Source organism: Lactuca serriola, chromosome 9 (assembly GCF_051521515.1).
Source record: "Lactuca serriola cultivar US96UC23 chromosome 9, Lser_US96UC23_V15, whole genome shotgun sequence".
Taxonomy (NCBI): Eukaryota; Viridiplantae; Streptophyta; class Magnoliopsida; order Asterales; family Asteraceae; genus Lactuca; species Lactuca serriola.
Genome location: NC_136416.1, coordinates 35,289,088 through 35,350,035, shown reverse-complemented (window position 1 = coordinate 35,350,035; position 60,948 = coordinate 35,289,088). Strand labels below are relative to the sequence as shown.

General features: G+C 38.4%; 4 protein-coding genes and 1 long non-coding RNA gene across 13 annotated transcripts; 3 read left to right on the top strand and 2 right to left on the bottom strand.

The window, feature by feature from the left end:
• Positions 1-629: 629 nt before the first annotated feature.
• On the top strand, positions 630-1,385 carry LOC145075535 (uncharacterized). Its single transcript, XM_079021748.1, has 2 exons — positions 630-877; positions 941-1,385. Exons 1-2 carry the CDS (start codon positions 630-632, stop codon positions 1,383-1,385), a joined length of 693 nt encoding a protein of 230 aa, XP_078877874.1.
• Positions 1,386-16,370: 14,985 nt separating this feature from the next.
• LOC145072554 (histone-lysine N-methyltransferase, H3 lysine-9 specific SUVH1-like) lies at positions 16,371-19,679 on the top strand. The gene is made up of 3 exons (XM_079019004.1): positions 16,371-16,483; positions 16,999-19,215; positions 19,370-19,679. Exon 2 carries the CDS (start codon positions 17,062-17,064, stop codon positions 19,156-19,158), a length of 2,097 nt encoding a protein of 698 aa, XP_078875130.1. The 5' UTR covers positions 16,371-16,483; positions 16,999-17,061; the 3' UTR covers positions 19,159-19,215; positions 19,370-19,679.
• A 1,962-nt stretch (positions 19,680-21,641) lies between these two features.
• On the bottom strand, positions 21,642-23,738 carry LOC145074749 (uncharacterized). Of its 4 annotated transcripts, none has more exons than XR_013692076.1 (5): positions 23,368-23,737; positions 22,972-23,097; positions 22,693-22,835; positions 22,163-22,583; positions 21,642-21,801 (listed from the first exon to the last, which is right to left on the bottom strand). It is a non-coding gene; the product is annotated as an uncharacterized LOC145074749 (long non-coding RNA). The 4 variants fall into 4 exon arrangements; XR_013692075.1 differs by having other exon boundaries at positions 22,163-22,283; positions 22,398-22,583; positions 22,972-23,734; XR_013692074.1 differs by having other exon boundaries at positions 22,675-22,835; positions 22,972-23,738.
• Positions 23,739-31,335: 7,597 nt separating this feature from the next.
• On the top strand, positions 31,336-34,669 carry LOC145072101 (histone-lysine N-methyltransferase, H3 lysine-9 specific SUVH1-like). Of its 6 annotated transcripts, none has more exons than XR_013690919.1 (4): positions 31,336-31,449; positions 31,558-33,428; positions 33,996-34,101; positions 34,342-34,669. XR_013690919.1 is itself a non-coding variant. In XM_079018479.1 (2 exons), the coding sequence occupies exon 1, from the start codon at positions 31,707-31,709 to the stop codon at positions 33,381-33,383; it is 1,677 nt and encodes a 558-aa protein (XP_078874605.1). In that variant the 5' UTR covers positions 31,356-31,706; the 3' UTR covers positions 33,384-33,428; positions 34,342-34,669. The 6 variants fall into 6 exon arrangements, 1 of the variants encoding a protein (XP_078874605.1); XR_013690920.1 differs by having other exon boundaries at positions 31,357-33,428; positions 34,342-34,453; positions 34,523-34,669; XR_013690918.1 differs by having other exon boundaries at positions 31,357-33,428.
• Positions 34,670-34,920: 251 nt separating this feature from the next.
• Positions 34,921-37,371, bottom strand: LOC145072102 (uncharacterized). The gene is made up of 7 exons (XM_079018480.1): positions 37,214-37,371; positions 36,060-36,149; positions 35,910-35,972; positions 35,770-35,817; positions 35,569-35,622; positions 35,381-35,438; positions 34,921-35,174 (listed from the first exon to the last, which is right to left on the bottom strand). Exons 2-7 carry the CDS (start codon positions 36,117-36,119, stop codon positions 35,131-35,133), a joined length of 327 nt encoding a protein of 108 aa, XP_078874606.1. The 5' UTR covers positions 36,120-36,149; positions 37,214-37,371; the 3' UTR covers positions 34,921-35,130.
• Positions 37,372-60,948: the final 23,577 nt, after the last annotated feature.

The following is a 60,948-nucleotide window of genomic DNA, read 5'->3' as shown; positions in this document are numbered from 1 at the left end:
CTACCATGTGTCCTGTTGGATTTCAGAAAAACTATATGTTGAAATGATCATGCCTTCCAACTTTCTTGCATGACTGATCCTTATTTGATAGAACTATCGATATTCATTGGGATTAGTGAAAGATCTAGCTTTCATTACCAGATTGTCATAGAGAATAACAAGTTATATTATTATAGGTTAATACTTGTTAGGCGTGTTACCCGCCTGTTGAATTGCAGTAGGATTACCTATTATTGGAACGGATATTACTTAGCCGATAGTCATTATCCTATTTATCAGTTTTTCATATTTATCTTTTGTGATTTCCTTTGATTAAGGATTGTTTACTTATACCTTCCTGGATTGTATTTAAAGACCTAATTTATTGGCTTTGAGATAATGAAAAAGATACGTTCCATTCCTTCTCTCTGATTACCAAATTTTTCATGGTATCAGAGCAGGTTTCGAAAACATCAAAACCATAAACAACCATCTTCATCATGGCATTCGATGACCCATGAAAATCCAAAGCCAACTCAGAACCGATCGATGCAAACTCAGAATACTACATGCATCCTTCTGACTATCCGAAACTGCTCCAAGTAAACGAGAGTCTCACCGACAACAGCTCCAATGATTGGAGCCAAGAGATGACCAATTTTTTGTTTGCGAAGAATAAGACTGGTTTCGTCGATGGCACCCTCACTAAACCCGACAAAAGTAACGAGAAGTATATGGTGTGGATGCGGTGTGATGCCATGATCAAAGGATGGCTCACTACCGCCATGGACAAGGAGATACGAAGCAGTGTGAAGTATGCCAATACTGCTCTCAAAATATGGAATGACTTATACGAAAGATTTGGGAAGGAAAGTGCTCCAAGAGGATATGAACTCAAGTAATCCATTACACAGACACGTCAAGAAGGGACTTCTGTTTTAGCCTACTATACCAAAATCAGAGGTATATGGGATGAAATAGATTCCGTTTTGCCGACTCCTCGATGTGAATGCAATGGTTGCACGTGTAATATCGGAAAGAAAATTACCGATCTCAAGGAAAAGGAAAGACTTTATGAGTTTTTAATGGGTCTTGATACCGAATTCTCAGTCATGAGGACCCAAATACTAGCCACCAAGCCGACGCCAAGCCTCAGGACAGCCTACCATCTGGTAGCGAAAGATGAACAACAGCGAAATATTGTTGCTGGAAGAAAGACTACGACCACTCCGGATGCCGCTGCCTTCCAAGTCTCACAAGTCAGCCGTGAGAATCAGAGTCACAAAAAGGGTTGGCAAAAGACCGACAAGACAAGCTCTAACAACAAATCCGGACACTGCACTTTTTGTGGCAAAGATGGACACATTAGAGACGGGTGCTTCAAGCTTGTTGGATACCCAGACTAGTGGCAAGGGAAAGGAAGGAAGGGGATGGTGAAGCCAAAGGCAGCTTTGGTAGAAACGTACGTTGACAAGATGCTAGGATTGAGCGACCAACAATATCAAATGCTTCTAAAGATTCTCAGCAAGAGCAGCAACGACAAACCCATCAACACCCCGAAGGCAAACATGGCAGGTAAATTTAATGATGATAGTGACTGGATAATTGACTCAGGGGCAACCGAATGTATGACTTACAATCGGGAGTCTCTTGAAAACCTCACTACGGGAGGTAGAGAATTGCTAGTCACCATTCCTAATGGCGAAACCATTCTTGTCAAAGGAAGTGGTGAACTTACTTTTAAAAGAGGGATTAAAATTAAAGGAGTCCTTTATGTACCAAATTTCAAATGCAACCTTATATCTGTCAGCCAACTAACGAAAAATTTGAATTGTGCCATTACTTTTTTCCCCTATTTCTTTGTCATACAGGGCTTGAGGACGAGGGGCTTGATTGGAATGGGTAAGTGCATTGGTGGACTCTACAGAATGGGGATCATGCAAGAAGGCCGACGAGCTATGGCAGTCACTACCACATATCAATGGCATAAAAGACTTGGTCACCCATCAAATAAAAAATTATCTCATATTTCTTTATGTAAGGATTTTTGTGACAACCCGAAATTTCCATTGTACGAACCTCATCTATTCAATAGAAGCTAGTTCAGTTTCAGTAACTTTCAAGCTTTTCCGAACAAGTTTGTGTACATTAGGGTTCATGTTTTAGATGATATCAGGAGAGTGGATACTCCTGGTTTTGTGAAACTTGGGCATTTCAAGTTTCATAATGTTACAGTCCAACATCAGGAATAAAAATATTTTCTGCCAAAATATTCCAGGACTATAAATAGTTTCTGAATGAAATTAATTCATTATTCACAATTCCAAATAGAGAAAAGCCATATTCTCTCTGACGGATCTTCGGGTTTTCATCCCAGATTATGAGTCTACTTTTCTATATGTGTTTCAATACTTGTTTAATGCTTATTAACAACAATAACATGTTTAGATTACAAGATCCGGGAGTTTACCGCCCAAGAACGTTCTTGGGGAGTAAACTCCAAAATGGAACTTTAATGCTTTCTAGACCCATCCGCATGTTAGAGGACTTATCAAGGACATTGTGTATGAACTTTATAGCCTAGAAATCATCCAAGAAACACAAGTTCTAGGAGTTTACGGCCAAGGAACTCCCTTGGGCCGTAAACCCCTTTTCAAGGGCTTAAATGCCCTAAAAATTTCCCCATATGCTTAAGGACTTTAACTACTAGTACTTGTGCTTGTTTAGAACATCAAAAACCCATAAACACCATAAGTTTTTAGGAGTTTACGGCCAAGAACCCTTCTTGGGCCGTAAACCCCTTTTTGTGGGACAAAAATCATTCCAAGCAACCCTTAAGCCTTTAGACAATTTACCTTGCACCTTTGGGACTAGAATGGAGAGTAGAACACATCTAAACCACTCCTTGAAAGGAGTTTACGGCCAAGGAACATGACTTGGGCCGTAAACTCCAAGTGAAGGCACCAAAGTGTGCCTCTTGTTCCCATTAGCCTTAGATAAAATCATGGATGCCATTCTTGATGTTTAAGTGCCTCAAATCAATTTATTTCCTAGAGTTTACGGCCGTAAACTCTAAGGTGAAGGACCTTAGGCCGTAAACTCCCTTATGGAGTGTTCTAGAGCCTTAAAACTACTTCATGCATTATTCCAATAAGGCTAGGAGTGTTCTAGATGCAAGATAACACCACAAGACACCCAAAAACACCATTTGAGGAGTTCACGGCCATAAACCTATGAGTTTACGGCCGTAAACTCCAAGGTGTGGGGTTTGTTGGATGGTGAACTCCTATACAAGGCCCTTTGATATTTCAAACCCTTTTGCCTTGTCCCATAGCAACTTAGATGCAACCATTTGAACCTTAAACACTCATAAAAGTGTTTAAATGTTTTCTAAGTGTCTTAACTTATTTATTTAAGTTATTATATGTCTAATTAGTTATATATATGTTTATTATATGATAACTAGGCTCGTGCGTGTAAACCAGTCTCCGATTGTCACCTAGCACGGTAGCCGACACTGCAATTCAAACGACTCACCACAAGTGAGTTCATACCCCTTGAATCAACCTTTGAAATGATTTTAAGTGTTTTAAATACTTTATGGGGGGGATACAAGTCAAATACTTATAGTTATTGCTTCAATCACATGTGATTGCATTTAATCACATGTGATTAATAACTAGGAAAACAACGATTTTCACCACTGTTCAAACTGTTTTTCAAACTGCTTTACTATTGAAATGTTTTACAAACTGTTTTACTATCCAAACTTATTTATAGACTGTGATTCAACAAATGCTTCTTATACTTAAACTGTTTTATCAATTTATGCCTTCAAAATGTTTTATAGATCGACATCAAGTCGATCTTCTCTTGAAATTATATTACTGCTTCAAATGTCTTATGAAAACTTATTTACGCTTTTATATATTCAATTGCATGCCCATATATGTATAGATGTATAAATAATGTTTAAAGGACTTAGGAAGGCCATCCGCCCTATTTCCTTTTCGCGCCTTGAGATGTGGTCTGGTGGGATTTCGGGTGACCATCCGAAGGTCGTTTCCATATTACTTATATATCATATATACATGTATAGACATAAAAGTACTTCCATATTCATACTCATCAGTACATCATTAGCTGGTTACCATCGGGGTAACGCAGGATCATACATATACAGAAATACTAGAAACAATACATATACAGATATACTAGAAACAATACATATACAGATATACTAGAAACAATACATATACAGATATACTAGAAACAATACATATACAGATATACGAGAAACAATACATATACAGATATACTATAAACAATACATATACAGATATACTAGAAACAATACATATACAGATATACGAGAAACAATACATATACATATATACGAGAAACAATACATATACATATATACGAGAAACAATACATATACATGAATACTTAACAATTGTGATCCACTGTATCGGGCATGCCTTAAATGTCATGGCCCGAGTTGTAGCCAGAATTCTCTTGGAGGGAGAGCGTGAGTTTGCGTATAGATCTATACTGGATTGACTATCCTACACCTTGCTGCTAGCTACAGCCGGACCTGCAGGTCTGCGGGTGCCAAACGTCATTTCTTTTTACGACCGTTCATTATGTCGTTGATTATCAGTCGATAGCATGGTGCAATTTATCACAATATACCTTAATATAAATCCGGTTTAAGGTAGTAGTAGTATTTAGTACAGCAGTAGTCTTATTATACAAAGCTACAGTACTACAATGATTTACCCATTACATATTTTAGTGATAATCTCACTTAAGCATTAGTGTACAAACTATATTTTTAACAAATGATAGTCATACTTGGGTAATTACACACTTTTACAACAGAAAAGTTTACAAAACAGTCTAGCCTTGGTAGAAGGTTACTTTTATAGAAAATATAGGATTTTCTGAGTGATTCAAACTTTTACAAATACCTTCAAACATTTTTACAAGAAACATTGACACTAAAATACTTATGAACTCACCAGCTTAATGCTGATAAACTCTTTCAAAATAACTTGTATTCTCAGGTCATCAGTAGACAGGTACCGAGGCCAGCTTTTGAGAAGATGGAGTGCATTCAAGACTCATCTCATATTATTTTGGGTTTCATTATTTTTGGTGTCTATAACTGTACAGAACACACTTGTATTAAAATTATATATTTAATGCAATGGATGATGTTGTTTGCTTATTTACATTTACTGTGTTGTGATACTATACATGACGTCCTCCGCCCCAGAACGTTTCCGCCGTTCAAGGTTTTGGGGTGTGACAATTTTAGTAGCAACTCTAAGGAACCTTTTTGTGATTCATGTCTGAGAGCTAAACTAACCATACTCCCATTTCTTACAAGTACAATAAAAACGAATGATTGTTTTTGTAACACCCAAAGTCAGGAAGGCCAAGAAAGGAAAGGAAACCCTAAGTTTAAGGAACGACTCGTCGAGTCCAAGGAGGAACTCGGTGAGTCCGAGCGGGATCCAGGTCAAGGAGTAAGTAACCGACTCGGCGAGTCGGCCAAGGAGACTCGGCGAGTCGGCCAAGGAGACTCGGCGAGTCTGGTCTGAACGAGGAAAACCCTAAATCCGGGGCTTGGAGACTATTTAAACGTCTCATTCTCTCCCCTAGGGTTCCTTTACTGCCTCTCTCACCCATAACACCGAACCCTAAGCCCCATTGTTGCTCATTCAAGCTTCTAAGCCATTTTTGGGTGATTTAAAGGAAGAAGAAAGAGGGGAATCATTGAAGCTTCAAGGATTGGTCTTGGATCTATAGTTTGTGGAACCTTTCTGGGTTATTGAAGGTACTAAGTCGTTTCCTTCATTTAGGTCTATTCTAGTTGTGAGTTTTGGGGCTTTTTAGCCATGATTAGCTATCCATTTGAGTTTGAAGCCAGATCTGAAGTTGCTACTTCGGATCTAAGCATATTTTGGCCTTGTGACGCATAAAGTAACTGCCCTTGAGTTGATTATAGAGCCTCCTTGCCTTAAACCCTAGTTTATGGTGTGTTTAGCCTAGATCTCCTTCTCTACACGTAAAGTTTGCAACTTTACGTGAGGAATAGGCTTGGGAAGGGCAGATCTACAGTTTGGAGTCCATGCATGACTCAAAAGTCCTCTGCATGTATGAAGATCTGAATGGACTCGGCGAGTCCTTTGAGTGGACTCGGCGAGTAGCATGAAGATTAGGAGGAACTCGACGAGTGGGATGAATAGCTCGTCGAGTCGGATGAAGATTGCCTTGTACTCGGCGAGTCAAGTCGCGAAACCCCAAACCCTTCGAGTTGAGACTCGAATCAGTGAGTTGAGTGGAGACTCGGTGAGTCGGACAGGTCAGGACTCGAAAATCGGTAGACTCAGCGAGTCATGGACTGACTCGGCGAGTCGAGTCGTGAATAGAAGGACTCTGAGCATATGAACTCAGCGAGTCAGTAGATAGACTCGGCGAGTAGGGTTGACCTGGAAGGTTGACTTTGACCAGCGTTGACTTGGTTGACTTTCGGGGGTCAGTTAGACTAAGTGTTGCATTGATATTGGTAGCTCGGGGAGCTAGTGGAGCAGGAGTTCAGAGAGTTGACGGGCAGCATCCAGAAGGTTATCAGCAAGTTCAGCAGTTCGAGGTGAGTTTCCCTTTGTGTGAATGGGTCTACGGCTACAATGTCGGCCCATGTAGTTATGAGTAGAAGACCCGGGGGTTAGCTCTAGGCACAGTATGCTAGTATGATATTCAGGACGAGGTCCAAAGATAGCGGGCGGGTGCCCAAGGAATGGTTTATGTGATAGTTTATACTTGTTGTCTGTGTGATACTTGTATGTGCCTGGTAGGGAGGTGAGTGTGGGCGAGGTCCTGTATCTCACCAAGAGCAGAGTGTGGATGGTGTTCCACATCTCATTAGCAACAGATCAGGGGCGAGGCCCAAGTTAGGGAAAAAGTGAGTGTGGGCTGGGCCCGTATCTCACTATCAGTAGGAGCATGGACGGGGTTCCATGACTCATCAGTAGCATGACAAGGGCGAGGCCCAGGATAGGTGAGGCCTTTGGACAGGATCTGTTGGTATGTGTTTAGCTTATGTGTTGTGATATGTTTATGTGCTATTATATGTTAGCGGGCGAGGCCCTGTGACAGGCGAGGCCTAAGTGAAACAGATCTGTATCCGAGCGGGGCTCGAAGCCAGGTGGGGCCTGGAGCGGCGGGGTCGTTGTAGCGGGCGAGGCCCATGATAGCGGGCGTGGCCCAATATATGCAGTATGTGGTAGGGTGGGGAACTCACTAAGCTTCGTGCTTACGGTTTTCAGTTTTGGTTTTAGGTACTTCCGGTAGCGGAGGGAAGAGCTTGGGGTGATCGCATGGCACACACCATAGACTAGACAGCCTGGGAATTTTTTACTCTGATAACGAACATGTGTTTTGGAAATTAATACTCTGATTATGTTCCGGATTGATGATTTTACTTTAATTAATGTTTTATTAAAAGAAATTTTTAGTCTTGAATTTTGGGACGTTACAGTTTTGACATGATTCATTGTGATATTTGGGGTGGTTATAGAACATTTTCACTTACACATGGAAGTTATTTCCTCACTATAGTCGATGATTATAGTAGGGCTGTTTGGATTTACATAATCAAGCACAAACACGAGGCAAGTGATCATTTGATCAGTTTTTACAATCTCATCCAAACGCAATTTCAAAAGAATATTAAACGAATCAGATATGACAATGGAGGAGAGTTTACATCCAATCATATGAAAAGCTTCTATGCTAATCAAGACATTGAGCTCGAAACAAGCTATCCACACACCCCTCAACAAAACGGGGTTGTGGAGAGAAAGCACAGACACCTCTTGGAAATAGCGCATGCCTTGATATATGAAGGAAAGTTACCTATAAGGTTTTAGGGGGAATGTGTTTAACGGCTGTCTATATCATCAACAGATTACCTTCCAAGGTAATCAAATACAAAACACCATATGAGATAGTATATGGAAAAGAACCTCCTTATGAGCATATGCGTGTATTGGGCTGCCTGACTTATTTCTGGAACACCGAAACAAAGGGAGATAAATTTGCTCCACTAGGAAAGGCATGGGTGTTTTTGGGATACCCTTTCGGCATAAACGGTTACAAAGTCTATGATTTAGAAAAACGAAAAATAGTCGTGAGCCGTGACGTCAAGTTTATTGAAAACGTCTTTCCTTTCTCCAGCCACAAAGAGAATGTGAACCAGGTAGAGAATGAAATCGTTGGTGAGCCTCAACCATCTCACAGGCCTGGACTTGACATGGAGAATGATTTACGCCATAAAGAAAAGCTTACACAACTCCATCCCAGTGCATCCATTGTAAGAGAAGAGCCTGATGACATGGACTCTCCTATGCAAAATAATGAGCCCAATAACCCACCAGAATATGAGACACAAGTTGACGAAGCCAATAACAATATGTCCCCTAATAACGATAATTCGCAACATCCAAACCGTACTTCTCAACGGAGCAAGACTCAACCCTCATGGTTCAAGGATTATGAAGTTAACATCCCACCGTCCGTCGATCATGCACACCCAAGTTCCAATCAAGTTTCCTCCACGGTACATCCCCTTGCTTATTATGTGACTTATGACAAGTTTTCTATTAAACATAAAAGTTTTTTAGCGGCCATCACGTCACATGATGAGCCTAAAACTTTCTTTTAGGCATCATAAAATGAAAATTGGCGAAATACCATGAAACGTGAAATCAAGGCACTTGAAGAAAATCAAACGTGGTCCTTGGAACCTCTACCCAATGGAAAGAAAGCAATAGATTCTAAATGGGTGTACAAGATCAAGTATAAACCAAATGGGGAAATTGAACGTTATAAAGCCAGGCTTGTAGCAAAGGGCTTCACACAGATGGAAGGAGTGGACTACCACGACACTTTCGCGCCTGTTGCAAAATTAGTAACGATGCCTACCCTTCTTAATTTAGCTGTGAAGAAGGACTAGCTTATACACCACTTAGACGTCAACAATGCATTCTTACATGGTGATCTCAATGAAGAAATGTACATGAAGCTTCCACAAGGGTTCTCGAAAGACAATGATACACATGTTTGTCGCCTCAAGAAGTCCCTATACGGCCTCAAACAAGCGTCACGTAATTGGTGTCATAAGTTCACCCAATCTCTGTTAGAGCTTGGTTTCACCTAGTCCAAGGCAGATTATTCGTTGTTCATATACAACAAACTGCAGTTTTTGTAGCAGCTTTGATCTATGTAGACGATGTGATCGTTGTTGGCAATAATATGGATATGATTCAATACACTAAGTCTCAACTCCACCATAAATTTAGCATTAAAGACCTCGGAACCTCTAAGTATTTTTTGGAAATTGAAGTGGCTCGCACGAAGGAAGGTTTAGTCCTTAGTCAACGAAAATATACTTTGGACATTTTGGAGGACAGTGGCTTGCAGGGATGTCGTCCAAGTGGATTTCCCATGGAAAAGAAGAATAAAAGGTTGATGTTGGTAAATACAGGCGCCTGGTTGGGGATTGTTATATTTGCAAGCCACACGCCCGAATATCACTTACTTTGTTAACGTGTTAAGTTAATTTGTCTCCGACCCCAGACAAAATCATATGAATGCGGTTACTCGTGTTTTAAGATATCTAAAAGCCACTCCGGGTCAAGGTATTTTGATACCCTGCCAAGGAGGCCTAAAACTAGTCTCTTACTGTGATGCTGATTGGCTCGGATGTCCCTTTTCAAGACGTTCTCGCACCGAGTATTTACTCCTCCTTGGTGGTGCTCCCATATCTTGGAAGTCGAAGAAACAATCGGTTGTTTCCCGTTCATCGGCTGAAGCAGAGTATAGGGCAATGGCTAGCACAGTCAGCGAAGTGTTGTGGGTTCGATCATTGCTAAAGGAACTTGGCGAAGCACCTCTGGAAGGCACTGCTCTATTTTGTGACAACTTAGCTGCCAAACACATTGCTAACAATCCAGTCTTTCATGAAAGAACGAAGCATTTAGAAATGGATTGTTATTTCGTCCGAGAGCGAGTTGAGTCGGGTGAAATACGTCCTATGCACATTAATACCATGGGTCAAATAGCTGATCTTCTTACCAAGCCACTGTGTGACATCCCTATTTTCACGGCCAGAAAAGACCGATTTTGTTTATGCTTTGTAAAAATCAGAGTACTTCTTTTCATAAAAATGTTGCGGAATTTGTTCCCAGAAAAACATGTTAAATACGTTATCAAAACATTTTCGAAGAAACGTATTTTATTCATTTTAAAACGTTTGGGATGTCATCGTCAATACAAAAACATAAGCATAGACAGAACTTACATTTATTTACACTAGTGATCTACATCTCTTTAATCTCTCAGTGTAATGTGACTTCATAACAACACCTGTGATATAAATAAACTGAGTGGGTCAGGTTGGGAAACCTGGTGAGTACATATGGTTTTCAACACAATAATATAATTATTATGTTCAATCATCAAACAATTAACCCAATTACCCTTCCCCATTATCTTCTTTATTCCTAAGTACCCTCCCTAAGGATTTATCCTAAGGGTCGTCTCCTACATCATATTTTACCTCTCATCTCCTTACATCACATCTCCTTTTATGTTTGTTCCTAAGGACTTTCCCTAAGGATCATCGCCTACATCGCCTAGACAGTATTGATTCAGGGATTACTCCCTCAATACGTGCCCACCAAAGGTTAGGGTATCATCGCATGAATACGTAGTTACAACATTGCTTGAACTCGTAATTCATAGTAAGGGGGTTAGAGTATCATCGCATGAATACGTAGTTACAACATCGCCTGAACTCGTAATTCATCACCTACAGGTTATGAGTCTGCTGGTGTTTCCATGGGGTTGTCTATAATAGTCCGTGGTCGCCATCTATACTCTGGTAGATGACTACATCTCCAAATTGTCGGACAAGATTGTAGTATCCTACATCACCGATTCATCATCACCTATCTATCCTCACCTAATTATCATCACCTTCCTATCATCACCTATCTCTCATTATTTTATTTCATCACACACCAACTATTTCATCTACCCATGTTTTATCCCAACATATTTGTAGATATAAAATAAATATACAATTTAAATCATTTAAAACATGTATAAAATCATTCATCCAGCATAGACAACAAGTATTCAGATAATATGCACACATAACACGTAATTTATGTAAAATACTTCATATCTATGTGTAAGATGAAAGTAACTATGCACTCACTTGAAAGGCGGTGACTCAGCACTCGGACAGCGCTTCAATACTCTCAAAACAATTTCCTTTGATAAAACCTAGTATCAATACCACTAGGGTTTAGTCTAACGATAACCGCGACAAATTAATAGTCTGACTATTATTATTATTATATAAGCGTTAAATAACACTCAATATAACTCATAATAATAGCCTAAATAATTATTTTAAGGACCTAATAACATTACTATAATTATTTGGAAGCTATATTAAAATTTGCGTAAGCGTAGCTCACTTACAACGGATTTTAAAGAAAACCGGGTTTTGCTGGAGCAGCGTTCCCGAGCCAAAAGGCTCTTTTCTCGGGGCTTCAGGAGCCTCGGGGCTTCCTTCGGGTGCTAGGGGGTTTACCTAGGCTTTTAGGGGGCTTAAGGGAGGTTAGAGAGAGAAACTAGAGAGAGAAAGTTGAAGGGTGAGGTGTGAGGAAGTTGGAATGCCCGACACTTCTATTTATAGGATGAATTCCTGATGGACTTGCCGAGTAGGAGGACCTACTCGCCGAGTTGGGGCATGTGGCAGTCTTCTGGTGGCGCCACGTGTCCAATTTTGATGGTGCCACGTCACCCCTATCGCGTATCAGCCTTCAAACTTAGAAAAATCATAACTCTCGCATACGAGCTCCGTTTTCGACGTTCTTTTTTTCAACGCGTAGGTAAAATCAAGATCTACAACTTTCATTTAACAGTAGGAGGCGTTTAAATTGTTAAATGACCGCAAAGAATTCGTAACTCCTTCATACGGACTCCGTTTTTGTCTATCTTTTTACCTTTGAGTTCCTATTAATGAGATCTTCAACTCTCATTTAGGTCGCGTAAGCCAAAAACCGCTCGAACTAAAATTCGAGTTTCGGGCCGTGCACTGCTAAGTTGAATCTTAGAAAAATCATAACTTCCTCATACGAAGTCAGATTTGGGCGTTCTTTTTATGGATGTTCTCGGTTTAACGTATACTACAACTTTGGTTTAGATCACTAAGGATAAAAAGTCCTCTATCTTAAATTCACTATTTATGTCTCCCGGTGTCGTGTCGGTTTTGACGTAAAACTTCGACGGGCCATAACTTCTTCGTTATAACTCGAATTTCGGCGTTCTTTATATGTACGGAAACCTTGTGACATATTCTAAAACTTGGTTAAGATTATTTATTCTAAATAATATTTTGTAGAAAAGTCGTTTTCGACCCCTATTGCCTCTAAATTAACTAGCCCGGATCTGCGGACGTTACACACTGGGAGCTCAACACCTTCGAAACTTACTTGTCAAGTTGGGCATGCAAGATTTACACGCTCCAACTTGAGGGGGAATATTGGAACGGATATTACTTAGCCGATAGTCATTATCCTATTTATCAGTTTTTCATATTTATCTTCTGTGATTTCCTTTGATTAAGGATTGTTTAGTTATACCTTCCTGGATTGTATTTAAATACCTAATTTATTGGCTTTGTGATAATGAAAAAGATACATTGCATTCCTTCTCTCTGATTACCAAAATTTTCACCTATATAATTGTTAATCGTCTGAGTAATTGTCAAAGTGAGTTATCTCATTATACTATGTATTATATTATGTATCCATGTATGTTAGAATATAAGATCTAGTAGAATAGTCTCTGTATGCATAATGTTGGTAGGGTAAAGGGTATAGTCTCTAAGGTGCTTGTATGAATAAAGTTGAATGTGTAGTCTCTATGTGCGCAATCGTTATTGTATTCGTTACAGTTAGAGTAGGGATTGACGACGAAACAACGATAGTGTAACATCCCAAGTTCAGGAGCGCAAGTTCAGGGTTCAAAGTGAAAATGTGAATGGTCAACTCGGCGAGTCCATGGGTAGACTCGACGAGTAGGGTCGCGATTCTGGTCGCGTGTTAAGTGGCCAACTCGGCGAGTCGGTGGCTGGACTCAGCGAGTTGGTACTGTATGGAGAAAACCCTAATCCCAGGGGTTGAGCCCTATATAAAGAACATACTACCCTCTCCCCAACCTCTTTACTCTCCCTTGAAGTTCAGAAACCCTAATATTCGTTTGTGAAAGAATTAGAGAGCATTTGGACCTTGAAAGAGTGTTTGTTGAAGAGATCTTTGAAGATTGAGAGGCTTGGAGCAAGGGGCTTTACAAGGTTTTGGCTTATTCTTCTGTTGGAGTCTCCTCTTGAGGTAATGATTCGTTGCTTGGGCTATTATCCATCTAGATCTATCAATTGTGGGATTTTTTGGAGTATATCTAGTGTTATCTTGAGTTTGGAGGTTGGATCTGAGGTTGCTACCTCAGATTTAGAGTAATGATGATCCAAAAGAGCATAAAGTCCCTGTTCAAGAGTTGTTGAAGTAGCCTTTTAGTCCCAAACCTTAGCCCTAGAGTGTATTATGCTTGGATCTCCTTGGATTCACGTAAAGTTTGCCACTTTACATGATGGATGGCTTGTATAAGAGTAGATCTATGGATTTGAGACCCTGCATGGCTTGGAAAGCCTCTGTATGGGTTAAGAGCTAGTGGTACTCGACGAGTCATATGGGTGCACTCGGCGAGTTGCATAAAGATAGGCAGCAACTCGACGAGTTGGAAGAACAACTCGGCGAGTTGATTGAAGATAGCCTTGGACTCGGCGATTCTGTTCTTAGACTCGGCGAGTCTGGTCGTGAGGTCCTAACCTTTCCTGGTTAAGCCGTGAATCGGTGAGTCAAGGGATGACTCAGTGGGTTGAGTGCGGTTAGACTCAGAGTTGTAGGACTCAGCGAGTCTTGGGGAGACTCGACGAGTTGAGTCGTGTTATGGCAGTTTCAGAGCATGGGGACTCGACGATTCAGCGGGTTGACTCGGCGAGTAAAGTCAGTCAGGAGGGTTGACTTTGACCGAGGACTTTGACTTTGACCAAGAGTTGACCAGTTGACTTCTAGGGGTATTTTGGTAATTATTGGTATTTATTGAGTTTAGTCTTTTGATATTGATCAGTGGAGGAGTTCGTGTCGGAGGTTGGAGCAGCGTGATCTTATCTTTTCAGTCAATAGTTGCGAGGTGAGTTATCCTCACTATATCGACAGGGTCTACGACACCAAGGCTGACCCTTTATCGGATTGTAATCTGGGTATCGTTGTTATGTTATTGTTTGCATCCTGGTAGTTAGGATGGTATATGTTAGAAACCTGGTTAAGGTCGGTATCCTGGTATATAAGATGATGATATGTTATTGACCGGTTAGGTCGGTATCCTGGTTAAAATGATATTATGTTATGCGATCTGCTAGATCGGTTTGATTGGATGTGAATTGTTATATGATTGAATGTTTATGTGCACATGATTGTTGGACTTGGGTTGGGTTGAGGCAGGTCCTGCTTTGTGCTGTAGGCCAACATACCCAGGGCGGATCGGTTATCCCAAAGGCCCAGCAAGCGGTCCGGATAGGCTGTAGGCCCCAAGAGGGCAGACCAGACGTGCCGAGGCTCGGAGAGTGGACCAGGCCAACTGAAGGCCCGGTGCGGGTGGACCAATCACACTGTAGACTCGACGGATATGGCTAGACTCGGAGGGTGGACCAGGTGGACTGAAGGCCCGGTACGACGGACCAGTCACACAGTAGACCCGAAGTGCATGGCTGTTCTGTGTTCTATTATGATATGGCATGTTATGTGTATGGTTTGTATGGTTGGTATTTTGGGGGTATCTCACTAAGCTTTCGGGATTACAGTTGTGGTTTAAATGTTTCAGGTACTTCAGGAGACCGTAGCAAGGCAAAGGCGTGATCGTACCGCTCCTCATGATTATGTTTTATGATATGGTTCTGGGAAGACTCTGATAAATAATGGTATTGAAAATCTTTTTGTAATAACTTAATGAAACTGGGTTGTTTTGAAAAGTTTAAATTGGTTGAAATTTTTAGAGTGTTACAGATAGGCCAGGAGCCTATAGACCCAAGTATTGACGACAAAATGAAAAGTATTTCGTAAGTCTAGATACACATATTATTAGTGGATCGACAAGGTTGTGAGTCGTTGTTTGTATGCATGTATATGTATTGTGGTATATGATATTTTAGGGAACTCATCAAACTCCGTGTTTTACCTAGTTGAATATAAATGTTTTTCAAGTACTTCATTGATTCGTGGGAAGGACAAGAACCCACTGTACACACACACATTCGCAATATGTTTCCACATAATTATACGATGATATATTTAAATAAATAAAAATAAAAAATTTGGGTTGGAAATTGGGACATCACACATTTCCACCTTGACGTTTGTGGGGAAGGGTTTCGAATGTGGGGAAAGGGTGTCGTATGCGGCTAAAGGTTTCGTATGGTGAAGGTGATAATGTGAGACGATGACCTGGATGGACTTATAGGTAATCGGACCATCCGGTTAATTAGTCAAAATTACAATAAACTAAAAACATAGTGACTTAATTATAAAAAATGTCAAAAAAAAAGTTAAGAACCTTTATGTCATTTACCTTATATCACTAATTAAAAGTTTAAAACATGTAAATACTAACATCTTTAACTCATTGATATCATGGTTCCATAATTCATTTTAAAAATCGTTTATCGTATAAGTGGATAAAATTATGAAACTTTTCTGTATGAGCTCATTAAACCCATTTAGATTTCATTTGAACTTTAAAGTTACACTTATTTGGCTATTTATGATAATATAATTAATATCATTAAACCCCGTTCCATTTGAGGACTAGAATATAATATAATATAAACATTTTGAAACATGATTCTATAATTCATACCAAAACTATTTGATTGCATAGATTAATGAAGACGTTAAACTTGTATAAAATTTAAAACCTTTGTATAAGATAAAAACTTATATTAAGTATCATATAATAAAAATTAAATATTTATTTATGAAACATGATTATTAAATATTTATTGACGAGACATGACTCTTATCGATTATTTTATCATAGAAATAAATTTTGAACTAATCTCGTATTTAGAAATTTTAATATATTTAGAATAAAACATGGTCTATTACAACAAAATAAAAATTACCTTACTAAAAAAAAGACAAAGATGCTTTATATATAGGGAAATGTTTTGTGTAAAGCGGATACAGAAGAAAGCAGGTGTGTTAAAATGAGAAAAAAACGTGAAAAACTATAAACCTGATTCATTTTGAACTTCTGCTGCACCACTCCCTCGTCCTCTCTCCCCCAAATTCCAAACCAGAAGGTAATTTCATGATTCCAATTCTTAATTCTGATCATCTTACACCTACGTTTTTGATAATTTATGCTTTGACGATGGAAAAAATGGATCTAATATTTTTCTAAATTATGCCCATGTTTTCGTTTCATTTCTGTCCTTGATAGCACTATTAAACCCTATTTTCTTCGTCTTTCCCCCTCAGATCTTCGTTCCTTCTTCTTAATTTTGTATCTCTAATTCTGTATTATCAGTTCTCGATTATGTGTTTCTGCATGCGCTCTCTGATCTCTGTGTGTCTAGGGTTTTAAAATGATTTGAGGTTTTCTTCTAATGTGTGTTAAATCCGGAGATCGACAGAAACCTAGATGTTATTTATGCTTTGTATCCGAGTTCATTTGAATGTTTCTGTACGATAGTTACTTCTGCAAGTTGTCGTTCAAGTCTGCATTTTACTCGTTTCAGATTTTTGGTTGATTGAAAATTTTGTGAGTTTGGTTGCCCTAATGGAATGAATCTGCAATGCACGTTTTTCTTTTCAGGTAATGATAGCTGTGGCTCTCTCTCTTTGTGAAAAATTGAGTTTTTGAATCTCTGTGATTTCCATGGAACAAGCTTTCGGAGCCGATTCTGATTCTGTTCCTGTTCCTGCGGACAAGACTAAGATTTTGATTGTTAAGCCATTAAGATGTCTTGTCCCAATTTTCCCATCACCACAAGACCCTTCTGCACCACCCTCATCTCAGTACGCATCCGTCCCTCCAACGGGCCCCTTTCCACCTGGCGCTGCACCCTTCTTCCCCTTCTTTGCCTCAAACGTATCTCAAAAGCAAGGCAGTGAACCACAACCACCTCATCCTAGGCCTTACACTATCCCATCACCAGTTCCTTTAAATTCCTTTAGAACACCAGGTTCAGATGTTAAAAATGGTGACATAGGGACATCAAAAAAGAGCATCAGGAGTCGCATGTATGTAGATGAGGATGGATATAGTCAAAGTGATGGTTATGATAACAGCTATGGCAAGGATATGGAAACTGGCAGTGAAGTTGATGACAAAAGAAGAGCAACCCGTAAAAAGGTCAAGAGTACAATTGCTGTGTCTAATTCTGACATTGACATTGACTCCTTTGTTACTCATCTGTTGGAATCTTTCAATCTGTTGGATGTTGATAGCTTCCGTCAATGCGACAGTGACAAGGAGTTGGCTGATCGTGTGCTAATGGCATATAATCTACTCAGGAGAAAAATTACACAACTTGATGACACAAAAGAAGGCATGACAGGGTCAGCAAAACGTCCAGACTTAAGGGCAGGTACTATCTGTATGAGCAAAGGGGCTCGTGCTAATATCAAGAAGAGGGTTGGACCTGTACCTGGTGTTGAAATTGGTGACATTTTCTTTTTTCGTTTTGAAATGTGTTTGGTGGGATTGCATGCTCCAAGTATGGCAGGGATAGATTACATGAGTGTTAAATTCTCTGGATCTGAAGAGCCTGTAGCTGTGAGTATAGTCTCTGCAGGAGGATATGAAGATGAAGGGGATGATGGTGATGTGTTGATATACAGTGGGCAAGGTGGGGTATCCAGTAGAGGTAAACCACAAAGTGATCAACTTCTAATAAGGGGTAACCTTGCTCTTGAAAAAAGCTTACACAGGGGTAATGAGGTACGAGTTATTCGTGGTCTTAAAGATTATCAACATACAACTGGGAAAGTATATGTCTATGATGGACTATACAGAATACACGAATCTTGGATTGAAAAAGGGAAATCCGGTTGCAATGTTTTTAAGTACAAATTGGTTCGAATTGCAGGACAACCTTCAGCATTTACATTATGGAAATCGATTCAACAATGGAAAGATGTTGGAAATGGTGGTGGTCTTACAAGGGCTGGTGTTATTCTCCCTGACCTTACATCTGGTGCTGAAAAAGTACCTGTTTCTCTTGTAAACGATGTGGATAATGAAAAGGGTCCCGCTTATTTCACGTATTCACGCAGCCTCAAGTATAGAAATCCCTTCCCTTCAACCCAATCTTTAAGCTGCAGCTGCGCGAATGGATGCCAACCTGGCTATAACTGCCCTTGTATCGAAAAGAATGGAGGGTATATACCCTACACTCCTCTTGGTGTTCTTTTGAGTCACAACACAGTGATTCATGAGTGTGGGAGTTCTTGTAGATGCCCTCCTAACTGCAGGAATCGAATTTCACAAGCGGGTTTGAAGCTCCGTTTGGAGGTGTTCAAAACAAGGGATAGAGGTTGGGGGCTTAGGTCGTGGGACCCAATTCGTTCAGGGGCTTTTATATGTGAATATGCAGGGGTAGTGATTGAAGAAAATGGAATCGATTATGATGATAATTATATTTTTGATGCAACTCGTTCTTTTGATGCTGTGGAAACTAGCCCTAGGGATGAAGCTGCAAAGTTTCCATATCCTTTGGTTATTAGTGCAAAAAATGAGGGGAATGTGGGAAGGTTTATGAACCATAGCTGCTCACCTAATGTGTATTGGCAACCTGTTATTCGTGAAAATCAATATGAATCGTATTTTCATGTTGGGCTTTATGCGATAAAGCATATTCCTCCTATGCAGGAGTTGACATTTAACTATGGAATTGTACAGGCTGATAAAGGTGGGCCCCATAGGAAAAATTGTTTGTGTGGGTCGGCGAGGTGCAAAGGGACTTTTTGCTAGTGGTCTACATAAAGTTTGTATGGATTTTGCATACCAAATGGCGCCCTTCTGTAAAAGGTAAGCTATCTATCTTTTTATGGTTTTGTTCTTTTATTTAGCCCCACATATCTATCAATATCATGGGAGAAACTTCAATAGGGAGATGTTAATAATGTTATGACTGAGAAAGGTGTTGATGTAACTAACGATTTTGTGATTTGTTTTTTTGCAGAAGAAGTTGTAGTTTGTAGGTTGGGAAATGATATGAAATGGATTTTGCTTAGATGGCGCCCAAAATTCTTATTAAGCATTAGGAACAGATGATGATGGCGCCCAAAATATTTATGTTTGGCAATGGCAATGGCAATGGCGATGGCAATGTAGTAATTTAGTAGTAGTATATGAATATCAAGTTGTGTGTTGGGATTGGGTATGTGTAGCCTTCTTATTATTAAATTATTAGGTGACTTTTAGATTGTCAATCTTCTTGTTCTTATTTTTGATAATGTTCCATTATGCAATGTAGATTGTGCTTCTCCAAATGAGTGGTTCTTTGTTATGGTGTTTTGATTAGGGTTGGGCTGTGGAAGAAGATTAGCTTCATTTTTAAGCAAAATATCAACATGTCGTATTGTTTCTAAGTTGATTTGGACTGAAACTAGGACTAAGACTAAATATAAGGCACACTCTAGATCTTCTGAATATGCCTTTTTTATTTTCATCATCCAAAATAGTCATAAAAGCTTGTTTAGTTATGTATCATCAAGTCATATTCTTTGGTACAAAAGCAACCTTAAGGGATTTCCAACCCAACTTCATCCATAGTGTTGAACATCATAAATCAATTCAAAATGCTCCAATCCAACACCAACGATCGGAGTAATGAATAGATTACTCTAAAAGTATAGTAAGGTTGGGGATTAATCATACAAAAAATGGAAAAAAATGGTGTTATATGGTTGGAGATGGTTTAGGTTGTCATTCTTTAAGCAAGATGAAACCATCTCTTTCAAATTGAATGGAGTTATGTAATGCAAGAATTGATTATTAGAGCACCCACAACGATGTTCTTTCAAGTCACTGCAAAAAAAATGCCTACTACGCATCATATTACAACTATTGTTTGATTAAAATAGATAAAATAATCACATATTATTAAATGTGGGGCACTATTTCTTTACAAGGCTTGCAAATATAACAAGAATTAACTTCACGTGGCATGTGATGCAGCTAGCATTGCAAAATAAGTTGAAATGAGCCGTCGTGGATGGTCTTACAAGACATCTTATTGTCTCTTACCAAAAATCCTAAGGTTCTATTAGTTGTATCATTCATTATTAGTTTTATTTCTCATAATCATGGTTGCAGAAATCATGATTAATCTTTTAGCGTTCTCCAACTAACTAGGATTAGTGTGTTTGACGGAAATTGCGGATTAATCGGGTTTAACGGGATTAATCGGTCAACAAAAGTAAAAAAAAAAAATCAAAAAAATTTACTCCAAAATTTTCAAATACTATACCAAAATGTTCATATTTTCGTATTTTCAAAATTTCAAATTACAAATTCTCTTATTTTCTAATTTTGAAGTACTTATTTTTTCTTAAAATATATTAATCTTTGATTAATTTTAATATTTTATTAATAATTTATGGTCCCGATTAATCTTCGCCAAGACCAATTAATTCATTAACATTAGTCGACCGTCAAACTAACGTCGAACGATTTTTACAACCCTGTCCATAAAATCAATCAACTCAATTGTGATTCCATCAAATCAAGTTTTTCTATTTGTTTGTATTTAATTTTACATACTTGCATCCGTTTATTACTTATTGTACTCCTTGATTTGATTTTCTTTTTCAATTATTATTATTATTATTATTATTATTATTAGATTTTATTATTATCATCACCATTAAAGTGAACTAGAAATATATCCCCATGCTACGCATGGGTTGGAGTTTATTTGGATATTGTTAGCGGGGAGCCGATTGTGTTTTGGAATAGAAATTCATAACTTGTTTGTGATTCTGTCACTTTTAAACATCTACAAAACATTAGCAACACTTTTTAAACAAAAGGGTGAAATGGTCATCTACTTATATTTGTACAATGTATTCATCCGAAAAAAACAGCTATACATTTTTAATTGGTAGTTGTCATACTGTTTTAATGCATAACAATTATTGAACTAACAATCAATTGTTATCTAACATAAGTTTTAAAGAAGTGGGTAAGCAGTCGTTTACTCTCATTAAGACAATCTATTCAGTAAAAAAACGTACATTGTGCATACAGGAACCGGTGCCACATTATGAGGAGAATAGTAAAAATATGGAATGGAAATGACTGTCTTTTTTTTTTTTGTTGAAATGGCTTGATGCTAAAGTCTTTTCCCTACACAATGAAGGTCGTTCAATGTTTGAAGCATGAATCTCATTTTCTGTGAATGTAGTCCGGCTAACGTCATATTTTTGTGATCATATGGCACAAAAAGAGGCTAAAAAAAAGAAAGACAAATGGAATGATAATAGATGACAACATTGTGGATATACCGAAGAATATAAAAAGCTTTTGTATTTGTAATGAAGAATATAAAAAGCTTTTGTATTTGTAATCTGGGGAGTCAGACAGTTTCTTTGAGTCTAGGGGCAATCCAACCTGAAAAATTCAATTACAGAAGCGCATTCAATGTGTCACTAAAAATTACAGGGACAAAATTGTAATTAATACAAAAAAGAGAGGTATCAATAGTGTAATTCATTCATTTTTTAAATTAAAAACTAAAGAGACCAAAAATGTAATTAATTATTGTAAATTAAGAAATATAAGGAAGAAACCTGTAATAACTACATTTCCTAAAAATTAAAAGGAAGCTATAATGAGTTGTAGAAGTGTCATTTAAAAGAAAGCTATAATGAGCTGTAATAACTTCAGAAGTGTCATTTAACAATTTATATATAAAAAGTTCAATCATCATTCTTAGAGAGTAAATGGTATTTACCCACCATAAAAAATATACCTGAAGCAGTTATGGGAGAGTAATGTCGATCATATTGTTCAACTAGGCCAACTCAAGAGCAAAATCTGGACGGATTAGATCATAACAAACAGACGCGAAGAAAAACATTCCTTTTTTTTTCCTGTAATGATGCATAACCTCAATTATATTATTATAACACATTGAGTTCACCAATTGGCCCTCACAAATACCATCATATTCAATATAAAACCCACCGCAACTAATAGGTTTGTACCTGATCGATGAAATAAAGGAGCAATTCTTCTGCTAACTGACGGTTACTGGATTGTGAGGCTGTCTCCATGGCATCCTTGTAAAGCTTGTCTTTCTTAGACAATGCAATTGAATGGTTCTATCTACCAGGCTTCTTGTAAATATATGCAGCTACATGCCTCATCTGAAGAAGGTTGTGTTTCTCAGTCTGCAAAAATCCATATGCATCAATAAATATCATGATATCACAATTCACTTCATTTAATAATAATAAATACAATAATAGCATAGCAAAGTACCGTCTGTGCAAGGCGAACCTGTAATTTCTTATGTTTAGACCAAGGATAATTGCACAAATTGTATCATTTATTGAGCTTTAGATAAACTTTCACTGAATTTGCGACATCTTTAAATTGAATAGTATAACCAACTTCCTCTCCAAGTTTGACTCCCATTCTTTCTGGCAATGATTCAAACTTGTCATTAGACGCAGTTTTAGTGCAAATTTAGTGAAAACGAAAGTAAAGTAAATGCATTAAAAAGGCATTATATGATAACAGTGAGCATTAACCAAAAAGGACATTGATAATAAGTACCTGCACCGCCAACCGTCTTGATTGAGTGCAAGCAACAATATGACAACCATCAGCCCATCCTGCTTCCTTAGGGTATTGGAAGATTATATAAAATGCTTCAAACTACATAAATATTCATAACAAATACTGCAAATACAGAAAATTCATTGAAATTGTTGTTTCTAAGGACCGAGAGGAATCCATTATACAACCAATTTTCTTATAGTATACATATCCAACAGTAGAACCTCTCTACAACAATGATCAAATAAAAACTCTATAACGACTTCCACTGTCGTGCTTCAATTCCAAGTTGATTTAAGAATTCAGATTGTTGCGAAAAGGGACGACGACCGGAAAATCGAAAAACCGCAGCCACAAAATTGAGAAAATAGAGTATAGATAGAAAAGACGTACCGGTGTAGAAGATGGTGGAACAATTCCGTTAGTTCACCGGAGAACATGATTCAGATCTGCAGAAACCCTAGAAATCGATGTATCCCTCTCCAAGGCAACTGGAATACAAACGAAGCCTCCAGAAGTCGTCAAGAGAGGAGAAAACGCACATACGACGCATGGAACTACCCCAAGTGACTTGCTTCGACTTAACAGGACGGTCTCGAAGAGCGGGTGAAGTCAAGATGTCGATAGCAAACGGTGACGACCTCTAATCGCCGTTCATCTTCGTCGACGACCTCATGCCAAAAAAATAAAGATGGAGAATGTTCGGATGAGGCGGTGGATATTGTAATTGGAGGAGAAAGGCGGTGATTCATAGCAATGACCAAATTGCCAACTTCCAAAAATGATGTGGCTAAATTCTAAAGTGACAAAAACGGAAGAAATAAAAAGTAAACAAAGGACAAAGTTGTGTGGCAGAATTCGAAAAGCCAAAACTTCAATATACATAAGCGTCCTCTTGGTTTATTATATATATAATTTGATTTTAATTATAGCTTTTTTATTTTCTCTTTTTTTTCGTGGGGCTATTTTTATCAAAAGATTTTTACTTTTTTATTTTTTTACGTTTATACAAAAAAGTAGTCAAAACTTTTCAAATATGGCTTGCTAAACGTAATTTTTCAAGTAGTATAAAAATGAGAAAATTTGACAAATAAGCTTTTTAAGTAAAGTGGCTAGATATATAATATTTAATTATTTGAGTGAATAAAGTTTATCTACTATCACTACTTGATGACAATGCCTTATATATTTTGTTTAATTTAAATTTTAAACCAATATCGGGCACAACACATTTGTTTCAAGACCTTCAATGTTCGACGCATTCTTCGATTGGAAACAATGCCTTATATATTTTGTAATTTGAAGGTGGAAATGAAATGAAATACATTTTGCTTAGGTGGCGGCAAAAATTCTTATTAGAGTATAAGGTATGGGCCATGTTGAATCTCGTTGTTGCTGAAGTGAAGCATCTTTAACGTCGTTAAGATGCATCAACACCCCCCCCCCCCCTCTTGTTGTATCTAGTTGTGTTGTTTCTTGTTGTGGTCATGACTAGATGAAACGTGATTTTCTATTGGTTGCACAAATTCTCTCTCTCTCTCTCTCTCTCTATCTATCTCTCTCTCTCCTCTTAACATGGTGTTATAACACCATGAACACCACCCCCTCTTCTTGTTGCTTCTTGTTATAACACTACTTTAAGTTGGTCATACCATATGCTCTTAAACATTAAGACGAGATGGTGATGATATATATATATATATATATATATATATATATATATATATATATATATATATATTTGTCTGTGAAATGGCAATGTAATAGTTTAGGTTTGACCGTGAAAATGTATGTTTTATCTATAAAAAAGCAAACTAAAAGAACATTTTTTGAAATTTTTTATTGTAAAACCTCCAAAGGCAAATTGAATATAAAAGGGAAATCTATAGAAAAGTTGCAAAAAAGTGTTAATTTTTTTTTAATAGAAAAATCCCATTATTTTGAAAAAATCACATAATCTGTCATTTGTTGTTCAAATAAAAAAATGACTTTTTTGTTAATTTGGGTAAATTGTTAAATAATTGAGATTTTTCTGCTAAAATAAAACTTTTAGGACTTTATTAAAAAATCTCCCAAAATAATGAGACTTTTCTACATTAATCCCTATATAAAAAGAGCTTTCTATTGTAGTTTTGGTGTGTGAAAAAAAAATCAGAGAAAGCTGTAGATCTTAAGTGCGAAAATTTTAATTTATCTGGTTTGACCTGCATAAATTTATAAAATAAAACATTTTTTTTGCGTTGTAAGAATCTTCAAAGATTATTTCAAAGGCAAAAAAGAGTTTTACATTGTTGTTTTAACCTATGGAAATATAAAGAGTTTTTCACATTTGATCTCTTAAAGTTTTGATTTCTCGGGTATGATTTGTAGAAATTACAAGAAAAATGAACTTTCTTTGTGGTAACAATCTTTTAGACCATTTTCACATTAAAAAAGTTTTATATTGTAGTTTTAACCTTTTAAAATGCATAAATAAATAAAATATATAGAATTTTTCATATTTAACATGTGAAGTTCTCTACAAAATACAAAAATCGTAGGATTTTAGTCCAAAACATTACTTATTAATTTTCATCCAAAGACATTATTTATTAAGTTTTCGTGGTATGAACTAGACCTGACAAACTTGTCGTGTCGTGTCAAGACATTAAACGGGTTGAAAAAACTTGACTCTAAACCGACCCGTTTAATTATCGTGTCGTGCCGTATCAACCCGTTTATTTTCGTGTCAGTTTCGTGTCGGGTTTTCGGTTAAGGTTTAGACCTTGTAAATATGTTGTGTCATGTCGGATTGAAATATTTTAAAGGTTGGAAAGTAGGAGTTGTGGAGACAAAAAAGAAAAAGTGAAACACTGGAGTTATGAGATAGAAAGACAATAAGTTTAGAAGAGAAGATGAAAGAAGTTAAAGTTGAGGAGCAAAGAGATAGGTGGTAAGAGTGACTAAAATTAAGTAACTTTGAAAATTTAAATATTACTTATAATTCTTGAGTTTGGCCCACTATAAGTCTATAACATATAATATATTTATAAAAATATGAAATTTATAATAAATAAAATATAATTAAACGGGTCATTTTCGAGTCATCTTCGAGTTGAAAGTCTTGACTCTAACCCTACCTGTTTAATTATTGTGTCGTGTCGTGTCAACCCGTTCACATAAACGTGTCGAAATCTCTGATCCTAACCCGCTAATTTCATGTTGGATTCGTGTCGGGTTTTCGTATGGTGTCATGTTTTGTCAGGTCTAGTATGAACCTTCAAAAGTCATTGGTTTTTTCTCAAAATTAAAAAAAAAAAAAAGAAAAGTCAAGTAAAAAAAGAAATTGAACTTTGTAGTTTAGCCTTCGAAAATACAAAAATAAATGAATAATATATACAGCATTATATGTGAGTACGTGACAGGTGAACTACAAAATTTAAAAATCATAGGAATTTAATCAAAACAGATTTTTTATTAATTTTTTGTTTTAAGAATCTTCAAAAGTCATTGGTCAAAATAGAATTTTAAATGGTGTAAAAATGCATTTTTTTTGAATTTTTTTAGAGTGTTTTCACTCATGTTTTGAAAATCAAACCGGACCCGCCGGTTTAACCGGGAACCCGTCCCGGATCCAGTTTTTAGAGGCCAAAAAAGCGTTTGACATGTGAACCAGTAAAAAGTAAAAATCGGTAAAAATCGGGAGTTTTAAAAAATATATTTTCTTTTTTAATCTTTTATATAATTAAAACGTATTATGTAATTATGACTTCATTCGATTTTTGAGACTAGTCCAATCGGTTGGACCTAGGGGTGCAAACGAGCCAAGCTACTCGTGAGCTACTCGAGATCGGATCGTTAAAAGCTCGACTCGAAATCGATTTTAACCGAGCCCGAGCCGAGCTCGAGCCCATGTCACTAAGCTCGATTAGGCTCGCGAGCCTAAACGAACCTTAATATAATATAATTTATTATTATTTTTATATATTAAAATAAAAACATATTTTGGGATTAGGGATTTAGGATATTAGTAAACGAGCTTCTTAACGAGCTCAAGCCGAGCTTAAGCTTATTTAGACACGTCAGACAAGAAACGAGCTGAGCCCGAGCCCGAGTCGAGCTTGTATAATTATTTACGAGCTCGAACCGAGCTCAGCACAAGAAGCTCGAATCGAGCCGAGCTCGAGCTCGAGCCTCGTATAATTTAAACGAGCCCGAGCCGAGCCTGACCAGGCTCGGGCTCGGCTCGGCTCGTTTGCACCCCTAGTACTTGGACCAGTTAAACCATCAAACCGGTAACACGACCAATCCGGTCTCCGATTTTTAAAACCTTGGTTTTCACCTAATTTTGTAGTCCGTTTAGTGTTTTTTTTCAGCCTATTAAGCGATTTCTTACTTTCCATCTATAAGATTCATAACTATTTTGAAAAAAATTATTTTATTTTTTCATAAATCTTGGAAAAAACCTTATTGGAATTAACCTGATTTTTGTAGAAAAAGACAAAATATGAGAATCTCATTACCGCTTTCTAAGAAATAGAAATAGTAAAAGATTAGGCAAATGTCCAAAATTCCAAAATAAATCTTGGAAAAACCCATTCAAACCCTATTGGAACTAAAATCAAAATAGCCCAAATAAATCTTGGAAAAACCCATTCAAACCCTATTGGAACTAAAATCAAAATAGCCCAAAACCAAGAACTGAGAATTAGACACACACACTTTTATCGGTCCCAATGTTCCATTATCCGCATACCCAGTTTTCGCATGATAACCATGTGTTCATGTTCTTGAGTGTGGTTTATATGACTTTTTTTTGGAAGGGCAAACTAATCTAATCGTAAACTAATCCTAAATCCACATATGTTTCCGACGAGAGTTGAACTATAAACCTAAACGGTGAAATGGTGAAATTTTGACATATCTTTCATGTATCATGCCTTCTAACATTAAAATAAACAATAGAAGTTCCAACATATCTTTTATATATTGTGCTTTCAACACAAAAAGAAACAATAAATCAAACTAAGCAATAAAATTATGTTTGTCCAACCGCCCCCACCCCCACCCAAAAAAAAAAAAATTAAACATCAATTTGCCTTTTTTCTCATTCTTTCCCATGTTGTTTGTATATTGCTTCTTCTATTTCTATATAAACAACACTTCTTTCTCGTGTTGTTTGTAATAATGCTTCTTCTATTTCAACATCAAAAAGGTAATTATTATTTGATAATTCTAATTTGTGGTTTGTAACAAATAAAACAAAAAATATTATGAAAATCGAAAGTAATTATACAAAACCAATCATGGATGCAAACAACCACCTCTATTATTATGTAACAGTAAGTGCTAAATTCCTACATTTGAGGGTTGTATGACCAAAATATCTAACATCAAAACCATTAAAATTATAAGTCGATTATTTTATATATAAACTTAAAAAACATTAAAAAATATTAGAAATTGCCTTTGTTAATGGAAGCAATGATAGCGAAACACAACGTGTTTTGTTTCCACCACTTTGAAGATATCAAACTCTTTCTTGTAAGGAACTTTAGGCTCATTTAAATACTTTTTTTTTACTTGATATCCATTAAAATCAGGCTGGTTCCTTTAACATTTAGGAAATCTCCTAAAAAGATGTTATTGTCATCACAACCACTACTTCTTCATGTTTTTCTTCTCAAGACGATCCATAATTTTTGAAATTTTCTTTGTATATTATAAATAAATGTTTCGATTTCTTTTCAACCTTTCAAACAATGGATGTCACCTTTAATTGTATGATCGAATTTGACATCAGGTTTTCTTCTTTAGCGTGCACGAGATCATGTTCTTAAAAGGCATGTGCAATAAATGGTGATTTAAATTGTGGATTCAACAACACTATAAAGTAATTAATTCATATTACATGTCGAAGATATAATGACAAAATTATTGAGCAATCATTTTAGTTATTTTAATAAAGTAATTAATGCATATTGCATGTTGAAGATATAATGAATATTAATTACATCTTCAGTATTTAATATGCGTTAATTACTTTCTTAAAATAACTAAAATGATTGGTCCAGAATCAATTATACATGCACACAATAGATAGTGAAAACATTTGAACCTAACTTTCTCTCTCTCTCTCTCTCTCTCTCTCTATATATATATATATATATATATATATATATATATATATATATATATATATATATATGGCAAAATTCTGGTTGTGTTGACCAATTTCTTAGATGTTTGTCGACATCTAAAACTTTTCGAAAAAATGTATGAACTAACGGTTTTATTTAGGGAAGTGATCCGTACACAACAATTTTTTATCTATACACAACAATTTATGTTTTATGAAGTTATACAATACAATACTTATGGACTAACGACTTTATTGATGAACATACAATCTTTGTTCTTTTCTTGAACTTTTCAGGAAACTCTGCCACATCTTTTATGACATCGAAATCCAAATTTCCGATCTCCCGCGTATATTAAATATATAATAGAAAAAATATAAAAGTTATTAATAACAAAAAGACTCAAAAAACTATATAATAAATACTCTGGACCAAAGAGCTTCTAGCTCAACGGTATTAGATGGTGCCCTTCCTTCTTAAGGTCGAGGGTTCCAGTCCCGTCGTGGACATAGGATATTCGACGGACACCTCTCTTATTTCTAAGGAGGCCTTCAACAAATCGTAAGTGGAATTCTATCTCATAGGACAATCATCGTACAAAAACTTCTTCAACTATAAGTCTATAAAACACACTATTTCATATATTTCTTAAGCTTTGTAATTCTTTGGATGGATTGTCTTATGTATCTAAAGACTTTTTAGACACATTCAACATGATAGTTGTGTACTTTTAGCTAACTTTGACAATAAAGTTCAACCTATCTTTGGTTTTTGATGTTTTCATATTGTTTTTGCACCTAGTGACATGTTTAGGTAAATTACAGGTGTCGTTACATGAGTGAAACTTACATTTAGCATTCTTCTTTTTCATTTGTCATCATCTTCAATCCAAATGACATTGAAAGTTTTCTAACAATCCGATCTATTTTTTGCCAACTTTTCTTTTACTTGACACATTCTCCTTTTTTCCCATTCATAATCATCATCAACATTAGAGGGCAAGCTAAACAAATATATAATCCTTATATATATATATATATATATATATATATATATATATATATATATATATATATATATATAAAGAGAGAGAGAGAGAGGTTCAATAGAGAACCATAATTATTGGTTCTCTAAGAAACCAATTTTTTTCCCAAGTTTTAAAGCTTATTGTTTATTGAAAAAAAAAACTAAAAATTTCTAAAATAATAAAATCACATTGTGAATGCTAAAAAATAAATTATATATTTTTCGAGTTCACCATGTGAATTTAGATTCATACTGTAAATCTACACATATTTACACTATGAATTTGACGATTTTTTTATCGAATTTGATATCATTAGAAAAAAAAGATAAAAAGTTATAAATTTCTTTATTTTTTATTTTTTTTAATAAAAAAAAACAAGTTCTAAGTTTTGAAAAAAATATTTGTTTCTTGTTTAATTATGATTGTTTACAATATCAAATTTAAGGACTTAGTTGAATCACAGTAATTGACATAAAGAAACCAAAAAACATTACAACATCAAAATGTCTCAGTTACCTGAGTATCTTCCATACAAAAGATAACTCAAAATTCCATCAGTGACCAATTGGGTGAAAGAACTTGAAAAAAAACCTTAGTCTTTTGTACAATTCTTTGTTGATTTTGAAGATAATAACAAATTCGGGTTTTGGTTTGTGTTTGGGATAGCTGACATCGAACTCAGCCAAGGCAGGGGTTTCTTAGATTTTTTTTTTTTTTCTAATTAGAGGATTAGAAATTGGAGTTTAAAATTTCAAGTGGTTTTTAAAATTTTAAAACTTTCTAAAAAAACTTCATTTATACACCGCTTACAACTCATTTTGCTGTTGAAATGCTCTTTTGAAGATTTTTACAACAAAAAAAAATCAGAATGTTTTTTTTTTTTATTTTTTTATTTTTACAAATCAGATCTTTTTTTTTTTTTTTTTTTTTTTTTTTTTTTTTTTTTTTTTTTTTGAAAAACCGATTTCATTCTTTTTAAAAAAAAAAATAGATTGGTGAAGTTTTTTTTTTGGTTGTATTTTTGAAAGTTAATGCTACAATATAAATTGTATTTTGTTATAGAAATAATCTTTGAAGATTTATTTTCTTTTTTTAAAACGATATTTTTTGGTGATTAGTGAGACATTTACTGAATACGTAATTGTTATCTCTCAAATCAGTAGGTATTTTGAATATTAGACTAATTTTTAAAAATTTTAGTAAAATTTACATTTTTTTTACGTTTTAGGGTTTTATTTGAACGAGAGAAATGGAGGATGTGATTTTAATGGGAAGAAGAAAGATCACGGTTTTCTCATCTTTGTAGTTTAGTATACTCATCCAATTACGGTAAGTTTTCTCTCTAGATTAATTTGTTGATTAGGGCTTAAGAGGTTTATGATGATTGTTTGATAACCTGGTTTCAATTCCTGCGTCTTTGGCTTTGGTTTTCCAAAGTCATCACGAGAACAGAAGAAACTGTAAGAAACCCTTTTGTTGAGAAAAACGGATCTGTTCACAATTTGGATCACGAAACGACCACTGACCATCGGCGTATAGTTTCGGTGAAAGCTCGGCCAACCAATTTTTTAGGTTCGGTACGCATTATGGAAACCGCCGGTGATGATGACAGGAGTGTAATCCGTAAAAAGGCGAAGGGTACAACTGGAATACATGTTTCCCATTCCGACTCTAACATAAACTCCTTTGTTACTAATCTCTTGAATTCCTTCAATCTCCTGGAAGTTGACCCTTTCCGTCAATCCGACAGTGACAAGGAGTTGGTTGACCGCGTGATCATGGTATACAATCTTCTATGGAGAAAACTCACACAAATCGATGAGACAAAATTAGCTCTTCCAGGGACAAAAAAACGTCCAGACTTAGGGGCAGGTGCTATCTGTATGAATAAAGGGGTTCGTGCTAATACCAAGAAAAGGTTTGAATCTGTTCCAGGTGTTGATATTGGTGACATTTTCTTTTTTCGATTTGAATTGTGCTTGGTAGGATTACATTTTCCAAGTATTGCTGGAATAGATTTCATGGGTGTTCCATCCTCTGAATATGAAGAGCCTGTAGCTGTGAGTATAGTCTCTGCAGGAGGATATGAAGATGAAGGGGATGATGGTGAGGTGTTGATATACAGTGGGGCAGGTGGGGCCCAAAGGAAAGATAAACCGCAAACTGATCAACAACTAACAAGAGGTAACCTTGCTCTTGAAAAAAGCTTACACAGGGGTGATAAGGTACGTGTCATCCGTGGTATTAAAGATTGTCAATATACAACTGGGAAAGTTTATCTCTATGATGGGTTATACACAATACACGAATCTTGGATTGAAAAAGAGAAATCTGGTTGTGATGTTTTTAAGTACAAATTGTTTAGAGTTCCAGGACAACCAGAAGCATTTACATTATGGAAATCAATTCAGCAATGGAAAAAAAGTCATGGTCCAATTACAAGAGTTGGTGTTAATGTTATTCTCCCCGACCTTTCTTCACGTGCTGAAACGTTACCTGTGTCTCTTGTAAACGATGTTGATGACGAAAAGGGGCCCGCTTCTTTTACATATACACGAACTCTCAAGTATAAAAATCCATTTCCTTTGACTAAATCTTCCTCAACTTGCACTTGCACAGATGGATGCCAGCCTGGCAGTAACTGCCCTTGTCTCCAAAAAAATGGAGGGTATATGCCGTATACACCTCTTGGTGTTCTTCTGACCCACAACACAGTGATTCATGAATGTGGGAATTCTTGTAGATGCCTTAATACCTGTAGGAATCGGATTTCACAGATGGGTCTGAAGATCCGGTTGGAGGTGTTCAAAACAAAGGATAGAGGTTGGGGACTGAGGTCGTGGGACCCGATTCGTTCAGGGGGGTTTATATGTGAATATGCAGGTGTAGTGATTGAGGGTAGAAAAGGGATTGATCCTGATGATGATTATGTTTTTGATGCAACTCGTGTGTTTGAGCCTGTGGAAAGTGTAACAAGTGATGAGCATGCAAAGTTTCCATTTCCTTTAGTGATTAGTGCCAAAAAAGAGGGGAATGTGGGAAGGTTTATGAACCATAGCTGCTCACCTAATGTGTATTGGCAACCGGTTGTTTGTGAATATCAACATGATGCTTATTTTCATGTTGGGTTTTATGCGATTAAACATATTCCTCCTATGCAAGAGTTGACTTATAGTTATGGAAAGGGACGTGTGGATAAGGGTGGGCCCCGTAGGAAAAAGTGTTTGTGTGGCTCACCAAGGTGCAAAGGGTCTTTTTACTAAAGTTTGCATGGATTATGCATGTCAAATGGTGCGCTTCTGTTAAAGGTAAACTATCTTTCTTTGTCCCTTTTTGTGCTTTTGCTCTTCTATTTGCACAATATTCCATGAACTTGAAAGTTGAGACACTGAGATGCTTGAAAGAAGGTTAATTGCTATAACAATCAAAAACATAAAAATAAAAGTTAATGGGATACTAACACTCTTCAAGTTGGGCATAAATATTTAAGGTCAATTGGTTAAATGCAACATTTAGCAACGTAATTTTTTTTTTTTTTTTGGGTTATAGCATCTTATTCAAAAAAAAATTATCCTTTTTACTGCATTGTGCTATACTGCAATGAAAAATCTACACAGTTATAGCAATGTCATGTAATCAAACAGAAATTTTCATTGCTATAATTGGGTAGAATTTTCAAAGTATGATGTCCTAATGAAAAAAAAAAGCAAAATGCTATAATTGGGTAGATGTTTTCAAAGTACAAGTAAAACACTGAAAATACAGTGCAGTAATAGAAAGAAATGAAAGTAAGATGCTATATATAATTTTTTTTTAAAAAAAGTACATTGCTATTTCTTGCATTTAACGATGGTCTGTTATTTATTTATTTGCAGATTAAAGCAGAAGAAGTAGTTTGTAGGCGGAATTGAAATGAAATGGATTTTGCTTTAGATGGTGATCAAAATTCTTATTAAGCATTAGGACCGGATGATGATGATAGTAGGTCTCTTCTCTCATAATATATATGTTTGGTAATGGCAATGGCAATGTAGTAATTTAGTAGTAAGTACATCAAGTTGTATTTGGGGATTGGGTATGTGTAGCCCTTGGTTTTCTTTTATTAATAAATTATTAGGTGACTGTCTTAGCTTGTGAATATGCATGTTCTTTAGATTACCCATGTTTATGTCGTACTGATCACTTTGACTTACTCTCAACAACTTTTTCCCTCATGTACAGGTTCTCTTTTTTTGCACATGCCGGAGGTCATCTTTGTGACGCACATTCTCAATAGAAGCATGATTGTCCATCATCTACCTACCTCCTACCCGAGTCTAATGGGATTTCTGGGGTTTGTTGTTGTTGTATTACTTTTTCAATCTACTTGTTCTTATTTTTGATAATGTTCTCTACAATGTAGATGGTGCTTCTTGAAATGAGTGCTGGTTCTTGTGTATCGATTGGGGTTAAGTTGTTTGAAACCAAGACTTATGTCAATTAGACGAGAATTGCAATATTTGTTGTCCTTGCATTGAAAATAGCCATAAAGAACATGTGTTATGTACAATCTAGTGATGTCCTTGGCAATAAAAGTAGCCTCAAGTGAGATGGAACCATCTTTTTCAAATTTAATAAAAATTCTACCAACCAACAAACCATGGAAAATAAGAACCTATTTCACTGCCTTACTTGTTTCATATCAATTTCATTCCTTCATACATTTCATCTAATCAAACAGATTCTTGATGTTAGCTTTAACCAATTCATATTATGCACCAAGAAAACAGAATTAGGAAACAATAGATGAAGCCCAAAACAGAGCAAATGCAACTTTGTTTAAATTTCATCTAGAAACATAAAAGATCATAGGATATATCATACATCATATATGTATGACAAAAATGTTAATAGAACTTGTTTTTCAAATGCAGAAATTACGGTTCTTGCTGGTATCACAGCTATAGTTTCATGAAACAAGACAGAACTGAAGTATTTGAATGAGACAATTATCTGTCCAACAACAGTTCCTCATTCATTGGCACTTGCATCACTAGAAGGCGAGTTGCTAGCATCTATTTGAAAATACAAAGAAAGTTATAGATTCAACATAAAAGTAGCCATAATTTTATATTAGTAAACTAATTATGATTTATGACACACACACACACAAACACACATTTTATTCAAATATGGGTTTAAGATGCTGAAAATATATATATATATATATATATATATATATATATATATATATATATATATATATATATATATAACATACCTTCTCCATCTGCTGGAGCATAAGGAGATTTCCGGTACCGTGTTTGCTGCTGAGTTGGCTAAAAAGTAAACCGAAAACAACAAATGAATTTCATTCAGTGTTATAGCTCAAGAATCTTGTTCTTTTACTTAAAAACATAGCAATTTCAAGAAAGCACGTTACAATAAAGTGGCAGAGACTTTAAGTACCTCTAGTTTGGGCCGAAGTGCCTCAAGTGGTCCTTTGGGCTTAGCTACACCTTGCTGTCACCAATAACATTTAGGTTTAGGTAAATAAAATAAACAAACTTTCTACATTATACAAAACTTGGCTTCATTAATTACTAATTATCATAGTCTTCTAAATAAAACTTAGCTACAAATGCTCATTGTAAAGAGCAAAGAATGTACCTTCCCCAATGCCCAATCAGCTGAATCAAAATATGCACGCTCATGATCCTGCCATAAAATACCATTGTGTAGTATAATATGAAACCAAGAAAGACCCGATATTTCTAGAAGATAGAAATAGAATTGGTTTTTATTTTTACCTTGGAAATGAGTGGGGGCTTTTTTGGCACAATACCTCCATACTTCTTTTTGATGACTTCTTCCTAAAAGACAAAGTATCATGAAATCAATGATTATAAGTAACATGCAGTAGTTATGTTATGGACAAAGATCCAGGATTTGAAAGCTACCTCCTTTCCTGCAGAAGGCATGGATGTATCATCCATTTGTTCAGACCCTTTATCTGCCATAAGCTCCTTGAACTAGCAAGAGCACATCAGCTGTAGTATCACAATTCACAAACCATGTTTTTCTTCCATCAATTTACATCTATAGTTAATACTTAATACTACTAGATGCACAAAATACAATAATCACTTTGCAGCTTTCCTAGGTTATTGAAAGACAAAACCAAATGTTATAGCTAAAAGAGTACTCAAGCTAGCAAAAAGTTCTGGACACAAGATTTCATGCATCAACAAATACCTAAATCACTGGAGATTGTGTTATGTAGCAGTATACAGATGAAAGCACACACACACACACACATAAGAAAACCATTGGCATTAAGTGCTTTATGTAGCTTAAACTTTTGAATAGTTGAGGAACATGACCATGGGAATTCCTATAATTCATTAGATTGCCTTGCTAAACCTACATACAGTATTTCCAATTGCTAACCTACAAGAAGATAACAAAATGATGGTATATTTAAGAGCTCAGATTCCAAGGCTTGGGATTGAGATTGAAGGAAGAATGGAAGATCACTTTGAATTCCAAAATCCAAACTTATAATTCCATGTTCCCAAACAATGCCTTAGTGATTCTATACTATACTATAATTCACACCACAATATAATGCACATGGCTAGTTGAGCAAGGAACAATGTTCTTCATGTTCTCAAGCTCTAAGAGAATGCTACGTTGATAAAACTTCTTATATATATATATATATATATATATATATATATATATATATATATATATATATATATATATATATATATATATATATATATTCCATATTTAGCCACCTAATTTAGAAATTATAAAATGTTTCGGTGTCGTTGTTGCGGTAATCAAGCCGTTTATGATAACAAAACATTCATACGGTCTATCAATTCCACCAATCCTTCGATTGGCCACCAAATATACATGAAAAATGTAAACAAATCGCTACGTATACTCCGAGTTTAGTTGTTTATTGGAGGCATATCGTCAAGAATTCAGACATGAAACTTATTCGGGAATACAATTTCTGGATAAAATGACGATCCAAGATCTAATTCGAAATGAATTAACAAGTAAATAAATTATAAAGTGGCGACTATTTTGAACGCATTACCGATCAAACAAAGCTGAGGAGGAGTTCAGGCCAGCTTCTTCAACCTTTGATCAAGGAGAGAGACGATACACAAATCCTGTGTGCGTGGCGTGGAAGGGGAGGAGAATCATTAATTTATTGACCTAATAATTGTTTAGCCCCACACACTTTCAACTTTTTACAATCAAAATATCGTATGGTACTATCTACATATGCTTCTACTTTCTCTATATTCTATTGATAAGAATAAGATAAGATTATTAGCTTTTTAAAGTATTTAACAATTTGATTATTATATGATTTTAACACATATAATGACCAAAAAAAGTATTGGCATTATTATTATTATTATTATTATTATTATTATTATTATTATTAGAACTTAGAACAGCAACCAATAAATACTTTAATTTTCTTTTTATTTTTTGATATTTCATACGAGACTTAAATCCTTAAAATCATAAACAATATATTCTTACAATTTATAATAAGAATTTTAAGTATATTCTTGCAATATATTCTTATATATCACAATACCGTTGGTAACATAATTTGTTTTTATAATTTACAATAACACTATGTTCTTACAATTTATAATAAGAATTTTAAGTATAGATATTGACACAAATGGGACATATTGAACGACTTTAGAAAACATATTGTAGTAACACAAATGATTAATACAATGTAAAAGGAGCATGGCAAGGGAAATTAACAAGAAAGCTACGCCTATCTGATGTCATCACAATACCATGTCAAGGGAAAGTACTAAAGTCTTCAACCTATAAGATTTCTTCTCGTGTTCATTTGAACGACTTTAGAAAGATGCAGGAGATAAGTTGTTAATTTTAGGAACAAATAGGGTTTTCATCATTGAAAGTTTGATGGATCTAGTTGAAGTTCTTCATCCTTTCAATTAGGCTACACATAGTTGAGTCGCCAAGGGAGCTCACTAAGGCTCGCCAAGGAATTGGAACACCGCCTCCTAACGTTCGCTATGCTCAGGTAGTTACCATCTTAACGAGAAGGGAGAGAAGGGCAAGCTTGCATGTGATTGGTTGATATGTGTTTGACCGGATTCTTGACCATGCAAACCTAATTCGATAAATTTTCTAACCTGCATTCATTAAATAAAATATAAAAAAATGTTTTTACCACTTAAAATTCAATTTTTCAAATTATAATTCAATCACTATAAATTAAACTACACTCTTAACATTTCACATACACAAAATATCATTATCTCTCTCACAAATACTTTCAATTCACCAAACAAAAATGTCTTCATCTACCCAAAACAAAACCCCAAGAAAAAAAAATCTTCAAACCTTCTATCACTAAACCTTCTACCTCCAAACCTTCCATCACCACCGTGTTATTGACATTCATTTGATCAACCAATTCATTCACCCGCTAGTTACTACTATCCTTCTATGGCTCCACAAATGTTTCCATTTAATTCGTACTCTTCTCAACTCATGTCATTTTACCAAAAACCAACACCAAACTAATTTTCAATCCCAACCAATACCTCGTCTAAATTTCAATCTTGATATGTTTGAGACAGTTCAAGAACCTCAATTCTTTTCACAACCTCAACCCCCAACTAACTTTCAATCCTAACCACGCTGCATAGTCGATTAGTCAACCGATTCTTCCAATGAAAGCCCCGTTCAACAGTCGTTTCAAGAGCCCAGAGTCATGTAACATCTCGAAAATCCAAGTACAATTTTCATTTTTAAAACGATAAAACATACAACGAGTTGTTCTAAAACCGATCAAAGTGAATATATTATTTGAACATCAGATTAATATCATTAATTGTCAATGCGGAAAACTCTGGGGGATGTTGTGCAGCCACGTCGAGCCCATCCCTTTCGAGCCGAAAGTAACTGAAACCATGAATAAGAAACCGTAAGCACAAAGTTTAGTGAGTTCCTCAAAATACCACATACCATAACATACAAGTGCCATGGGCTACCCCCATGGTCTGTCCTTGCAATGTCGATGGCCAAATCTCGGTCTTACATACAAGTGTCATGGGCTACCCCCATGGTCTTTCATTGCATTGACGAGGGCCAAATCTCGGTCTTACATACAAGTGCTAGGGGGCAGATCTTGGTCTTTCATACAATTGCCAGGGGACAGATCCTGGTCTTTCATGAGAGTATCACAAAGACAACTAGCATTCTACATAACAAAGTAACAGGTCGGCATTGATGCCTTCGACCCACATATACAGGAAGAAAACTTGCCTCACAGTCTGAAAGAACAGTTGTACTGATCACTGCTTTAAAAGCTAGCTATACCGGTCACCTATACAATTAATAGGAACCCAAATCTCAAACTATAAATCAAATTACCCAAAATGCCCTTAGGTTAAACTTGGTCAAAGTCAAAAGTCAACCAAGTCGACACGTACGCGGGGCGTACTACGCCTTGACCAGAAGTCGAAGGGTTGACCACGTACGCGGAACATACCATTTGGAACGCCCAGCGTACGCACCTGCCATCCCCCCAATCCATTAAGGGCTTAATCATTTAAGCTCTTTTGTCCAAAATCTAGATCTAACCCTCAAATGTGTAACATCCTATTTGAAATAGAGTAATTAAATGACAATACCGGAACCCCAAAAGGTAAATTTATAATTTATATTAATTTATAATGGCCCTAAAACCAATAATATTTAGCGGAGAGTGGTTTCGGGGAGCCAAATGATATAATTTGGACTTTCGAGGGTTAAAGTGTAAATTCAAGATTTATTTCGTAAAGATTTTTAAAAAGTCAAGGCATGTTTGGTAAGATTAGGACTTAAATTGTAATGAAATTGAGGTGATGAGGGCTGAATGGTAATATTCAGATTTTATTTGAGAAGAATAAGGGAGGAGGGGCTGGATGCGTCAAATGGCACGAACTCTATATTGGAGACGGAGATTAAACCCATCACCCTCCTTGCATTTTATTCCCTCAAACGAAAGGAACACTAATCCTAAGAGTGAAAGCTTCAGCCACCACCCTCCTTCTTCTCCAACCTCCCTCTAGCCGTCAACTGAAGCATCATCGGTCGTCGGGGTCGCCGGAAGAAACCACCAAGACCATTGTTGTATCGGGTAGGACCGATCGATGGTGCTGGTCGAGCCTCATCGTTGCCACTACCTCCATTCCGATGTTTCACCGAGTTGTTGCTGCCGTCTACGTTCCTACGACCTCCGATCTTCCCCACCACCTTTGTAACGCCCACAAATATGGGCTAGTCAAATTAGAGGCAATAGGGGTCGAAAACGACTTTTCGACAAAAGATTATTTAGAATAAATAATCTTAATCAAGTTGTAGAGTATGTTACAAGGTTTTCGTACGTATAAAGAACGCCGAAAACCGAGTTATAACGAAGAAGTTATGACCCGTTGAAGTTTCGCGACGGAACCGGCACGATACCGAGAAGCGTAAATAGTGAATTTACGATAGAGCGAGATTTAGCCTTAGCGATCTAAACGAAAGTCGTAGAATATGTTAAACTAAGAACATCGATAAAAAGAACGCCCAAATCTGACTTCGTATGAGGAAGTTATGATTTTTCTAAGATTTAGCATAGCAGTGCACAGCCCGAAATCTGAATTTTAGATCGGTCGATTTTTAGCCGACGGGATCTAAATGAAAGTTGTAGTACTCGTAAATACCAACGCGTGGATATAAAGAACGTCGATAATAGAGCTCGTATGCAAAAGTTATGGATGAAGCTTAGTCTCTACTTTTCGAGCGCGACGAATTCGATACAGTTTCGTAAATCCGAGATAGAATGAGAATTAGCCAACGAGGTCTAAATGAGAGTTGAAGATCTCATTAATAGGAACTCAACAGTAAAAAGACAGACAAAAATGGAACTCGTATGCGAAATTTATGGACGAAGCTTAGTCCCTACTTTTCGAGCGCGGCGAATTCGATACAGTTTTGTAAATCCGAGATAGAATGAGAATTAGCCAACGAGGTCTGAATGAAAGTTGAATATCTCATTAATAGGAACTCAACGGTAAAAAGACAGACAAAAACGGAGCTCGTATGCAAAAGTTACGGACGAAGCTTAGAGACTACTTTACTATAAAACTCCTATAAATACAAGGGTGAACTCCTCATATTTTCTTCACACCATAAGCCTCTCTTTCTCTCTCTAACTTCTCTCTAGCCTCCCTAAACCCCTCCCAGGTCTACGGAACCTCCCTAGCACGAGAAGAAAGCCCCGGAGCGCCCGACGGCTCCGAGAAGAAAAGCTTTTGGCTTGGAAACGCTGCTCCAGCGAAGCCCGGTTTTTAATAAAAACTCGTTGTAAGTGAGCTACGCCTATACTATATTTAATATAGATTTTATTTAATTATAGTAACATTATTAGGACCTTAAAATAATTATTTGGGCTATTATTATGAGTTATATTGAGTGTTATTTAACGCTTATATAATAGTAATAATAGCTAGACTATTAATTAGTCGTGGTTAACGTTAAAAACTAAACCCTAGTGGTATTGATACTAGGTTTTGTCGAGGAAAATTGTTTTGAGATAACGAAGTGCTGTCTGAGTTCGGAATCACCACCTAATCAGGTGAGTGCATAGTTACTTTCATCTTACACATAGATATGAAGTATTTTATTATAAATTTACGTGCTATGTGTGCATATTGTCTGAATACTTGCTGTCTATGCTGGTGAAAGATTTTTATACATGTTTTAAATGATGTAAACTGTATAAAGTATTTTATATCTACAAGATATGTTGGGTAAAACATGGGTAGATGAATGATGATGGATAAAAGCTGAAATAGAGGAACATTAGTAGTACGGACCTAGTGCCCTATAGGTATACATTGGCAGCAGTGGACCTAATACCCTATAGATGAGCACTGGCAGCTGCGCCACAACCCGTAGATGATTTAGATCTACGGTAAACGTCCTAGCAGCTGCGCTCTAAGGATAGTATCGGCAGTTGCGCCTAATAGGGAGCCTTATGACCATGACAGTAGTGTTTAAAGGTCAATACCGGCAGAAGCGCCTCATAGAAAATGTCCTAATTCTGGCAGCTGAGCCTAAGTGACAATATTAGCAGCTGCGCTTGACCAATGTGTCATTGGCAACAATGGACTTCATGTTGTTTCCTTAGGATGATCCTTAGGAATTAATGAATGAGAAATAGCTGATTCTTAGGGTAGATCCTTAAGAATAAAGAAGATAATGGGGATGGGTAATTGGGTTGATTTTTTGATTGTTTAAACATAATAATTATATTATTGTGGGTTGAAAACCCTATGTACTCACCAGGTTTCCCAACCTGACCCACTCAGTTTATTTATATCACAGGTGTTGATATGAAGTGACATTACACTGAGAGATTTAAAGAGATGTAGATCACTAGTGTAAATAATTGTAAGTTCTGTTTATGCTTATGTTTCTGTATTAACGATGACATCCCAAACGTTTTAAAATGAAATAAATACGTTTCTTCGAAAATGTTTTAATAGCGTATTTACCATGTTTTTCTGGGAACAAATTCCGCAACATTTTTATAAAATGAAGTACTCTGATTTTTATAAAGCATAAACAACACCGGTCTTTTCTGGCCGTGAAAATGGGGATGTCATAGTTGGTATCAGAGCATTAGTTTAAGTGAACTAGGAATATGGATTTATTTCTAGACTTAAACTTAGAATGTTAAGCGATGATTGTGAGGTGTGAGCACTAGATTATTTTAGGAATTGTGCCTAAAATGCTTTTATGTGCTAAATGCTTGTGCCTGATATGCTGTTATTTGTTCGGATCTATGGTCTGTTGCCGACCGGATCTGGAAACCTTATGTGTTTAGGATTCTAAGCATTTAACTACGATATTAGAACTAGCATATAAACGTTTCAGAGTGATAAGAATGATTTAGACGTCAATCCTAAGTAAAGGTCTAGATTCACCTCATTCGGTGTATAGATCAAGATGGCAAGAACCTGTAGCGGAAACGTGAATGCAAATGGGAACCGAGATCAACCCCCAGCGATTGAGCAAATACCGGTTGTGGTAGCCGCTGCTGAGCCAATAACGATGGCAGGAGTGCAAGCGATGATCCAAGCGATGTTGGATCGTCAAATGGAGGAAACCAGACGTTTTCTCCAGCAAAATCGAGAGGAAGCGACTATTCAGATCGAACAGCCCAAGTTGAACGAAGGGCAGACTAAGGAAGGAAACTACAATGGGACTGTTGGTCAAGTCAACCCACCAATAGTTCGACAAAACAACCAAGATGACGAAGTCGAGAGGAATGGATGCAAGTACAAGGATTTTCTGACTTGCAAGCCATCGACTTTCACTGGAAAGGAGGATCCGATTGGGGTCATGGATTGGATCTCGGAGATGGAATTAGCTTTCATGACATGCGGTTGCAAGGGAAAACAACAGACCACGTTTGCAGTGCGTCAGTTTCGAGGAGGCGCTGTACGATGGTGGAATACCTTGGGAAAGACGTTGAGCCCCAATGAGCCCCTACAACTGGCATGGGCAGAATTTCTAGTGCATTTCAAACGTAGGTACTGCTCAGCCCAAAATCTGCTCGAGCTAGAAAACCAATTCCTTACCTTAAAGAAAGGAAGCATGTCTATTGATGAATACACCAACAACTTCACAGAGAAGATGGAGTTCGCCTTACGTCTTGTTCCGGATGAGCTGACAAAAATTGACAAGTACGCAAAAGGACTTCCATGGGAATATGCAGTGCCAGTGCGTCAGGCACCTACTTTGGAGGCAGCTATCTGGGCTGCCAAGTCGGTTGAGGAGATGATCAAGGGAAGAGCCGCCAACAAGACCGAGGCTGGCGAAAAGAGGAAGTTTGAGGGGTCTGCGAAGCCCGATGAGAGAAGCAAATCAAGTACCAGGAAGTTTAGAGGAGGAGGGAGTGAAGAAAGATGGTGCGAGAAGTGCAAAAAGAAACACTCTGGAAAATGCAGTGAGGAAGTAACTTGTTTCAAGTGTGGGAAGCATGGGCATTATGCCAACGAGTGTAAATTCAATAAAAGGGTGTGTTACGAATTTAATGAGGAAGGGAACTTCAAGCAAGATTGCCCAAAGAGAGAAGGGGCTACAAAGCCAAATATGCCGCCAAAGCCAAAGGCGAGAGCATTTCAAATGATCCTTGACGAAGCAGATGACAATGCGAGGATTCAGGAGTGACGGCTTGACATCCAAAGATCGAGTTATGAAGTAGCCATATAATCGTATGATGTAGCCTGTTAGAGGCATGGTCTAGGGTGAACTTGAACACCAATGTAATAGTTTCAAGGAATAATAAAAACCTTCGTTTTGATATTTGATGTGTTAAGCTGTTATATGATTTTATTGTGTGGTGACTTGGAAAACTGCGGGACAATACCTGAGACGAGTATGAGTAGGTGTGAATGGTAGTAGAGGCCTATACTACCGGAAGCACAGGACTCACACTTGGATCAGGGAAAGTCACAAGGTTACCAAGAAGCTAGTAATTGATTTCGTTTTATTCAAGTGTGTTGTTACCATCGTTTCGGTAATGACTAAGAAGATTGTTGATATTCCGACCCTAGTGGTCATATCGAATCGAGTCCGACTACGATGAGTATGTTGTGTGGTTCAGAGAACCAAGTTTGATGTAGAGTCTGACTTAAACCAAACGGTTGAAATCAAAGCGATCAATAGAAGTATCGCACTCGTTGTTAAAGAAGTTGGTGGTTAGAAATTCCTAATGTTAAAGTGTGATTATATCACATTAGAACATGAAGGAAGGCATAGTCTGTTTTAGAATTTAACTCTAAGAGACCTAAGTCTAAGTGTTGCAACATACGATGATAGGTCATTAGAATATGACACATCGATCTATAGTAGTAATAAAAGAACTTATCTCAAGTTCGTATCCAGCAAGGATCGAGATTGTGACTTGAAGGTCATAATTTGGAGTCTAACCTGAGGTAGAGAGCAGGTGCACGATCGAGTACTCTTACAGTCAATGAGTTTAAGAGATAGAATCGAAGGAATGTAGAAGTTATAATTATTACCTAGGATGAAGAGATGACGTATGGAGTCATTATACGACCCTGTTTCGTTGATGATTCCGGGACGTAATCATCCTTAGGGGGAGATAATTGTAATGCCCGCAAATCTGGGCTAGTCAAATTAGAGGCAATAGGGGTCGAAAACGACTTTTCGACAAAAGATTATTTAGAATAAATAATCTTAATCAAGTTGTAGAGTATGTTACAAGGTTTTCGTACGTATAAAGAACGCCGAAAACCGAGTTATAACGAAGAAGTTATGACCCGTTGAAGTTTCGCGACGGAACCGGCACGATACCGAGAAGCGTAAATAGTGAATTTACGATAGAGCGAGATTTAGCCTTAGCGATCTAAACGAAAGTTGTAGAATATGTTAAACTAAGAACATCGATAAAAAGAACGCCCAAATCTGACTTCGTATGAGGAAGTTATGATTTTTCTAAGATTTAGCATAGCAGTGCACAACCCGAAATCTGAATTTTAGATCGGTCGATTTTTAGCCGACGGGATCTAAATGAAAGTTGTAGTACTCGTAAATACCAACGCGTGGATATAAAGAACGTCGATAATAGAGCTCGTATGCAAAAGTTATGGATGAAGCTTAGTCTCTACTTTTCGAGCGCGGCGAATTCGATACAGTTTCGTAAATCCGAGATAGAATGAGAATTAGCCAACGAGGTCTAAATGAGAGTTGAAGATCTCATTAATAGGAACTCAACAGTAAAAAGACAGACAAAAATGGAGCTCGTATGCGAAATTTATGGACGAAGCTTAGTCCCTACTTTTCGAGCGCGGCGAATTCAATACAGTTTTGTAAATCCGAGATAGAATGAGAATTAGCCAACGAGGTCTGAATGAAAGTTGAATATCTCATTAATAGGAACTCAACGGTAAAAAGACAGACAAAAACGGAGCTCGTATGCAAAAGTTACGGACGAAGCTTAGAGACTACTTTACTATAAAACTCCTATAAATACAAGGGTGAACTCCTCATATTTTCTTCACACCATAAGCCTCTCTTTCTCTCTCTAACTTCTCTCTAGCCTCCCTAAACCCCTCCCAGGTCTACGGAACCTCCCTAGCACGAGAAGAAAGCCCCGGAGCGCCCGACGGCTCCGAGAAGAAAAGCTTTCGGCTTGGAAACGCTGCTCCAGCGAAGCCCGGTTTTTAATAAAAACTCGTTGTAAGTGAGCTACGCCTATACTATATTTAATATAGATTTTATTTAATTATAGTAACATTATTAGGACCTTAAAATAATTATTTGGGCTATTATTATGAATTATATTGAGTGTTATTTAACGCTTATATAATAGTAATAATAGCTAGACTATTAATTAGTCGTGGTTAACGTTAAAAACTAAACCCTAGTGGTATTGATACTAGGTTTTGTCGAGGAAAATTGTTTTGAGATAACGAAGTGCTGTCTGAGTTCGAAATCACCACCTAATCAGGTGAGTGCATAGTTACTTTCATCTTACACATAGATATGAAGTATTTTATTATAAATTTACGTGCTATGTGTGCATATTGTATGAATACTTGTTGTCTATGCTGGTGAAAGATTTTTATACATGTTTTAAATGATGTAAACTGTATAAAGTATTTTATATCTACAAGATATGTTGGGTAAAACATGGGTAGATGAATGATGATGGATAAAAGCTGAAATAGAGGAACATTAGTAGTACGGACCTAGTGCCCTATAGGTATACATTGGCAGCAGTGGACCTAGTACCCTATAGATGAGCACTGGCAGCTGCGCCACAACCCGTAGATGATTTAGATCTACGGTAAACGTCCTAGCAGCTGCGCTCTAAGGATAGTATCGGCAGTTGCGCCTAATAGGGAGCCTTATGACCATGACAGTAGTGTTTAAAGGTCAATACCGGCAGAAGCGCCTCATAGAAAATGTCCTAATTCTGGCAGCTGAGCCTAAGTGACAATATTAGCAGCTGCGCTTGACCAATGTGTCATTGGCAACAATGGACTTCATGTTGTTTCCTTAGGATGATCCTTAGGAATTAATGAATGAGAAATAGCTGATTCTTAGGGTAGATCCTTAAGAATAAAGAAGATAATGGGGATGGGTAATTGGGTTGATTTTTTGATTGTTTAAACATAATAATTATATTATTGTGGGTTGAAAACCCTATGTACTCACCAGGTTTCCCAACCTGACCCACTCAGTTTATTTATATCACAGGTGTTGATATGAAGTGACATTACACTGAGAGATTTAAAGAGATGTAGATCACTAGTGTAAATAATTGTAAGTTCTGTTTATGCTTATGTTTCTGTATTAACGATGACATCCCAAACGTTTTAAAATGAAATAAATACGTTTCTTCGGAAATGTTTTAATAGCGTATTTACCATGTTTTTCTGGGAACAAATTCCGCAACATTTTTATAAAATGAAGTACTCTGATTTTTATAAAGCATAAACAACACCGGTCTTTTCTGGCCGTGAAAATGGGGATGTCATAACCTTCCTCCATAGATGTCAGCGAGCTTGCTACCATGGTTGTTGATGTCAAAGTTGCCGACGGGGACTCGGGTAGGCATTTCTTCATCGACGTTGTTGTTGTTGTACTCGGTGGTTCGAACCACCTTCTCATCCCCTCTTTGTTCTGTTTGTCATACGACGCCACCACCGCTCGAGCGGCTTCCCTCCGCCACTTTTTCCTTCGCTGATTGGATTGATGTGGCCATCGCCACCACGTGGCTGTTTCGCTGTGGCCGACATTCTTTGTCGCTGCTCACCGCCGTTGTTAAGTGTGTGTGTGTGTGTGTGTATTGGGTGTGTGTGTTCAGCCGTGTCTCACAAGATTGTGTGTAACGACCCAATTTTTCACGTCCAAAAATTTCATTTTTGATTAAGTGATTTGCAAAATATTTATAACATAATATCAACCGACCATATCATTTCATAAAAACATGTCTCGTGTCTGAAAACCGAATCGTAAAAACATAATAATGTCAGAGTACAAATCCCAGAATAACTCATAGTGCGGAAAACAATGTGTGTGTATGATGTGCCGCTACCGTGCCAACTCCTTCCCCTTAGCTGAAGAGGTACCTGAAACCAAAACTATAAATTGTAAGCACGAAGCTTAGTGACTTCCCCATCGTACCACATACCATACAATCACATAACATACATACTGCCTGGCAATTCTGGGGTGCCCGACCTACCCGGTACGGCCATTCTGGGGTGCCGTCCTACCCATGCGACCATTTTGGGGTGCCGTCCTACCCGTGTCAAGCCATTCTGGGGTGCTGACCTGCCCTTCGGTCCTAACAACCGACCCTTGGGGACTATTCCACCCCCTACTGCTACTATCACATATATCATAACATAAACATATTATCAGACATATCTGGGGTGCCCGAACTACCCTTCGGTCCTAACAACCGAACTTGGGGACTATTCCCCTCCTACTACCACTATCACATTTAACATATCATGCCAGCATATAAACATATCATCACATACTGTCAGACATATCTGGGGTGTCTGACCTACCCTTCGGTCCTAACAACCGAACTCTACTACTATCACATATAACATATCATGCCAGCATATAACATATCAGGTAGTACCAAACCTAGATGATATCACAAAGACAATCATCTAACATACAACTCCGACTGGTGGGCCGGCATTGTGGCCGTAGACCCACCGCTACTGGAAGGTAACTCACCTCGTAGTAGCTGTTGAACTGTGCGGGAATCCTCTGACTGCTGCCGCTGCTGCTCCGGAAATCCTCCGGCTATAATTCCCACAAAACACTTAGTCATACACTGCTAACTGTTCTTAGGGTAAAATGACCATTTTACCACTGACCAAGTCAAAGTCAAATTCAACTTGCAATTGACCTGACTCGCCGAGTTGGCTCGCCAACTCTCCGAGTCCCTATCCCTTTACTCATCCTCATCCATGACCCCACTCGTCGAGTTGGGCTGTCAACTCGACAAGTTCTTCTCTCATATAAACATCACATGAAAACTTATCCGACTCGCCAAGTTGATGAACAACTCGTCGAGTTCACCTTCATCTGATGAACAAGTTCTGTCCTCGACTCGCCGAGTTGATGAACAACTCGTCGAGTTCATCTTCATCCTTAAGAAGATTGCCTTGGACTCGCCGATTCTGCTCATGCACTCGCCGAGTCCCATAAATTTCCAAAACAATGGCTTAGTCCAGAACGTTGGGTCACTCCTCGGGACTCCCTAAAACCTTTCCACACTCAACTGGGTCCTTTTGACCCTCACTAAATGGGACAAAAACCTTGGACTCATCGAGTCCAAGAATGGACTCGTCGAGTCGATCACATCCCTTCACTAAAACTTCGATTTTTGATGTACAACCCTTGATCAAAAGATAGATCTATGCTTCTACAATCGATCTAGCACGTAAAGATACAACCTTTACGTGCTTGCATGGGACTTTGAGCTCAAAAGGTCCTAAAACAAGCTCTTACAATGCATGGGGCCTTCTTTGAGTGCAAAAGTCACTCCTTTCTGCCTTGTAACCCCTCTAAGGACCTAGATCCGAAACATCAACCCCCAGCCATGCTTGCAAACATGGTTGGTGACCAAAATGGCTTAGAAAAGCCCTAAAACTCCACAAAATGGGATCTATCTAAAGAGCAAACAAGGTATAGACTTTATACCTTCTGAAGACTGCAAATGATGTTCAAAATCGGATCCCTCAAGCCTCCTCTTGATCCTTCAAGCTTTTCCTTCCTTCCTTGGATCACAAAAGCACCAAAATCATTACAAATGCCTTAGATTGCTTTAATAACGGCTAGGGTTTGCTATTGGGGTCTTATGGGAGCAAATGGGACGAAGGAGGCTGAGTTAAGGTGTTTAAATAGGGTGCAAACCCTCGGATTAGGGTTTTTGTCCAGACAGGGCCTACTCGCCGAGTCCGGAACTCAACTCGTCGAGTCCACATCTTAAACTCCGCGTCTCATCCCGCTTCTACTCGGCGACCTGGTCCTTCAACTCGCCGAGTCCAAGGCCAAAATGCAAAATATTTTAAATAAGAGAATACGTACCAAGAACCAGGTGCTACATTGTGGGTGTCTCGGGTTGCTACTGTCGGAGAAAGATCAAGGAAAAACCACCATGGCTACCGGCCATTGTGGCTGCCGACTCAAGAACCGCCATGGAGGGTGTGTATATCGTTGTATGGTGATAATTTTGTGTGTGTGCTTATTAGTTTGTGTGTGTGTGTGTGTGTTTGGATGGTATTGTAAATTGTAACAAATGGAATAATGGAAAGAAAGTCAAAACCACCACCGTGAGGTGGTGGCTGCCGCCACCAGCCGTCGTGTCGGGTGGCGGTGTGCTTACCTCATTGAGTTTGTTTGGTTTGGGGTGCTTGAAACCCTAATGGGCCTTGTAAGCCCTAATTGACCCAATAAAACCCTAATGGGCTTAATGATATTCTAGTGGGTCTAATAGGCCCAATAAAACCCTAATTTTGAGAATTAATCGGGACACACACACGAGAATTATTTAATAGTTTGAAATATTAAATAATAATCATTGGCAAAGATTAAGCGAAGCAATATTGGACTTAATGGATTAAGTCCTTAGTGGATTAAGTCCTTAATGGGTTAAGAAGGAAACTTAACCCTAATCATCATTTTATATGAAACCCTAACTTCACTTGGACTTTGAGTTGCGCCTTTCTATTGGGCTTTGATATTTGGTCTATTAATAGGCCATCCAAGAATAATCAAATGGACTAGAGTAATTAGTTGGGCTTTAGGGTAAGGCCTATATGAAGGATTGGGCCAAATTCAAAAATTGGGCCATAGATGGGCCATAGTTTGGGCTTAGATGGTTGTATGATATTGGGCCCTTAGAATGAGACATGTTGGACTAGACTAAACAATTGGGCCTTAAGGGAAGTCCACGTAGAGGTTTGGGCCCAATTTGGAAAATTGGGCCATAGTTGGGCCTTGGTCCATTATTAGACTTTTGGGCCTTTGAATTGAGCCTTGGGCTTGAGTCAAGCTAAGTTACGCGGTAAAGTAGTCTTTTACCCCAAGCATGGATTTATGAATATGTGTTAGAACCTAATTATTAATTGGGTGTTATTTTGATATTGACAGATCGGGAATATGTCATCGATCAACTGTGGTTCTGTCAGCGGGACTTTAGCAGTATGAGGTGAGTTTTCCTTCCAGTAGGAACGGGTCTACGGCCACAATGCCAGCCCGTTTAGTTAGCAGTAGTTCTGGGATTTCGATTCGATACAATAGTTCAGTGTACTTGATGTCTTTGTGATTCAAACATGCCTTTGTGTTATGTTTTCCGGACTTCGGTCCAATGCAGATGTAACATCCCAAAAATACAGGCCAAAAAAAATTTATTTCTAATTACGTCATTTTAAAACCAACAGTGTAATAAAACATATGTAATATTATGTCAAGTCAAAACCAAAGTAGAAATAATCAAACATGTTATCATAAAACAATATCAGAGTGTAATCCCAAAGATCTCATGTGCGGAAAACCATAGTGTGATGCGCTGCGATCAAGCCGGCTCCTTTCCTTTAAACACGAAGTACCTGAAACCAAAACTGAAAAGCGTAAGCACGAAGCTTAGCGAGTTCCCCCATCATACCACATACCATACAATCATATAATGAACAGCTAGGAGATATGGGTCTCGCCCACACTCATGGAGGTACGGGCCTCGCCCACACTCCGCTAGCTAGGAGATACGGGCCTTGCCCACACTCCACTATCTCTGAGATACGGGCCTCGCCCACACTCAACCACTAAACCATAGCATACAAGTATATACAATCATATACTAAACAGCTAAGAGATACGGGTCTCGCCCACACTCATGGAGGTACGGGCCTTGCCCACACTCCACTATCTCTGAGATACGGGCCTTGCCCACACTCAGCTACTATCATAAATATCATAACACAACCATACTATCAGACATATCTGGGGTGTCCGAACTACCCTTCGGTCCTAACAACCGAACTTGGGGACTATTCCCTTCCTACTACCACTATCACATATAACATATCATGCCAACATATAAACATATCATCACATGCTGTCAGACATATATGGGATGTCTGACCTACCCTTCAGTCCTAACAACCGAACTCTACTACTATCACATATAACATATCATGCCAGCTTATAACATATCGGGTAGTAGCAAACCTAAAGGATATCACAAAGACAATCATCTAACATACAACTCCTACTGGTGGGTCGGCATTGTGGCCGTAGACCCACCGCTACTGGAAGGTAACTCACCTCACACTGCTGAAGTCCCGAAGACACATTCCCACACTTGCTGAAGTCCCGCAGACTCAACCCCAGCTGCTGGATGACAGATTCCCGATCTGTCAATATCAAAACATCACCCAATTAATAATTGGGTCCCACTACATAACCATAAACACTTACTTTGGATAATTACATTACCCCAAACTTGGCTTATTCAAGCCCAAGGCCCAACCCGTAGGCCCAAAGTCAACTAGGAAATCAAAGCCCAACACATGGCCCAATTTTCCAAATTGGGCCTAGGCCTATGCATGGTCTCATTCTAAGGCCCAACATCATATAATCATTAAGGCCCAAACTATGGCCCAATTTTCCAAATTGGGCCCAAGTCCCTTACATGGGCCTTACCCTAGGCCCATTAAATTACTCTAGACCATTTGCTTGATCTTGGATAGTCCATTTAGTAGCCCAAACATCGAGGCCCAATAGAAAGGCCCAACAATAAACCCAAGTGAAATTAGGGTTTCACATAAAATGATGATTAGGGTTAAGTTTCCTACTTAACCCATTAAGGACTTAATCCATTAAGTCCATTATCGCTTAGATTAATCTTTGCCAAAGTTTATTATTTAATATCTCAAGTTATTAAATAATTCTTGTGTGTCCCGATTAATTCCCCCAAATTAGGGTTTCATGGCATTAGGGTTTTCCAAACCCTAATTAGGGTTTCCAACCCCATACTAGTCCATTAATTAATTTGTTGGGATTTTAGATCAATTAGGGCTTTATTGGGCCTATTAAGCCCACTAGAATACCATTAAGCCCATTAGGGTTTTATTAGGGTCCATTAAGGTTTTATTAAGCCCATTAAGTCTTATTGGGCCCATTAGGGTTTCAAACCCTCTAAATGAATCAACACAATCGACACAAGGCACACCGCCACCCGACACGGCGGCCGGTGGCGGCAGCCACCACCCTAAGGTGGTGGTTTTTAATTTTCTTTCATTATTCAAATCTCCGATTACATTTTACAATGTTTAACCCAAAATAACACATCAAAATAAAATGCACACATAGCCACCTAGCGGTCGCCGGCGGTGGCGAGTGGCGGCAGCCACCAGCCTTGGTGGGTTTCCTTTATGCTTTCCGGCCTTATACAGACATACTCATATGAGGATCCACACACATAACCACAGAAAACACCACCCACACCCTTGTATTGCCCGGAACAGGAGAACCTACACTCTCTTGGTGGTGTTTGGCGATGGCAAAGTCACGGAGAGGCGGCAGCGACGGGATCTTAGCGATGACAGAGGTGGTGGCAAAGATTCCTCTTAATCTTCTGCCCAGCCCATCGATACATGCGAGACATGACGTGAACGGCGGCCTTCAGCCTTCGACTTGGAGGCTGGCATCGGAAAAACGGTTGGAGCCACAGTGGCGGCGTAGCAGCAACACAGAATGCAGCGGAGAGGAGAGGAGATCTGTCGCCGGGAGTCGTTGAGGAAGAACCAAGCGACAACGGCAGCGGCTTCCAGCGTCGTCATCGTCAACGGCGGTTGAGAGGGTTCTGAAAAAACGGCGACAGTTGAACGAGGAGGTGGATACTGGCGGTCCTTGGGATCGTCGCTGATCGGAAACATGAATCGGAGGGAGGTGCGGCTACCGGAAGTGGAGATGGGGAGGGTGACGGCTAGAGAACCCCGACGATGGCGGCTGAAACATAAGGGAGGGTTTTGGGTTAGGGTTTTCCCGTTAGAAGAGTTATATACCCGGTACCTCACATATCTTTGCCATAATGACAGTTTTGGCCTCTCCTCCATAAAATCCTTTCATGGGAAGTCTAAAAATTACCATTTAAACCCTGCCCCTTCACTTCCTCTACAATTTAAGTACAAATAATTACCATGGAGTCGCTAACTTCAAAAATTCTTTATAATAAATTCGGAAATCATATCCTTAACCCCCTTAAGCTTTCAATTATTTATTTTAGGGCTATTATTCGCTCATTATTTTATTTATTGATTTAATAAATAAACGGGGCTTTACAACTCTCCCCTACTTAAATTAGATTTCGTCATCGAAATCATTCCTTACCAATCCTTACATACCAAGCCACTCTAGTAACATAGTCATCTTCCTGGGCACACCCTAGCCTTCCCAGGGTAGCCGTGACCAATCTTCGTAAAGCCCTACAATATGTAGGTGAACGAATTCCTTGCAAAAAGACCACATGTAATCTATCTGAAATCTGCTATCTCGGGATGGTCTGAATCCCTGACAGACCACTTATACTAAATCATTATCGATGAATCTAGTCTGTTCATCCCTCAACTGACTACTTAACTTCTGATAGCATGTGGTTCCCGCCATAAACCTAGGTGACAAACCCAATTACCTCTGCAGATCACTTATTCTCGGCTAAGGATCAGCTAATCCCACTGTGGGTGACTTGTCACTCCCCAATAAACCAGCTACTCCGTACGCATAAACAACTAAAACACACATACTATCACTGCCCAAATGTTGAAACTGCTCAAACAATGAACCGCCTTAAGCAACATACGCTGCTACATAGCTGCTTACCAAAAGCTACCAAGACCTCCTGGGTCTTAATTTGCTTGCCAATCCTCTGAAATACTAGGTTTCCACTCGGCTGCAGAGCCAAAGGACTCCCCACTTATTCGCCTCACACGACTTCTGAACGATCCTTCTCTGAAACTAGTTGCCACTAGTTATCATGCTAGTGTGACTCTACTACTTTCTGATCTAACCGATCGGGTCCATACGTTGAATCCTGTCATCATCAAATCCAAGGATAAAAGTGATCGCTACCTAACCAATGGTAGCCTTATCTCACACGTCCTGAAGCAGTCCGTTGCTTCTCTGATCTCAAAACTGTAGTGGCGCTCCTACAGTCCTATCACTGGCTCAACCAGATCTAATCCATCTGGGTAATTCCGAAATCCAATCCGTAGATTTCCTTATCCTTACTGCTACACCCGAACTGGTGGGTACTAATGTTCTTTCTGCGTCCTAACAACGCGCTCACACTATCTACTAACCTAGTGAATGCTGCGGCTACACCCGCAGTCTCACAACACTCTATCATTATCTGACCGCTAGTGAATGCTATGGCTACCCCCGTAGTCTTACAACACTTCCCAAACTGGGTCGAACACGCATTCGACCTAACATACAACTGAACTTGAGTCCTAACCAGAACTGAAATCTGGTTCTCGAAACCTGCTATCATGTTACCCCACTGAATCAGTACCGTACCCATGCCCGTGATCAAAGCGTCACAGTAAACCATGAAATCATCTACACCCTCTTGCAGGGTGAGAATCAGTGCCTCGCACAACTGCTGTCTGAGAGTATTGAAGGCTTCCTGCTGCTCAGGCCCCCCAATGAAAAGTCTCCGACTTCTTGGTCAGTCGGGTCAAAGGAACCGCAATCTTGTAGAAATCCCATATAAATTTCCGATAATGACTCGCTAGACCTAGCGGACTCCGAATCTCAGATGGAGACCTCGGAACCTCCCACTACATCATGGCCTCTATCTTGGCCGAATCAACTAGAATACCCTTCTGGTTGACAAGGTGGCCAAGAGATTGCACCCCGCGCAACCAGAACACACATTTGGAGAACCTTATAAAAATTCTCTCCCCCACTTAGATTCGACTAAGTTTTCACGGCATGCGAGAATTGAAGGATTCCCAATCCGTCTCGCTTTCTAATATCCCAATGATGACAAAATGTGCTTACCAATGCTAGCGTTTAATCACCGATTAAACCTTAAGATCGCCCATCCTCTGAAATCTTGAAGAGTACTCTGGAAATCTGTTCCATTCTGACACCTCAATTCATCTCCCAGGCTTACCACTGAAGACCTTAATCTTCACTCTGGCTGATGAATCCTCGTTATCATTTCCAATCTTGCAGTACGAATGAACTCTAACCGAACACAGCTCATGCGAAAATACAATTCTCTTGATCATCCAGTGACCAACCACTTATGCATCTAACATCCGCGACTGACACTACCCTCTTCCTGTCACCAGTTCCGTCCTAGCAACGGTAGTGCCTTGAACTCCAAAGTTCATCCATAAACAATTTCCGACCATACCTGAACAATGATAGGATCACTAAACGCTGACTTCACTGGAAAACTATCACTCCAACCCTGATCGAGTATTCTCTAAATAATACTCCTGCATAGATCTCAACAATGATCCTGAATAATAACGGTACATGCGGAACCCGTTCTGCAAGGTGCATCCCTCTGTGGGTTTATCAAGGACCTTTTGGCATGCAAGATGGCATATATGATCCTGGTAATCAAACACTAGTAGAAAAAAACGACCCGAGATCTAACTTATCCAAACTTACTCATAACTCCAACGCGATTCGTATTCCCAACATCCCTCTAATAGCAATAGAAGATGACATACCCGCAACATTTGGAGGAATACTAATCACCTTCTGCTGACATGATCAACCCCGCTACTCTGTAGCAGACTAAACCCTTGGAGTGGCAATCTCCCTTATACACTGTCCTGTACGTGCTGCACTGACTCTGGCCCTGCTGGCCCTTCACCTGATAATTAGAAATCATGGGTCTCTTCCTGAGACCCCTACTATACGCACCTGGCACACACCTCTCTTTCCAGGGTGCTCCCAAATCGATCCCGCATCTGCAACTCTTAGAAATAATATCTTTCAGGGTCTGACACCCTGTCACACTCACTAGCTCGCTTGCCAATGGCTAAGCTGCAACAACGGGAACATCCTCTGTCCCCAAACTGGGTCACAAACTCTTCTCTGAAGCTTCTTAGATTCTCCAATACTCTCACTGATTCGAGTATGGATCATGTGCTTTCAGTAGTACGGGCCCAATACTACCTTCCACACCTATCCATACTTTCCTCAACAATCCTCCCGAATCCTCCAAGTTACTTCCTCAAACTGGTACTCCCAAGTCTCACTGAACCTCACTACCAACTCACTGAAATATATCCTAGGCTTCCCTAGGTTCCCGAACTCACCCAATCCTCAGCTGCTGAAAGATTCCCAGTAATGTCAACTAGCTACCTCATGAATATAGCCACATGCAACAAAGATCAGATAATCCTTCAAGTAATAGACTCATCCATATAACGGTTAGACTCAAACGAGAGTTGCGCAATAGGGTCAAATCTATCACTCTGAGATTATCCAGCCTGTGCCACATGTGACTTAGCGTACTCACTTAATAGCTAACTCACATTACTAAGAGTCCCACAAAGCACAAAGCAAGCAGCATTCAGACAATGAAAAATATAACCATCATATTCCAATCAAATCATTTTATCCTCTAATCAAGAATCTGTACATGCAATTCAAAGGCTCATACAATCAAGCATAACCTAAACAGGCTATCCTATCACTAACTGATCTGTACTAGCATGCAAGTCTACAAGCACATACAATAGACATATAAGGCATCCTCCTAGATCCTTAGCCCTAATCTAGCATGCAGTTCTCATAATCATATCATATCATATCATAACACGTATGGGTATCTTGGGGAAAACTTACTTGAGCTCGGCTGATTGCACGCATCACACACTTTGTTCTTCTCAAAGTTCTTTTCTCTTTTCAGATTCTTTTCAAACTCCTTTTATAAAATGGTTTTACTTTTGAAAACTTTCATACCAAGCGCTTAGTTTGAGTTCAGACACACCCGATAGTATGTCCGAATCCCTCAAACCAAGGCTCTGATACCAACTTGTAACATCCCAAAAATACAGGCCAAAAAAAATTTATTTTTAATTACGTCATTTTAAAACCAACAGTGTAATAAAACATCTGTAATATTATGTCACGTCAAAACCAAAGTAGAAATAATCAAACATGTTATCATAAAACAATATCAGAGTGTAATCCCAAAGATCTCATGTGCGGAAAACCATAGTGTGATGCGCTGCGATCAAGCCGACTCCTTTCCTTTAAACACGAAGTACCTGAAACCAAAACTGAAAACCGTAAGCACGAAGCTTAGCGAGTTCCCCCATCATACCACATACCATACAATCATATAATGAACAGCTAGGAGATATGAGTCTCGCCCACACTCATGGAGGTACGGGCCTCGCCCACACTCCGCTAGCTGGGAGATACGGGCCTTGCCCACACTCCACTATCTCTAAGATATGGGCCTCGCCCACACTCAACCACTAAACCATAGCATACAAGTATATACAATCATATACTAAACAGCTAAGAGATACGGGTCTCGCCCACACTCATGGAGGTACGGGCCTTGCCCACACTCCACTATCTCTGAGATACGGGCCTTGCCCACACTCAGCTACTATCACAAATATCATAACACAACCATACTATCAGACATATCTGGGGTGTCCGAACTACCCTTCGGTCCTAACAACCGAACTTGGGGACTATTCCCTTCCTACTACCACTATCACATATAACATATCATGCCAACATATAAACATATCATCACATGCTGTCAGACATATATGGGATGTCTGACCTACCCTTCAGTCCTAACAACCGAACTCTACTACTATCACATATAACATATCATGCCAGCTTATAACATATCGGGTAGTAGCAAACCTAAAGGATATCACAAAGACAATCATCTAACATACAACTCCTACTGGTGGGTCGGCATTGTGGCCGTAGACCCACCGCTACTGGAAGGTAACTCACCTCACACTGCTGAAGTCCCGAAGACACATTCCCACACTTGCTGAAGTCCCGCAGACTCAACCCCAGCTGCTGGATGACAGATTCCCGATCTGTCAATATCAAAACATCACCCAATTAATAATTGGGTCCCACTACATAACCATAAACACTTACTTTGGATAATTACATTACCCCAAACTTGGCTTATTCAAGCCCAAGGCCCAACCCGTAGGCCCAAAGTCAACTAGGAAATCAAAGCCCAACACATGGCCCAATTTTCCAAATTGGGCCTAGGCCTATGCATGGTCTCATTCTAAGGCCCAACATCATATAATCATTAAGGCCTAAACTATGGCCCAATTTTCCAAATTGGGCCCAAGTCCCTTACATGGGCCTTACCCTAGGCCCATTAAATTACTCTAGACCATTTGCTTGATCTTGGATAGTCTATTTAGTAGCCCAAACATCGAGGCCCAATAGAAAGGCCCAACAATAAACCCAAGTGAAATTAGGGTTTCACATAAAATGATGATTAGGGTTAAGTTTCCTACTTAACCCATTAAGGACTTAATCCATTAAGTCCATTATCGCTTAGATTAATCTTTGCCAAAGTTTATTATTTAATATCTCAAGTTATTAAATAATTCTTGTGTGTCCCGATTAATTCCCCCAAATTAGGGTTTCATGGCATTAGGGTTTTCCAAACCCTAATTAGGGTTTCCAACCCCATACTAGTCCATTAATTAATTTGTTGGGATTTTAGATCAATTAGGGCTTTATTGGGCCTATTAAGCCCACTAGAATACCATTAAGCCCATTAGGGTTTTATTAGGGTCCATTAAGGTTTTATTAAGCCCATTAAGTCTTATTGGGCCCATTAGGGTTTCAAACCCTCCAAATGAATCAACACAATCGACACAAGGCACACCGCCACCCGACACGGCGGCCGGTGGCGGCAGCCACCACCCTAAGGTGGTGGTTTTTAATTTTCTTTCATTATTCAAATCTCCGATTACATTTTACAATGTTTAACCCAAAATAACACATCAAAATAAAATGCACACATAGCCACCTAGCGGTCGCCGGCGGTGGCGAGTGGCGGCAGCCACCAGCCTTGGTGGGTTTCCTTTATGCTTTCCGGCCTTATACAGACATACTCATATGAGGATCCACACACATAACCACAGAAAACACCACCCACACCCTTGTATTGCCTGGAACAGGAGAACCTACACTCTCTTGGTGGTGTTTGGCGATGGCAAAGTCACGGAGAGGCGGCAGCGACGGGATCTTAGCGATGACAGAGGTGGTGGCGAAGATTCCTCTTAATCTTCTGCCCAGCCCATCGATACATGCGAGACATGACGTGAACGGCGGCCTTCAGCCTTCGACTTGGAGGCTGGCATCGGAAAAACGGTTGGAGCCACAGTGGCGGCGTAGCAGCAACACAGAATGCAGCGGAGAGGAGAGGAGATCTGTCGCCGGGAGTCGTTGAGGAAGAACCAAGCGACAACGGCAGCGGCTTCCAGCGTCGTCATCGTCAACGGCGGTTGAGAGGGTTCTGAAAAAACGGCGACAGTTGAACGAGGAGGTGGATACTGGCGGTCCTTGGCATCGTCGCTGATCGGAAACATGAATCGGAGGGAGGTGCGGCTACCGGAAGTGGAGATGGGGAGGGTGACGGCTAGAGAACCCCGACGATGGCGGATGAAACATAAGGGAGGGTTTTGGGTTAGG

Coding starts and splice junctions, on each gene's coding strand:
- LOC145075535 (XM_079021748.1), top strand. CDS start 630: ATGACCAATTTTTTGTTTGCGAAGAATAAGACTGGTTTCGTCGATGGC. Junction 878..940: donor CCAAGAGGATATGAACTCAA/GTAATCCATTAC, acceptor TACCAAAATCAG/AGGTATATGGGATGAAATAG.
- LOC145072102 (XM_079018480.1), bottom strand. CDS start 36,119: ATGGCAGATAAAGGGTCTGAACAAATGGATGATACATCCATGCCTTCT. Junction 35,818..35,909: donor AGCCCCCACTCATTTCCAAG/GTAAAAATAAAA, acceptor ATTTTATGGCAG/GATCATGAGCGTGCATATTT. Junction 35,439..35,568: donor CACTTCGGCCCAAACTAGAG/GTACTTAAAGTC, acceptor TTTACTTTTTAG/CCAACTCAGCAGCAAACACG.
- LOC145072554 (XM_079019004.1), top strand. CDS start 17,062: ATGGAACAAGCTTTCGGAGCCGATTCTGATTCTGTTCCTGTTCCTGCG.
- LOC145072101 (XM_079018479.1), top strand. CDS start 31,707: ATGGAAACCGCCGGTGATGATGACAGGAGTGTAATCCGTAAAAAGGCG.